The sequence below is a fragment of the Rhinolophus hipposideros genome, assembly GCF_964194185.1.
Source record: "Rhinolophus hipposideros genome assembly, chromosome: 9".
Lineage (NCBI taxonomy): Eukaryota > Metazoa > Chordata > Mammalia > Chiroptera > Rhinolophidae > Rhinolophus > Rhinolophus hipposideros.
Window position 1 is genome coordinate 7,545,973 of NC_138055.1, and position 56,142 is coordinate 7,602,114.

At 44.4% G+C, this 56,142-nt stretch overlaps 1 protein-coding gene across 2 annotated transcripts; it reads right to left on the reverse strand.

The window, feature by feature from the left end:
• Positions 1-2,736: 2,736 nt before the first annotated feature.
• Positions 2,737-49,234, reverse strand: GRAP2 (GRB2 related adaptor protein 2). Of its 2 annotated transcripts, XM_081058877.1 has the most exons (8): positions 49,110-49,234; positions 31,048-31,139; positions 23,838-23,929; positions 19,683-19,802; positions 10,835-11,003; positions 8,977-9,165; positions 7,639-7,761; positions 2,737-6,954 (listed from the first exon to the last, which is right to left on the reverse strand). In XM_081058877.1, exons 2-8 carry the CDS (start codon positions 31,123-31,125, stop codon positions 6,775-6,777), a joined length of 951 nt encoding a protein of 316 aa, XP_080915003.1. In that variant the 5' UTR covers positions 31,126-31,139; positions 49,110-49,234; the 3' UTR covers positions 2,737-6,774. The 2 variants fall into 2 exon arrangements, with proteins under 2 accessions (XP_080915003.1, XP_080915004.1); XM_081058878.1 differs by lacking the exon at positions 19,683-19,802 and having other exon boundaries at positions 5,067-6,954.
• Between the last annotated feature and the right edge of the window lie 6,908 nt (positions 49,235-56,142).

Consider the following 56,142-nt stretch of genomic DNA (forward strand, 5'->3'; position numbering starts at 1 on the left):
GTGCTGTCCGTGTTTTGGCTCTTGGATTTTCTAAGAGATGTGTGGTGGTATCTCATTGTTTTAATTTGCATTTCCCTAATGACATACGATGTTGAGCGTCTTTTCATGTGCTTAGTTGCAACCATGTTGTCACACAGCAGCATTCCCGTCTATCCCCTCGTGCCTACCCCTAAAAAGAAAGAAGAGTCTGTAAGACTGTTCCTTTTAGGGACTTTGCTTCACCTTTGTGCTTACACCTCATGTTTCTCTGTTTGGCTCCCAAAAGGTTGACTGGCTAGCCAATGACGGGTAAGATTCCTCAAAAAAGGAACAATCTAAGAGAGGCACAGTCGTGTGGGGACCATGAAGAGAATTCACGGGGTTGATAGAGGAGGGCATAGACCCCCACGTTCCCCCGTCTAAGGAGAGCTTCTGCCTCTGTGTGGCTGTATTCCTTCCCACAACCTGCTTGGGAAGTGATAACGTCAGTTCTCCATCTCAGTAAGTTTTCAACATAAAGGTTTTGTCCCCTGGGGAGGTACAAACAATAATTATTTATACATCATGGGACTTTTGACAGGCAAGGGTGATTGGTTTGAACCAGTTTTCTGGTATGGTGTATGGGACTCACAGACCTTAGGAAAACAATGCTACTTCCTTGTATGTGCGTCAGTAAAAGCCACACGGTGGCCCGATTCGGGGCTCTCAGTCCTTTGAGGCTGTGAGACCCTTGGCCCCTGTTTCAAAACTTTCTTGATTTCTGTTTCTTTCTTAACCCTTCGCCACCCCTCCTCGTTCTCTCACTGCCCGTGTTGCGCTGGACGCGACACAACCATATCTTCTTCAGTGAGGTATCTGTTCAGATCTTTGGCCCATTTTTTAATCAGGTTGTTCATTTTCTTATTGTTGAGTTTTAAGTGTTCTTTCTATATTCTGGATGACAGTCGTTTGTCAGATATGTGTTTCGCAAATATTTTCTCCCATTCTGTGTCTTGTCTTCTCATTGTCTTGACACGTGGTAGGAATATTTACACCACAGAATCATGACAAATCGGGGCTTTCCGTCAGAGAGCCAGTTGTTAAGTCATTACCAGTACACCAGTGCACACAGGCATCAGCCATTTATTGCGTGAACTGTTTGCCCTTGCCCTCAAAACTATTCAGTCCAGTGGGGGAGGCAGGTCAATGAGTCACTGTCTATAGTACAGCGTTCTAAGTCTGGGGATGGAAGCAGAGCAAGGATGCTATAGGAATATAAAGGAGGGGTGTCCACATTAGCCATGAAATTGGGATGGCCTCCCAGTGGAGAACTTGAACGCTGAGCTAAGTGTTTCAAAGTGAGCAGCAGTCCTCCGGATCCATACTGCCCAGCAAAGTAGCCATTTGCCACACATGGCTGTTTAACTCGCACTAGCCACACAGCAAGTAATCAACGGCACATGTTGTTAGCGGCTGCCACATCGGATTGAGCAAATACAAAACTTTTCCATCATCCCACAGAGTACTATTGGATAGCCCTGGTCTAGATAAACAAGTGGGAGAAAGGTGATCTAGGCAGAAACCACAGAATAGGAAGACTCGGAGGTCCGAGACAACATGACTCACTCTGGGGAGAGATGGGAGTTGCGGCTGAACAAACAGGCAGCAGTCAGATTACAAAATGTCTTTAGTGCAAAGCTGAGGAGTTTAAACTCTAGCCTGACAGCTATGGGGAGCCTCTGAAGGCTTTTGAACAGAAGCCTGATGTCATCTGCTTTGCATGTTAATAAGATCTCTCTGGCAGTTGGTGGAGGCTGATTAGAGGGGGCCAGCCAGGAGGCAGGGAGATCAGTTCTGAGACTGATCTGGGAGGGGAGTGAGAGAAGTTTGAAATGAGGTAGTGACCGTGCAGTGGCACAAATGCAGAGAGGGGGCACAGACAAGAGATGGGAAGGACCCACTAGCTGATGATGTCTGGCCCCTAGGAGGAGCTTTGTAGATATGTGTTGATTTAAGGAACTAATTCTAGTTGGGCCCAGATTGCACAACTGGGCGCATATCCCCTAGGACCCTAGGTGGTGTCTATTGCATGGATGAAAAGGTGCAGGGGCGATTCTTTTTTGGAAAGGGGGAGGGCAATAGGGAGAGAAACATGAGATAGATAGAGTGGAAGGTGGCATCTCCTGTCCTGTCTCGTGGCTCCGGTGAGAAGGGAACAAGCTGTGATCATGGAAGACTGTGAGGGACCCTGGTACCAAGCAGTGCCTCTCTGGGGCGCGGGGACAAAGGCTACTCAGAATTGGATGCAGGCCCTTCTCCAACCCCCTTGCCACATGGACTGCAGGGCAGAAGTAGTTTCCTGAAGGATCGGGCCATTTCACCAGCAGACAAGTGCAATGCACAGTGGATCCACAGCATCAGGAAAGACATTGCCAGGAGGGGATGTTTGGGGCCAGAGTAGGAGACACAGGAGACCAGGGTTTAAACACGTGAGCAATACCAGCCTCCGTGTCTAGGACTCTCAGAAGTAACTGGAGGAGATTTGGAGGGTAAGTGGCTACAAGCTACTGTAACTTGGGCATTGATGTTAATATCACTTTGTTTGCTCCTACAGGTCTATAAAGCTGGGGACATCTGGGTTATAGAATGAATGAGAGGTGACATGAGGCAGGTGTCACTTGTTTACTCATTAAACAAATATTTATTGAGCCTCTGTATGCCACGCACAGTGCCAGATGCTGGGCATACAACAGTTTACAAAACAGAGGTGGTCCCTGCCCCCAGGGAGCTTCCAGTCTAACAGTCACACAAATCAGTCCAGTGCCATCATCTGTGCATGTGCCATTCAGGAAAAGCACCGCAACCAGGAGATGGTCTAATGGGAAGGATTATTTTAGATTAAGGGTCAGGAAAGGACAATTTGAGAAAGTGATGGTTTGAGACCTGGAGATGCATAGGGCTTAGCTAGGTGAACAGCAGGGGATATGCACTCCAGATAGAGGGAACAGCCGGTGCGAAGGACTTGGGGACAGATCCTTGGCCAGCTAGAGGCTGACGGAAGGCCCGAGGGACAGGGACATGAAAGCAAGGAAGGGAGAGGCACAAGAGGAAGCTAGAGAGGGGGGACCAGACCTCACAGGGCCACATGAGGACTTAACATTCAACCCTAAGTGCAGCAGGCAGGGGAGTGATGCGATCAGATTCATGTTTTACAAAGATTGTACTGGCGTCTATGTGGAGAATGGGGTGGGCACAAGAGCGCCTGTAGGGAGACAAGTGGGGAGCCTAATTCAGTCACCTAGGGGAGAGATATTGCTGGCATGGCTGTGGTGATGGAGAGAAGTGGAGGAACCTGAGACGTATTTAAAAGATACATGGAGGCTAGGTTGATATAACTATAGATAGATAGATAGATAGATAGATAGATAGATAGATAGATAGATAGATGATAGATAGATTGAAGTGTTAAGTTTAGATAAGACAAACGGCAAATATTTTGACCATGCCAATATGTCCCCCATATGGCCTGTTTTGCTGAGGTCTAATGATGTCACATGGGCTATTGCCCTGTCTCCCAGCAGGACCAACCTTGATAGGAATCAATTTTATGTTTAAGGATTTCTTGAGAAAGCTTTCACAACTTCTTCAGTAATCTCTGCTCATGTTTAAAATAATTTCTATTAGGAAATCCCTGTTTGTATTTCATCTGAATGCCTCTCTCCCTAACGTTTCTCGATTCTTGATGGAAATAAAGATGCTAAACTAGTAAGTCACCTGGGCTGCCAAACATGAATGATGTCATAATGACAGTTCTGAATCATATCTGTCTCACAGCCCAAGTGATTTATTTGTTAGCAACAAAGAAAGATGCCTGAAAATCTCTTAAAAGGGATCCAGTTCAATTTTTGCACTTGTTTAGCTCACTGCCAAGTTCATTGCCCTTGCTACTCAAAGAGTGGTCTGTGGACCCAGCAACGTAAATTCAGGACTTGGTAGAAATGCAGGATTGCATCAGGACCTGCATTGTAATGCACTCTCCAGGCTATTCAGAGGCATGTTTATTTTGAGAAGCACCCTAGGGCCATCTAAAAGTGGGTGAGCAGTGGCAGGTGCCAGGTATTTGAAATGAAGCGAGCCTCAGCAAGTGGTTGGGGAAACTAACTGGTCCAACAGGAACTGGATTTTCTCTGGAAGTTCCCTGATCCCGTCACACAGGGCGTTGTAGCCCAATTCAGAGACGACATGCTGTTTCCTGGTTGTATGGCTGGTCAGAGGCCATACAACCTGGGTGGACACACTCCTGGGGCTGAAAGGCTGTCAGTCAGGTGGAAAGCACTCCCCAGGGACACCCCTAGGCAGCATCAGAGCCAAGGAGAGTCAGTGTCCCCTCCCCACAGCATGCTGTTTGGTCCTTGTCCTCTTAGCTTGGTCTCTAAGGGTCCTTTTCCCTGGGTGGTTAGAGAGACTCTTTCTTCCTTCTGAACGTAGCTGCATGATGAGCAGGCTGTTTTTGCACCTCAATTAAAAATACTGCCACAATGGCCTCCGGTGGAACAGAAGGTCCAGTTCCAGGGGCTCTGAAAACTCTGCCCGCACTGCGTGGTCAGGCTCTGTAGGCCAGTGACCCCTACGCCCACCTGAGGGGTGTGTGACAGACACCAGGCACAACCTGGCAAAACAAGGGCCCTTGTTTTATTACTGCTTTCTTGAGAAGGGTTTCAAGGCACGAAATCCAGGCCAGAACCTAATCATTTTGATCTATCTTCGCTGGGCTGGTCCTCCCACATAATCAGACAAATGGATGAAGTCTGTGGGTTGTTTAAAGCATATGGTTTGTAAATACTGTAAAATCAAACATTACTTTTGGCTTTTATTGACTGTAACATGTTCACATTACCTAGCACCAAAATAGCTTACTCAGTCCCCTTTGCCTTTGTTCTCTTACCTTCATTCCTGTGGTGACTGCCCCCTGCCTTCCATGGTGGTCATTTCTCTGCTTTAATTCCTCCTCCCCACCTGCCTCTCCTCCCTGCACCTTTTCTGCCCACTGATTCCAGCGTCTTTCTCACCTGTCCCACTTAACCTCTTGCTCTCTTTCCCTCCCTGTGTGCCTCTCATGCTGTTCCTTCAGTCTTTTGAAATGTCTTTGCCACCTTTTCCTTCCAGTGCTTTCATTGTCAGCAGCTGCGAGACCTCCTCACTCACGCTCGGCTCTCCCTGCTTCTCTCAGGCTATTTTCTCTTCTCTCTCAAGACCGACCGCAGAGACTCTTCTTCCGTGTTTTTTCTCTAAAGGCGATGTAGGGATCAGAGAATTGTAGAATTCAGAGTCAAAGAGACACAGCCTACATCACACCAACAGTTACTCCTGAGTCACAAACTGTTCTTCTTGTATCACATTTGACAATGGCCGCCTCGTCCCTCCTTAGAGCAGGAAGGGTTGGGGAATAAGTAAGAAACAGACGCCCATTCATCCTCCATGCTCCCTCACTAACACTTTCACCCCAACCCTTTCTTTTGTCTCAGAGTACAGCCCCACCCCCACGAACACACTTTCTAGTTGCCGTCAGTGCAGACATGTGTACCCCAGTTTTCCCTATAACACTGAGCTTTCTTCTCCAGTGTCCCTTCTCCCAGCCATGCTGGTCTGTGCTTCACGCCCCCAGCCGAGTACTAGGAAACATAATTCTATTTTGAGGGGTGAGGAGAGACAGTGGCAGTGGGGTTCCTCTCCCCAGGTGCAGCTCTTGGTGGTGGTGGGGAAGGTGCCAGCAGGGGTCCAACAGTCAGGGGAACAGGAAGCTCATCTGCAAGCCAGGGCCCACTCAGGGTCATGTTCAATCAGTCAACCAACCAGTCAGCCAATCACTAGTCAATGCTCTCGTGGGTTGGGCTTGTCTCTGTGCCACTGGGCAAGGCAGAAAACTGAGAGGGAAAACAAACAGTGCCCTGAAGAGACCCCCTGTAACCACAGAACAACATCCATCATTCTCAGCCAGGGCTTCTGCAAGCACTTTACAAGATCTAGGATGCTGCTTTCTTGGTAGCCAGGGGCACAGAGGTTACACCCAAGTACGCCAGACGGAGATTTGTGGAAAATGCCTCCGCTCCCCGGTGCGTCGCTCCTCCATGTCTCGGTTTGTCCACGTTGGCCACACAAAGAGTTAACTGAAGAGTATTCATTTGAGGGAGATGAAGGTCTTGGCTGAGCACCAACGGGAGGCTAGTCTTACCCAGGCCTCGGGACACATGTGCTCCAGTCCTGCCCTGACGCCCTAACCCTCCAGCTCAGACTTGTGCAGCTGCACCTTGAGTCTGGCCCAGCAGTACTCACCCTTGGAGAACAAGCAGGAAGCCGCCCTGCAAACCCTCCAGGTGAGTGGGGCTCGCAGGTAAGCAGGACATGCCCCACCAAGTCCGACTCCACCCTGCTGACTACCCACGCCACAGTGTGGGTCTCTGCCAGGCTCCTCAGTGAAAATTCCCAAGACGTGGAGGAAGTGGCGTCATCTTAAGGACGGGAAGAATTTCAGTTTCATTTCTTTGCCCCCACTCCCAACTCCCCACCACCTTCGGCACGCCCGCCATGGGGAGCACAAACACTGGTAGGAATATAGTCCTCTACCTGAGTTCCTTTCATATCAACCTATTTACCAACTAAATTGCCAATAAATTACTATTATAAAATGTGTGCATACATAGGCATATGCAGTGTACAGTATACACACACGTATGCAGATGTAGTTCCAGCTTTTCTTCCTTGCTCCCTTTCTGCAGGCAGCTTCAGACGAAAGCCTCTGACCCCTCCAGATGGGCTTCATCGGATCATGGGGGCCACATAGTTGGCAGGGAAGAGGCCCAGTTTGTTGTGTAGGCGGCCAGTCCACCAAGATGGGTTGGAGCTGTCCAAGACCTCGACCACCTCTCCACAGCGGAATCCTAGCTCGTCATCCTCGAGGGCCTCGAAGTCATACAGCGCCCGGGCCCACCGCACACGCTGTTGGGGGAAAACACAGAGGGGTCCTGCTGAGCTGGGCGTGAACCGGGCTGGCCTTTTGAGCCATGTCCACATAGAAGAGCCTCTGCTGGCTTTGGCATCAAGACAAAGTCCTCCGTAAGCAGCCTGCCCTGAAGGCTGACGTGTGGCTCTCCAGACACATTTCAAGCCCTTGTTGCAACTGAAAGCAGACTGGATGCGTAGCCCTGAGCATGAAGCTATCGGAACTCAGCCATCACCTTGGAGACACAGGACTTTGGCTGACAGAGATGTCGTCCCCCAAGGCCCCAAGAGAATCCTTGAGAATTACTCTCCCTACTTCAATAGGTGGTCTTTTTATTTTCCTCAAGTGACAGGCAGAATGGCAGTATGCCCAAACTAATAGCCCTTGGTGCTAGTCAAGATGAGCTCGGTGATAAAGGCAACAGATCGCCCTCTGCTGGAACCAAAGCCAAGAAATATGAGAAGCACAGGGCAAGGCCAATGGCCAAACTGAGAACGACTGACCGGATGGTGCTAAGCTGGGATCAGCTCCACCCCGGAACTCTCCCCCCACCGTCACTGGCTGGGTTCCCACAACCTCTATTTGAGCTCTGTGCAGTTTGACGTGTCTCCTGGAGGACCGTTCCTCTAACCGCCCATCTTGCCTCCTCCACTGAGCCCAGAGAGGGACAGTGCACGTACCCCGGCCACTTGGAGTTGTACTGGGTCTGTGTGTCTCCGGTGCATGAGGGTGGCATTCATTTCGCTGCCCATGCCCATGCCACAGTGCCCGTCATTTATGTCCAGGCTGCCTCCACGGCGTTCCTAGAAACAGATGCAACAGAAACCCCGTCATCATGTTGCCAGAAGCATTCCTCACAGGCTACCCCAGTGCCTTGCTTGGATACATAGACAGCCAATGTTGCAAGAATATTTGCTGATGATGACAATAAACCCTAGATGAGGGAAAGGTTGACAAAGGGACCTTAGATTCTGAAAGCAAAGATGATGCCAGATTTCATTTATTCAATCAAGAAATATTTATCAGGCACCTACCATGTGTCTAGTACCGTCCTAAGCACTGGGGAAATGTGGTTGGAAAGAGAAGGTCTCTGTCTTCAGGGAACATCAGTTTAGAGAAGAAACCATGCACATTTAAGTGGTAAGTGAGCAGAGAGCAGAGTGTCTAAGTCTGCCGGGGTAATCAGGGAAAGCTTCATAGAGGAGGTGATGCTAAATCTCCAGCTTAAACGGCGAGTAGGATCGGCCAAGAAAGGGTAGAGGGGACAGCATATAAAAAGCCTCAAAGACATGGGAGAAAACACAATATACCATTCCGGTTGCTGGATGTGTGGGGCGTAGAGGGAGGTAGCAGGAGATGAAGCTGGGGAAACAGATATGGGCAGCTCACAAAGACCTTTGTATGCCCTGCTAAGGAATTTAGGAACAATGTTATCTGGCTGTATTGTCCATCTCAGTAAGCCACCTAAAATCCCATCTAGAACAAGGCGAGGGGGAAGGAATAAATAAATAAATACATAAATAAGGCTCCATTGGAAGTGTTAATCCTTTTTTTCTTGTGGATCTGGACAGCTAGGTGGGTTAAGAAGCATGAATAGATTTGAAATCATGCCGAGAGGAAAATGAAGCATTTGTTCACTGAGTGCTCAGGGTAAGAGAGAGTGTGTGTGTGTTGTGTGTGTGTGTGTGTGTGTATTCAGGCAGGGACCCATTGGATTCACAGAGGCTTCTTTGCCAGAGCAGTTTCCATATCATATTTCTGCCACTTGGGGGGCCCAGGACCTCCTTTCCGGACTCAGTGAGACCTGATGAGGATGGGCCAGGCCTGGGCTGTTCCTCCCCCCGCCCAACAGTGGGGGGAATACAAAGATCCTCAGGGCTTATTTGCTATGGTTGTTTCCAGCACTGTGGGGAGTTTTCACACTCTAAGTGGCAGTGGGGACAAGATGGCCTGAGCCTTGGAAGAGAGAAGGACCTCCTCCCCACCTCACTGAGCCCCGCTTCATGTTTTCCAGAGACCTGATGAAAATGGTGATGCTGCAGGTACCGCTGCTGTGACGGTGGGGGAGCAGGGGGGTACTGCGAGGGAGCCTGCGGTGGGTGGTCTGACAGCTTGCGGTTCATCAAAGGCCGGATTTCTTCTCCTGCAGCCCCACTGAGGTGTGGGCCTCCTGGGGGTCTCCGGTCCAGGCTGTTGCCCCGGCGACCCTGGGAGAGAACAACAATGATGCAGACCCAGCATCCTCCTGCATCTTCTCTCCCTACCCCACCTTTCAGGCAGCTGTTCCCAGACTTTGCTCATGACAGCCAAGAAACAGGTGAAGAAGAGTGAGGGGCAGCTTAAGGAGAACCAATGCTCAGATGCTCATGTTTTCAGAAGCGGTCTCTGCATTCTCAGATTCTTCGAGTTTGGGGATGTCAGCTCTCTGGTTCACAGACTGACACTTTCCATGTGGCACCCATTTAGTCTATTCCTAGTGGGCTTGTTTTTCTCAGTGTAATCAAGTTTAAATGTTCTATTTTACTGACACAATGCCACCACTCCTTATCTCATATTGCCACACCGCTGGACATCCTACCCTCCAGATAAGCTCTGCTATTGACTTTGCATGATTCTGAACTGTCATTTATAGCCTGGTGGTAGAGACCTAAACACAACACTCTTGCAGCCATGGAAACCAGGCCTGCGCTGGGCACATTGGGAGGAGTAAGGCCTTCTTCCTAATGCTACAACCTCATGAATTAGAGATACTTCTAGTCACTTTTATTTAGCAATTACAGAGGGCCCTGGGCTTAGCATATGCCAGGCACTGTTTTAAGCATTTTACAGACATGAGCTCATTTAATCCAGTTCAATGCAGTTTTATGTTGCGTTTCTAATCTCTGCATACACATCTTGGTAGATTATTAATAATACCTCTGTCCATTTCCCGGTTAAAATAATTCACAAGATTTTGGTTAACCTTTGTTTTTCTTTCTGAATTTTTGTGAGCACTTGGCAGGAACCCCCTCTCTCCTTTGACTGTAACTTCTCAGGCTTAAAATCAGGTGATTACTTGAAAGGGATCGTTTTCTTTATTTCCCCAAAGCAAGTGTTGCTTTGAAAGTTCCAATGCCTTTTCAGATAACCTGTTCCTGGGATTTCAACTATTCTTGTCAATGCTTCCTCCTATAATACCTGTCTCTTATAACCATGTTATTTCCTTTGAAAAATATTTTATAAATTATGTATGTGTGTGTGTGTGTGTCTGTGTGTGTGTGTATTGGTTTACAGAGGCAAGTTAATATTTTCTTTGTGCCTACTATGGACTAGATGCTGTGGCATTCTTAACTGGGCTAAGTAAAAAGGACAGTTAGCAATAAAGTCAGGATTTAAAGCCAGGTCTGTTGGATGCATTGTCTGTGAAAACAATACTCTATATTCCAAATTGTTCTAAGAGCAAGAATTCCATGGCTAATTTTCTCCTCCAATACCTCTCCCGACCCTAAACCCTGTCACAAAGCTCTAGCTGGGCCAAAACTATGATGTAGTAATGTCTGTGAGTAACGAAATAACGGCGTCCACATAAGAGCGACTATGCACTGAGTGCCCGCAGTGTCATCAGGAATGATTAAGGGAAGAGGACACATTACCTTTCTAACCTTCACAACCACTCTATGAGGTAGCGCTCACTATCGTCCTGACTTAATGGTTGAGGAAACGGAGGCTTGGAGAACTTTCCAAAGTCACAAAGCCGGAGATCTGACCTCAGAGGTATTCTGCCTTTCGGAATCCTCAGAGGAAGGATCTGCCCATCAATGCCTCATCCTGGTGGCCCAGGTAGGACGCCAGCTGCCTTGGATCTCTAGATTGGGCTGAGCGGGATCTGAAGGGTACCTGATCCTCTTGGGTTCTATCCCTCAGGAAGATCTGCTTCTGTTTGGAGATGGAAGTCGTCCTGTAGTAGTCCACCAGCTTATTGAGCGATGGAAACTTCTCCGTCCACAGGAAGTAATTACCCTTGTTATCCCTCATGACCTTGAAGTGCTGAACGTCATCCTCGTGCCTAGAGATCAAGGCAAATCCAAACTGGGTGTTACGTGGTGACCATGTCCCCGCACCCAGGGCTGATTGCGCCCAAGGGCTGCCCGAGTTCTGTTAGGGCAGGACATGGAGATGTGGGTGGCTGGCTCCCCAAAACCTGGTTACCCAGGTGGGGGGCCCAGTCAAGCTCCAAGGGGAGATTCAGGAAGGACTGCTGGGGACACAGGCTGTACTAGAGGGAGCCGACCTTTTACAAGGAGAAAATGTTCCAAGTTCTTTAAAGACGAGACGTCAAGGACCTTTTACAATGTTTATTTGAAATGTGGCAACCCGAGTCCTATCCTATGCTAAGACCTCTGCTAAGACCCAGCGGAGAGGAGCTTTTCAAGCCCTCGTTATCTTTCTGTTATCAGGAATACTTTGCACCAGCTCCTTCAAGCCCCTAAACTAACTCTGGACAGTAAGACACTACTTTGAGAAACTTGTCATACTTTGTTCTCTACATAAGGGAGAGCTCTTGGTCTTGGTTTATGTTTTGCATAAATAAGGTTGCAAAGCATTTGGAGCTTTTGGGGTGGAGAAGTGTTGTATAGAATTGTAGAATTTTAATTGGAAAGGATCTCAGAAATTGTTTAGCTTTATGTCTCTGTTACAGCTGAGGACGCCAAAGTTCAGAAAGATAGAGTGCTTGGTCAAGGTCACCGTCAGTGAATGGCAGAGCTGAGGCAAGAGCTAGTCTGATTCCAGCCTAGTGAGCTGGGCCTGTCACACCATGTACACATGCTAACTTCTTTTAGGTCAGCACATTTTGACACTAGCTGGACTCACAAATGATGGGGTACATTTAGACCAGGATTAGAGAGACTGGATATTTTTTCATCAGGAAAGGGACGGGACCTTTACTAATAGCTTCAGTCTTTCTTCCTCACCAACTCACTGTTTTTCAGATTTCAAGTTTATTTGTCAAATGGACATACATTTATATTGAAAAATTAACTGACACTAATGGTACCAATTGTCCGATCCAGCAGAAAAGTCAGAAATTTAAAGTGTTGGAGAATAAAGATACCGCTGAAGGAGGTTTCTTAGGGATGGACTCCGTGGTCCATGTTCAGAGGGGACAGGAATTCTGGTCTTCAGTCTCATCTTATACGGTGGACTCTGCTCATGGTCAGGTGAACCCATGTGGTCACCTCTGCTGGGCGCTCTGGGGTAGTAACTGACACTTGGCAATCACTGCACAGCCTTCCCCTTGGTTTTGGCCATTAACAGATGTTTTCTTCACTCTAACACCACATGGCTCAACTCACAGTCATTCCCCTCACATCTGGGTGAGAAGGAGGAAATATCCTTGTGGTGTCATTATTCATCCACTGACTCTGGGTCAAAGAACTCAGAGTGAGAAACACTAACCCTTTCACTCTCGCGAGCTGAGAGGATGGATGCTAGGGTTGCAGTTGGTCATCTGGGCCAGTGGAGGGAGAGTGTTCTGAGAGGGGCAGAGAAAAGGATACAGCTCAGGTCTCCAGATGCGAAGGTCTAGTGTTTCAGACCCTTAACAAATGCTAAGTGATAGAACTACAATTAGCTCTTAATTATCTGTGCTCAGGACAGAAAGCAGATGCATAAATAAATAAAAGTGATTTTGCTCTGGAATACATTATACTATATTTCTGCAGAAGATGTAACAACAATTAATGGTAATAATCACCATAATGAGAAGCTGCATTGCCTCAATAGCAGGGGAAGACTTTGGCAGAAGTCAAGGCTGACTTTTATAGAATTCATTTCAATTGAGGAAATATAAACCATAGTTCCTAGCTGAAAAGGCCAGAGTCAATTTCATGCAAACAAAAGGCACCAACGGATGCCCCTCAATCTAACAATTCACTTGGTCCCATCTATGATCAGGGCCCTTAAGAAATAGGTTTGACTTGTAAGATTTATTAACAGAGCAAAATTGCATTGATTAAGACCTAACAAGCTTAGAATCTGTGACACATCAATAATGGCCTGAGCTGAAATTTATCAATGCCCAAGCTGTGAAGAAGAAAGTTTTAGTTAAGGAAAATCAAGAGTTTAAGCAAGACTGCGAGACCAAGCAATTTTTGGGCACATTAGAGGCTCACACACATCTAAATGGTTGACCCATTATTTTATGAGGTACAAGAAAAAAATACGATGAACACTACTGCCAAGTGCCATCCAAGGGAAAGGCAGGGATCTTCAATACAGGGAGCAGCACATCGAACCTTAGTAACTGTGTATAACAAGTTTCAACTTGTCCCGTGCAGTCAGTCGGGTGTGAGCTACGGTTGAAAGAAGGTGTGTTTTAAAGTGTGTCGTAAATCATGGATCACGAACAATGCATTAACATGAAATTTTGTTCCAAACTGCAAAAAGGTGCTAAAGAAACACACAAAATGTTAAAAATTAGTTTATGGTGATGCTGCAGTGACCATGAAGATGGTTTACACGTGGTTCGAATGATTTCATAATGGTTGTGAATCAACTGAAGACTAGGAGAGATTGGGACGTCCTTCAACATTAAAAACCCAAAATAATGTTGAAAGAGTAAGCAAAATGATTCGATCAAACAGACGATTGACTATTAGAGAAATTTCTGAGGATCTGAACATTTCTTACCGTTCCGTTCAAAACATTTTAACAGATTTGAACATGAGGTGAGTGTGAAATTTGCTCCACGTATTTTGACTGTCGAACAAGAGCAACAGTGTTTGTCAATTTCATTGGAGTTGCACGATCGTGCCGCTTCAGATTCCAGCTTTTTAATGTCATCCTGGGAGATGAAACTTGGGTCTATGGTTGTGATCCTGAGACCAAAGTTCAGAGTTCTCAGTGGAAATCACCCAGTTCTCCTTGTGCGAAAAAAGTGCGCCAATCAAGATCTAACATCAAGGTGATGTTAATTGTGTTTTTTTTGACATTGATTGAATTGTGTGAGCTGAGTTTGTACCCAGGAACATTACGGTGAACTCTGAGTAGCATAAGAGCTTATTAGAGCATTTAAGAAATGAATCGCTTCTCGGCCTTTTGGCTAAGATCAAGTGAAGAAATGATGTGCATAGAAATGGGCAAACAGTTTCATCCTCCATCATGACAATGCTCCATGTCACACATTGCTTCTAGTATGGCAATTTCTGCCAAATAAAAACTTGACGGTGTTTCCTCATTCACCTTATTTACTGGATCTGGCATCGTGCAACTGCTGGCTCTTCCCCAAAGTCAAAATAATTCAGGACATCGAGGCAGCCATACCAGTATAACTAAAGACATTCATGAAAGAGGACTTTCAGAACTGCTTCAGAAAGTAGCAAGAACGATGGGATAAGTGAGTTTGAAGCGAGGGGAACTATTTTGAGGGGGATAATGGCAATGTGTCTTTTACTGTAATAAATTTTTTAAAATTTAAACATTCTAAACTCAAGGGTAACCACTCAAAAAACATCCAAATCTGAAATATATACTGTAATAAAAGAAGAAACAGAGCGAAACATCATAGAATACTACCACACAGAAATAACAGACAACAACAAAAAGGCAAAGAAACAATGGAGACACAGCCTTACCAGAAAACTAAAGACAGAATGACAGGAAATCCTCACATATCAATAATCACCCTAAATGTAAATGGACTGAACTCACCAATAAAGAGACACAGAGTAGCAGATTGGATCAAAAAACTAAACCCAACCATATGCTGCCTACAAGAGACACATCTCAGCTACAAGGACAAGCATAGACTCAAAGTGAAAGGGTGGAAATTGACACTTCAAGCAAATGGTACCCAGAAAAAATCCGGTGTAGCCATAATGATTTCCGATGAAACAGACTTCAGGGTGAAAAAGATAACAAGAGACAAAGATGGACATTTCATAATGGTAAAGGGGACTATACAACAAGAAGACATAACAGTCATCAATATTTATGCCCCCAATCAGGGAGCACCGAAATATACCAAGCAACTACTAACAGAACTAAAGGGAGAAATTGACCAAAACACAATTATACTAGGGGACTTAAATACATCATTGACAGCTATGGATAGATCATCCAAACAGAAGATAAATAACGAAATCGCAGCCCTAAATGACACATTAGATGAATTGGACATAATTGACATATATAGAGCACTTCATCCTAAAACATCAGACTATACATTCTTTTCTAGTGTACATGGAACATTCTCAAGGATAGACCATATATTGGGACACAAAATCAGCCTCAGCAAATTTAAGAAGATTGAAATCATACCAAGCATATTCTCTGATCACAAAGCTTTGAAATTGGATATCAACTGCAAAAAGAAAGCAGGAAAAAACACAAATACATGGAGATTAAACAACATACTTTTAAAGAAGGACTGGGTCAAAGAAGAAATTAGAGGAGAGCTCAAAAGATACATAGAAACAAATGACAATGAAAATACATCCTACCAAAATTTTTGGGATGCCGCGAAAGCAGTTTTAAGAGGGAAATTTATATCATTACAGGCCTATCTCAAGAAACAAGAAAAATCCCAAATAAATAACCTCATGTTACACCTTAAAAAACTAGAAAAAGAAGAACAAGCGAAACCCAAGGTCAGCAGAAGAAAGGAAATAACAAAAATCAGAGCAGAACTAAATGAAATAGAGAACAAAAAGACAATAGAAAAAATTAATGTGACAAAAAGCTGGTTCTTTGAAAAGATTAACAAAATCGACAAACCCTTGGCTAGACTCACTAAGATAAAAAGAGACAAGACACTAATTAACAAAATCAGAAATGAAAAAGGGGAAGTTATCACGGACACCACAGAAATACAAAGGATTATCCAAGAATACTATGAAGGACTATATGCCACCAAATTTAATAACTTAGAAGAAATGGACAAGTTCTTAGAAACATATAGCCTTCCAAGGCTGAACCGAGAAGAAGTGGAAAATCTAAACTGGCCGATCACCAGTAACGAAATTGAATCAGTCATCAAAAACCTTCCCAAAAGCAAAACTCCTGGACCAGATGGCTTCACCAGTGAATTCTACCAAACCTTCAAAGAGGATCTAATACCAATCCTGCTCAAACTCTTCCAAAAAATTGAAGAAGAGTCAGTACTCCCTAACTCATTTTATGAGGCCAACATTACCCTGATACCAAAACCTGGTAAGGACAACACAAAAAAAGAAAACTACAGACCTATATCTCTGATGAATACAGATGCTAAAATCCTAAACAAAATTCTAGCAAATCGAATACAACAATGCATTAAAAAGATTATTCATCACGACCAAGTGGGGTTCATCCCCGGGGCACAAGGATGGTTCAACATTCGCAAATCCATCAATGTGATACATCACATAAACAAAATAAAGGACAAAAACCATATGATTCTATCAATTGATGCAGAAAAAGCATTTGATAAGATACAACATCCATTTATGATTAAAACACTTACTAAAATTGGTATAGAAGGAAAATACCTCAACATAATAAAGGCCATATACGACAAGCCCTCAGCTAACCTCATAATTAATGGTGAAAAGCTGAAGCCCTTTGCTCTACGTTCAGGAACACGACAAGGTTGTCCCCTATCACCTCTGCTTTTCAACATAGTGTTGGAAGTCCTCGCCAGAGCTATCAGGCAAGAGAAAGAAATAAAAGGCATCCAAATTGGGAATGAAGAAGTTAAATTGTCACTCTTTGCAGATGACATGATGCTATACATAGAAAACCCTAAAGACTCCACCAAAAAGCTATTAGAAACAATCAATGAATATAGTAAAGTTGCTGGCTACAAAATCAACGTACAAAAGTCCATTGCTTTCCTATATACCAACAATGAAATCTCAGAAAAAGAGATAGAAAAAACAATTCCTTTTGCAATTGCAGCAAAAAGAATAAAATACCTAGGAATAAACTTAACCAAGGATGTGAAGGATTTATATGCTGAAAACTATAAGACATTTTTGAAAGAAATTGAAGAAGACACAAAGAAATGGAAAGACATTCCGTGCTCATGGATTGGAAGAATCAACATCGTTAAAATGGCCATATTACCCAAAGCCATATACAGATTTAATGCAATCCCCATTAAAATCCCAATGGCATTTTTTAAAGAAATAGAACAAAAAATCATCAGATTTGTTTGGAACCACAAAAGACCCCGAATAGCCAAAGCAATATTAAAAAAAAAGAACAATACTGGAGGTATCACACTCCCTGATTTTTCCTTGTACTACAGGGCTACAATAATCAAAACAGCTTGGTATTGGCGGAAAAACAGACTCATAGACCAATGGAATAGAATTGAGAACCCAGAAATAAAACCACATAAATATGGACAGATAATTTTTGACAAAGAAGCTAAAAACATACAATGGAGAAAAGACAGCCTCTTCAATAAATGGTGCTGGCAGAATTGGATAGCCACGTGCAAAAGAATGAAACTGGACTGCTATCTGTCACCATGTACCAAAATTAATTCAAAATGGATCAAAGACTTAAGCATAAGACCTGACACAATAAACTGCATTGAAGAAAACATAGGTACTAAACTTATGGACCTTGGGTTCAAAGAGCATTTTATGAATTTGACTCCAAAGGCAATGGAAGTAAAAACTAAAATAAATAAATGGGATTATATGAAACTGAAAAGCTTCTGCACAGCAAAAGAAACTATTGACAAAATAATGAGGCAACCAACTGAATGGGAGAAGATTTTCGCAAACAGTTCCTCTGATAAGGGGCTAATATCCAAAATATACAAGGAACTCATGAAACTCAACAACAAAAAAACAAACAACCCAATTGAAAAATGGACAGAGGACCTGAAGAGACATTTCTCCAAAGAGGATATACAAATGGCAAATAGACATATGAAAAAATGCTCAACATCGCTAATCATCAGAGAAATGCAAATGAAAACCACAATGAGATATCACCTCACCCCAGTCAGAATGGCTTTCATCAACAAAACAAATAGTAACAAGTGTTGGAGAGGCTGTGGAGAAAAAGGAACTCTCATACACTGTTGGTGGGAATGCAGACTGGTGCAGCCGCTATGGAAGGCAGTGTGGAGGTTCCTCAAGAAATTACGAATAGAATTACCATATGACCCAGCAATCGCTCTCCTGGGTATCTACCCCAAAAATATAAAAGCATTTCTCTACAGAGACACGTGTACTCCAATGTTCATTGCAGCTTTGTTTACGGTGGCCAAGACATGGAAACAACCAAAGTGTCCTTCGATAGATGAATGGATAAAGAAGTTGTGGTACATATACACAATGGAATACTATTCGGCGTTAAGGAAAGATGATATAGGAGCATTTGTGACAACATGGATGGATCTCGAGAGAATAATGCTAAGTGAAATAAGTCAGACAGAAAAAGCAGAGAACCCTATGATTTCACTGATATGTGGTATATAAACCAAAAAGAACAAGACAAACAAATGAGAAACAAAAACTCATAGACACAGACAATAATTTAGTGGTTACCAGAGGGTAAGGGGGTGGGGGGTGGGTGATGAGGGTAAAGGGGATCAAATATATGGTGATGGAAGGAGAACTGACTCTGGGTGGTGAACACACAATGGGATTTATAGACGATGTAATACAGAATTGTACACCTGAAATCTATGTAAATTTACTAACAATTGTCACCCCAATAAAATTAATTAAAAAAAAAAAAAAAAAAAAAAAAAAAAAAAAAAAAAAAAAAAAATTTAAACATTCACTGTATTTTTTGATCACACCTCATAAGTCCCTCTTACCTATTCCTTCAAATATCCATTCTTTCTAAATAGTAAAGTGACCTCAGTTTATTACCCAAGATTGGATTTATGGACTTAAAGCACTCAAGCCTCATGCCTTTCAAAATATATTGAATAATCCAGGCCAGCATTTCCTGTCAACTAGACAGCAGATTTCACTGGACAGGTTGTCATCCTCTTCCTATACTGCGATTGGCATTAATTCTTGCACTTACGGTCACCATATTTGATACATGACTTGCAACCCTTGACACGCTGACCACACGCAGTGTGTTCAGACTTGGGGCTTCTGAGTGTGGGGCTGTGTCATGTTTCTGCCTGGATTGAGTCACTTCCTCCCGGGAGCCGCATGTTACTGAGATTGTGCTGTTACAGACCCCCCATTCCAGCCCTCCTCGGCTCTGCTATGTTGTTCTCAGTTTTGCTGCATTTGAGGTAGTCCTTCTTTTTGTGCAGCCACCTCCAACTCCATCTGTATCCTACATCAGTGACTTGGGGATTTTATTTTTCTCTGACTCTTCTTCAGACATCCATCAGTAGCAAAAGAAAAGGTTAAGATTTAGACCCCAAGATGGATGTGGACAATTGGGAGTTCTCCCTTCCTTCGTCCTCCCCACTTCCTTCCACAAATACTCACTGAGCACCTACTGGGTACAAGGCACCGTTAAAGGCACAAAGATGAAATAGATAAAAATCCTGTCCTTCCAGAAACACCTGGACTAGAGGAAGAGGCAGATGAATGTACTCCTTAGCACAAACCAAGGTGTTATGTGCATGTGTTATGGGAAGGAAATGGATGACATCACAGTGGATAAGATGCCTGGGCCCCTTGGCCACCATGCTCCTGAGCAATAGGTCATATACGACAGGTCACCTCATGGCGTTAGCAGTCTGGGTCAGGACTGTGTCGGGAATGGCCAGTACCTGACAGAGATGGAGAAGTCCCCTGGAGAGCTCTGGCTGGCCCGGATGATGAAGAAACCAACCTCCTTGCTCATGAGTGAGTTCTCTGCCTGGTGCCGTGAGAGGCCTTCGTGAAACCATCTATTAGGTGAGAGAAAACCAGAGGATCTTGGTGAGATGCCTGAGGACTAGAGGGGGAAAGTGGAAGATAGAAGACCCAAATGAGAGAGGCTGGGACTCTGCTCAGAAGGGAGCAGAAAGAGAAGAAAGGGGCCAGGAGCCTTGGAACCCAACAAATGCTCCAGGCAGTTTTCAAGTGAGTTCCCTGTGATGCTCCATCTCTGTTCTTTCCTCCAGGAGAAGTCACTCTCCAGCTCAGAAAACCTGAATCACGGAAATGTGCCACTGCACCAAAATGGGACCATGTGGGAGTGACTCACTGCAGGAAGTGGCCACCTGCTGGCAGCTACCTGAGCGATGTTGCTAGAAAAGAACTGCAGGGACACCCCACGTCCCAGGAGGACACGGGGTGGGGGGTAAACAGGTGGAGCTGGGAAGGGCCTTGGCCGCTGGCTCCCAGGCTGAGACCTCGCCTGGAAGGAGAGCGACAGCCCAGGGGCCTGTGCTCCCTGGGTGGGTGGTGCAAGAAGGGCTTTTCTGCTCAGTGTGCTGGGCAGAGGCTGCAAGACACCCAGGGATCCCTGCACACACACCTGGAAATGAGCGGGGCTGGCAGGCGCCAGAGAGCCTTGTCTACACAGCCAGCTCCTGGGCCTCCCCAAAAATCCTCACTGGAAATAATCTTTATCGTGGAAAAGAAGCAAATGACGAGAAACTGTTCTTTCAAGGGGGGCGGTGATGGTGACAGCTTCCAGAAGTGTTGCAGGTGGTGGCACGTAGTATGAAAAAGGCCGTCTGTATTTTCACCGTAAGTCTTTGCTGTAAACAACTTTGCAGCAACTATCTTTGAAACAAGTATTTTTTTGCCCTAAATATTTTCACCACGTAAGGCAATTTTGCCATAAAAAAGATAAAAATCACTACAAGTTAAAGAACATGATCAGAGATACTTTATTTTAATATATTTAAAATGTGTGTAGCTTCATGGCAATACCACACAGGTAACTGATTTTATTTTGTTGGTTCGTACCTAAGCACTTGTCTTTGTACTGTGGGAAATGTGGGTTCAACCCTGTGCCCTCAAAGAGGGCCCTGGCCTCTTTCTCCTCTCAATTAGTGTTTCAAAATAAGAAACCAACTCTTGGGGCAAATCATTGTCATCTGGAAGAAATTCTAGCTATTTTAAGACCACCACCACGTCTACTCGTCACTGTATAGATGGTTAGGAGGGCTAGATAAGATTAATAGATAATAAATAAACGGGAGTAACTGCGAGAACTTGTTGATGGAGAAATGAAACCAAACTGACAACTCGCTTAAATGCATTAAGTCTGCTGAAGGCAATTGATTGATTCGTCAATGGAGAAATGAAACCACACAAACAAAAAAATCAAAATCAAACTGTCAACCAGTTATTTTCTCTTTTTTATGGCAGTTGACTGATTCATCAACACAGGAATGAAACCAAACCAGAAAAAAAGAACTCAAATTGTCAAACAGTTATTTATCTTTTTTTTTTAATAGCAAAATTGCCTTCAGCCAGTTAGTTATGCGGGGGAAAATGTCTGTGGCAAAGATGCTGAGAAAATACCTAGAACAGAAAAGGGCCTTGCACTTCCATAGGAGCAAGGCAAACAGTGGCTAACAGCCTCAGGGCAGGAGGCCAGAAACCTTTCACAACCACAGAAGAGGGAAACGAATGTTTGCAACCACTCAGCGCCAAAGGTGGCTGCCCTAATTGCTGCCACTGGAAGGCTAGTATGTGCTCCCCCTACAAGGTGAATGTCCAATGGGCCACAGCTTGTGATTCCTTTGTGTGAACTCACTTGTGTCCTCTAGAATTTAGGAACCTGAATTGGCAGGTGTGGCAGGAGGGCTGTCCTTATTCCAGACCAGGGACTGCAGGGAAGGTTGGGCTCTGAGGGGCTGGGAGCAGAGGGCTTCTGGTGGTCACTTGCTTGGAGGTCTTCCCAGCGTATTTGCCATACAACCCAGTGGGGCTGACCAGTGACCACCACAGCAATGCCGTGTGCAGGAAACAGAATGGGGATGGCAAAATGAATGGGATGCGCTCCACAGCAGCCATACCTCAAAGGAACTATTCCGTATGAGGCTGCAAGCAGTGAGGGGATTATTTAGAAAATACACATTTGTCCTTCAACTGGAATTTGATAAGTGACTTCTTTCAAGACTACAAAAATGTCCACACACTACACATTACATAAGTGGTCAGGGTTTCAATATTACATATCATTCCAAAGCCATTCATTCATTCATTCATTCATTCAACAGCTTTTGTTAAATATTTCCTAAGTGCTGGGCCCTCTTCTGGGCACTGGGGATGTAGTGGTGAGCAGGACACATAAGAACTCCTGTCCTTATGGAACTGACATTCTGTTGGGGAGGGGTGGGGGGCACACAGTAAACAACAAAATAATTACAATATATAGTATGTCAGATGATGACAAATGCCATGGAGACAATGAAAACAAGCAGGACGGATGGGGAGTGGGGGAGGGATTTAAAATATGGTGACAGAGAGGCCCTTACCGGCAGGGAGATATTCTAAACCTAAAGGAGGTTGGGAAGAGGAGGAGAAAGCAGCAGAGGGGACGGAGGAGGAGCTGCCAGGGAGGTGGGAGAACCCGGAGGAAGGGTGTCCCGGAAGCCAGAGAGAGAAAGTGTGTCAGCAGGAGGGAGGGAAAGGCACCCCCATCAAATCGTGCTGAGATGACGATGGAGAATAAGCCACTGAGACCTTAATAAAAAGGGTTCGAGGGAGTCCTGGGGATTCCGGAGAGAATGGAAGGAGAGGAGTTAGAGATAGCGAATATAAACAATTCTTCTGAAGAAGTGGAGTGGTAGCTAGAAGGGGATTTGGGTACAAGACACTTTTTGTTGCATTTTGGTTTTGATTTTTGGTATTAGGTTGGTGCAAAGATTATTGCGGTTTTTGCAATTATTTTTAACCTTTTAAACCTCAATTACTTTTGCACCAATGCAATAATAATGGGAGAACTTGCAGCATCTTTGTTTGTGGATGGGAATGATGGAGCAGAAAGGGAAAGAAAGTTGATGTGGGAGACAGAGGTGGGAAAATTTCTGCTAGAAGCACAGATAGACAGTTCTTTCCTTAACAGCTGCAGGCAAGGCAGAGTCTGAGCGCAGTTGCAGGAGGTGGGTGGATGCCCTGAGTCAGGTGGGGATTGTGGGGAGGGGCTTTTCTGGTGGCTTCCACTGTCCCAGCAAATCTGGAAGCAAGACCACGCTTCGGCTGAGGGTGTGGGGGGGAAGGGGTTGGAGGTCTGAGGAGCAGGAAAGGTATGATGTGGTCATCCAGAGGATTACAGGGCAGCAGGGGCCCAGCTGAGGTCAGTGGTCATTCTGCTGGTGCAGTGGTCAGTCCTGGTTTACAATGAGATGTGCTGCTGCATCTCCCCCAAGAGTCATCAATACCACTCTGGTTTTCTAGCAAGCCTTTGCTCTTTGGGCTAGTTTCTGATGCTCAGACAAGATTAGATTTCTATCTAACCCTTGTGGTCAGTTCTTGAGACCCACGAGACTCAATCTCAATTGCTCACTTCCTCTTTATGAAGGGAATTTCCCCTTTTCTCTCACTGACATCTTTCTTTGCTGCCAGCATGGTTTTAAAAAGTCAGGGAGTGTCCATATGGTTGATTAGGGCCGAGAGCTGTTTGGGATCCCAGTTAGGATAGAAGGTAGGTTGGGAGACAATGGGAAAATGCCTTGAAGTAGTAGCTCTTGAAGCAGGGTGGCCCACAGCACCCCCACTGGAATTCTTAGAAATCCTGTGGCTACAATTATAGATGATTTTAGTTTATAAACTTAAAATAGGTGCAATGGTATAAAATTCAAAAGAGAATGCAGTGAAATGCAAATCTCCCTCCCATCTTTGCCTTCAGCGGCATGGTTCCCTCTCCAGAGGCAAGTTTTTTTGACAGTATCTTGGGTGTGCATGGATAATTTTAACGCCTACTGAAGAAGTAAGAGGAGGATGTGGGGGTATGTCCATCTCAGACGGCTGGAAATACTTACTCAGGAAACTGGATGTCTATAAAATTCTTGGGCACATATCCTTCTTGGCTTCCAAGCTCTGCCTTGAACCATTCCTCTTGGTTACTCAAGATCTACATGGAAGAGAATGAAGGACAAAGACACTATAGGGAGGACACCAAGAAACAAAAGAAAAGGGCTAGAGGGTGAGGAACGCCCTTTTAGATTAGAGGAAAATACACCAAAAAAACCCATACAGCGGCTGCAATAGGGGAGCAGAAGGGTTATCTTTAGGATTTAGCATCTCTAGACCTCAGGCTATTTCTGTTCACGAGAGTCACCCACGCATGTGACCCCACCATGGCGTGGCTTCCCAGACTCAGCACTGGGGAGCTTCTCTTTCTGTTTTGGAAATTCATGTGTTCCAGATCTCAGCACCATGAGCTCATTGTCTGGGCCATAGTGGGAAGACAAGAGTGGCTACTCCATGTTTCTTCTTCTCTGCCAGGTAACCAGGAATCTTTTAAAAATTTAATGTGTTCTATTTATTTTTAATAAGCAGATTAAAACTCAAACATCCAATGGAGCCAGTTTGAAAACAGTAACTCTTTGTGTTCACACCTCCGTGTATTTTCACAATTTGGACACAATTCAAGATATCTGGAGTGCTTTCTCTAAATTTCTTCTAGAGTCAGGTCACAGGCAAAACCAGTTCTGTCTTGTTACTGTACGAGCCTACCTTGACCATGATCCCAAATGTTATCACTTATCTTGATAACTCATGTGACTTGCCAGATTTGGCTCTATGTGGCTTCTGGTTATTTCAGAAAATGTTTCACCATTAAAAGACAAGAATTTCATCACCCCCCACCCCCGAGAATGTTTTTAAAGTTATGTGGCATAGACTCGAACAATAATTCAAAATGAAGATGGCAGAGCAAAAAGATGGAAAGAACCCTGACGACGTCATTGAGCCATGGAATTAGCCATCCAGGAGCCTGCCTACTTCTAGACTTCGGATGATAAATAATGAATCTTTGTTCTTGTTTAAAGCATTTTTAGTTTCTGTTTTTTTGTACCTGAAAATGTCTTAACTGACAGAAGTGCTATGAAGAAGGGGGAAGCAGAAGATGGATAGGAAACACTGCTGGAGGAGAGGCCATCTGGGTTGCCCAGGCAATGACAGGAATTATCCAGGAGAAGTGTGATGGTGAAAGAAGTACTTCTGGGCTATGAGGAAGTGCAATGCATTCTGGGAGCAAACTGCCTCAGTCTGGCGGGAGTTTAGGTCGTGGCCCCAGGAGTAGAGAGAGGGGAGAAACCAGAGGCACTGGGCCTTGTGGCCTGTGTTGAAAAGTTTGCATTTTTATCTTGAAATTTATGGGTGGCTATTAAAGCAGGGAAATAATACAATAAGAATTAGAGTTAGGAAACAGTGCTGCATCAGAGTGTGAAGGTGGACTGGAGGGGTAAATTTGGGGGAGACACTGTAGGAACATGAGTGTAGGTATCCAGGTGAGAGATGAAGCGGATCTGTGTTAAGAGGTGATGACATAGTGTAGAGACATCAGGAAGCAACATGGGCAGGATTTCATGACTATTCATGGAGCTAAGGGAGAAAGGGGATTCTGGGAGGGCTCTGGATTTCTGGCTTGGGAGACTGAGTGGGTGGTGATGCCTTTACCAAAATAGAAAATACAGGAGCAGGAGCAGGTCTGAGGAAAAACTCATGGGCCTCAGATTGCACGTGGGTGAGTCCAAGCTGCCCCTGGGACTGCCTGAGAAGAAAAGCTCAGTGAGCAGTTGGAAATGTGTGTCTGGACTCAGCAGAGAGGTTTGAGATTTCAGAGTCATCTGAAAGCAGGTGGAGTTGATGTCATGGGTCTCCTGGGGTTCTCTCTCCCAGTGATGGGAAGAGAATTAAAGAGAGCTAAGTAATTGAGAAGCAAGGATGACCTATTTCCCATATCCCTCTCGGGGTGGAAGGAATGGGACAGCATGTTGAGTTTGGAACGAGAAGACCTGGTTTCTAGCTTGGCCCTGTCCCTAGCTGTATGACCTTTGGCAAGTCAAAGAACCATCTGAAAAATGGGGACAAAAATAATGGGCTAGTGCCTCAAAGAGCTGATGGGAGGGTCAAAGAAGCCCTGGTAACTGGAAATCTTTCAGAAAGTGTACGCCGTTTTTCAAAAATATAATTCTGTAAAATGTGATGTTCTTATGAGGGAGGATTCCAGCTCTGAAGGACACGGAAGGGTTTTATAAGTTCTTTAAAGAGTTCTATGTGTATGTTTTGACTTTAATCATTTGTTCTGAAGAAATAAAAGTGTGCCCCATATTTGAGTTCTAGAATTGCTGAGAAAAGAAAACTTTACAGTTTCTAACATCAAATTTGACTGTTGGTTTCACTGAGAACGTGTGGGTATGTGTATGCTGAAGGGAGTGGAGAGAGGGGAGCAGAAAATCTGGGTCAGAAGAAATAGGAAACTCAGTACCAGTGCCTGTTATTTACATGAAGAACGTGAGGACATTTCACTCCATGCCATCTCCCCTGGAATTATGGCTTTGGAATTCCTTTCTCCCGTTACAATGGGAATTTGGAGTTTAGCCTGGGCGACGAATGTCAAATAGGAGGGTAAGAAGGGATGAGGTAAAAGAGGCAGTTGGGAAATTGGCTCATCACGATAAGAACCACACTTTGTACTTGGTTGCCTGACCTGAAACCAGCTGTAATTTTAGTAATTGTGGCTCACACCCATCTACCTCCTCAGACAACTGAAAGATTATTGCACAATGCCGGCCATTTCTTCTCACCACCTGGTGCTCGGGTCTGCCTGAGATCGTTTTCCCAGAAAGGGGAATTTTCGAGCTATATTTGATATAGAAGAAAAGATGTGTTTAAAAAATCCATCTCCTGCAAAGAAGAGTATTTGGAGGGAGGTGGTTTCCTCCTGCCGTTGTTGGTGCAGGGCCCCAGACTTCCTGTTCTCATCTCTCCATCTATTCGGTTCCCCTATCTCTTGTACCCATCACATAACCGTGAGCAAGGAGTTCAGCCTAAACCCATGAGGTTGGACACTTCACTTTACTGTATCTTAGTTCTTACAATGCTGCCTACGTGAATACATTTCTGGGTCACATGGCCTGAGACTAAGTTAGATGTGGGAAGAGGACAAAATATATGGTTGGAAGAATTTAAAAATTGGATGGAATTACAGCTCTTAGAGGCATAGCAGAAATCTGAAGTACTGAAGAAGATAATTACGTAGGATTAACTCTTAGTGTTTTCAGGTCACTGTTGTAGTAGGAAGAAACAGGGTCGAGTTAGATGCATTACAGAAGCAGATAGAAATGGACTGGATCAAGGGACAGTTTTTAAAATGACTGACAAATTCAACTGGTGCTGTGTGTAGCTGCAGGTGCAGGGGTTTGTGACACGAACACAAAATGCCTGACTCCTGACTTTTCAAATGTTTCTCTCACAGAAGAAGTGGGATCAAGTCATTTGGCATGTGTTCCCTGTCCACCATTTTGTCCACCATTCTGTGATCAGCACCTAGTGAGCACCTGCTGTTTGCACTCGGGTGCTGGGAATACAAAGATACATAAACTGGGGACTTCACACTGGGGAGCTCACTGTTGGAAGGGGATGGGTTGGTGCTGAGCTGGGCAGACAGCTTTTGTACCTTCTAATGAAAAAAATCTGTTTAGTCTTCTAGCACTCAAGGCCAAACACGAAAGAGCATCCCAGGAGTGGGTTGCTGGGTCAGTTGAGAGATGGCTTTGAAAACAATTGTGAGGCTCCTGGGGTGTGTTACTCAGCTCTGGGAGGAGGGACCGACGTTGAGTCACATGTAGAGACCCACTAACCACCATGACCCAGGCGTTCTGGGAGGCTTGGCCAGCAGGGCCCTCTCTACTTTTCTCTTTCTGCTACAGCTGCAATGGACGGAATTTGACAAGGAGGAGGGGTTTGGCCTTCTGTTGGAATTCTTAATGAGCATGTGTTAGGTTGGTGCAAAAATAACTGTGGTTTTTGCAATTATTATTGTTATTTTTTATGTGGGAATCGAACTGGCAGCCTTCGGTGTTAGGAGCACGGCGCTCCAACCACCTGAGCCACCGGGCTGCTCCTGCAATTATTTTTAACCTTTAAACTGCAATTACTTTTGCACCAACCCAACAGAAACTCAACAATTCAAGACAGAGGTACAGAGCACCTGTTTGGGGCCATGATTTGTGTTAGATGCTGGGAAGATGCAAAGACGACCCCCGCATGGCTCTGCCCTCAGGAGCTCACAGACCAGTGGAGGAATCAATCGTTCATTCACTCACCACATATCAGGGACGGTCAGCTTTCTGCTGTTCTGGACACCGAGGCAGACCAGTTCCCCGCCCACAGAGCTTTGGCAAATGGCCAACACATAAGTGGCAATCAGGATCCCAGGGATAAGGGCAGCAATGAGAGTTGGGCAATGAGCATGAGGGCATGGAGCCTCGGCCTGCCCATAAATGACTGTCATGTGAGGCGGATCACAAGTGTCTCAAATGAAGTGTGTGTGAAATGCTGCGGAATTGCTAAAGAGGGAGTGATTAATTTTCCCAGAGCAGTAAGGAGGGGGAGGATCGGTGAGGGTTCTAAGGCAGAGGCGAGTGTGCGGGAGAAAGGCATTCAGGGTATAGGAGAAAGCCTGAGAAAGGATGGTGCATTGCAGTGTGACCTGGGGCATTAGTACACAAAGGTGTGTGTGTGTGTGTGCACCCGCATGCGCGTGGGTGCTGCACATGATGGGGCTGGGCAGTGGGTTGGAGCCAGATGGCTTAGATTTCAATCAATTGGTAATAGGGAACCACTGAATGCTTCTGAGTAAGGAAGTGACATGATCTGATTTGTTTTCTAGAAAGATCCCTCTGAGACTAGTATGTAGAATGATTGAAAGAGGAAGAGACAGGAGGTGATGAGGTCAGTCAAGGGGCTGTGGCAATAGTCTGAAGAGTCAGAGGCAGCAGGAATGAGCAATACTGATATCCGGGTGGCCATTTATTAAGCATCTGCTTTGGGATGGCACCATTACCTCTAATCTGTTCCATGACCCTGCAAGGTAGATACAGCTTCCAATTACAGATGAAGACATGGAAGCTCAGAGGGGGCAAGTGACTGGCCCGAGGCCACACAGCTAGTAAGCTGCGATTCAAACTCAGATTTATCTGGCTCCAAAGTCCATGCTCCTTTATATTGCATTAGGCTTCTCTTTAGCAAAGAAGGGGATTTCTTGAGAGATATCATGAAAGAAAAATATTCAGGGCAGAGGACAGTGTTCAGGAGTCAGACAGACGGAGCTCCCTTCAGATGCAGGAGAGGGACAGTTAGCAGTGTCACATTCTTCAGGCATTTTAGTAGGGTCAGTCTAGTCCACACTAAGGAGATCACTGGTGGACTTTAAGGGAGCGTTGAGGGTAAACGTGGGATTCCAGGGGTGTGGGGACAAAGCCCCAAAAAGCAGTTTCCAGGCTCTCGGCCTCACATAGAAAGGTGCTGGCTCGGGTAGTAAATGGCCATCAACTGTGATCAGATGGCCATCAGCTGTGGCTAGTTGGCTGTCAGCTGTAACCTGTAAGCCATTGGCCACTAATATAACTGCTGTGGCTACGTTAGCAGGAATGGGGGCTAGCAAGAGCGGATTGCAGAGAGGCGGATGCCGCCGGTGAGAATATAGTGATGACTCCCCTACTTATGGCTCCGTGGGTGTTCCTTTTTGGCTTCACCGTGTCCTACGTTCTTATGTGGGGAGCGGGAGCTGAGACCCTGCCGACATCCTGCATGACAAATGGCGCAGCGAGCAAGACACCCTGCGTGACAAGGGGGTTACTGTGGAATGAACAGGAAGTCAGGGAATAGAAGCACCCAGCATAGAGAACTCTTCCCAACACTGGAAACAAAAGAGAGGAAAAAAATTGGGAGCTGGATTGAGAAGCTGAGTTGAGGAAAGCTTTTTTTTTTTTTTTAATCTTTTCTGGGGAATAGGGAAAACTTAAGGAAGATATTAGGTTCTGTTTGCAATGGGAGATGAGGGTTGGGAGTTGGCCCCCTGCTGGCCTCTTTTGAGTGAGGACACTGTCACAAGGTCATACAATACCTTGTAGAGAAGAAAGGGACTGCTCGCCATGTGGCAGATTTCTTTGTGACCTTGGTAAGATCCCAAAGAAATGAAGGTCACCTTTTCCTGGATCAGCTGCTCAAGGACATTTTGACCTTGAGAAGCTCCAACATTGAAGGCACACTTTTTGCAACCACATTACTAGATCTTGCAAGACGAGAACAGTTACAAGGATAAATACTGGCGTGTTCAAGTTCCAAACCAAGTCCTCCTACCTGGTTTGTGTTCCACGGACACTTTCTGAGTCGCCCTCTCATGTACTGACAAAGTTCTATCTATAGCAAGTGTAGTTCTTAGTGGTGAGACAGTGGTGGCCTCAGGGCCCCATGTGGGCTGCTGAGGGCCAGGCATCGGGATGCCTGCGGCTGCTCTGAGGCCAGGCGGGGGCGCGGGGGGGGGGGGGGGCACTAGCATCACAGACTCCCCAGCGGCCTCCTGAAGGCCTTGTGCTCTTCTGCACAAAACGGGCTAAGATGCAGTCTGTAAGTGTGGGGCATGACATTTGGGAACTGTCCAAGGTCGCCTTGGCTTTTAAGAAGCCCGAGTGGCTGGGTGTGCACGGCCTCTGTTGAGCCATGTCTCCGCCAGCACCTTTCCCAAGCTGTCTCCACCCTCCATCCTCTTCTACGTTCCAGCCATGCTGAATCTCACAACACTCACAGAAGTCCGCGTGGGCTTGCTTATTTCTGACCTCTAGCTAAAAGCCCAACTCACCTTCCTTGCATCCCTGACAACTGATGCCGTCACACGTTCCCACAAACCCATCTTTGGAGGTAGGATCACTTGTTCCCTCACCTGTGCTCCCCAAGCTCTTAGACAAGAACATCTAAGAGCCCTTTGGATGGATTTGTTTCCCCCTCCAGAGACCCCGAGCGTCTCAGGACAAGGATGGTGGCTATGTGAACTAAATTTCCATCGCCTGACCTGGTAGATGGCCTACAGGTGCTCAGAAGGAACCCTTTTGGTTGAGGTGAACTTCTCGTTTTGAAAGGAACTGTGTGTCCTGCTTAGGAAACAAAGGCATGGATTGTTAGATTAACACAGTGACCAGACCAGAGGAACCGAAACTCCCCGGGGCGTCCCCCATCACCTACCTTTAGAACATCGCCAGTGTGAAAGCTCAGTTCATCCTCACCTGTGGCGGTGAAATCAAACTTGGCGATGGCTTCCATGTTGTAACACGAAGCTGGAAGAGAAATAACGTGGTCATTGTGTCTTCCTGCCAGGAGAAGGGCGACAGAGCAGATGGTGTTGCACAGCCATCTTTGCAGGTGGTAGGCGAGGGGTCGAATGTCTCCAGGCTGGAGATGGAGGCGCAGGCGCACAGTGCTTATTTTTGTTTTTGAGAAGAGCTGCCGGAGCCTTTAGGATCTGCTTCCTGGCATCATTCTCTGAATCTCCAGATGCCAGAAGCAGGAAATGAAAAACAGCGATGTCTTACCCCTTTCCTTTCATCTCCCTTTGCCTGTCCTGGCCTGTCACCATTTCTGGGGCATCTCCATTTCTGGTTGATAAAAAAGGAAGAACACTTGCTATCCTGTCTAACTTGAGGCCTGAGGGTCTGGAAAGACTGTTCTGTAAACACGGTCCAGAGGCTGTCCCTTGGCAGCTACAGTTAAACCGGCAGCGTTAATTAGACAGATGCCGCTGTCTTTTTTACATCTGAATCATTTAAGAGAATTAGACAGCACTGGCCAATGGGGAACTTCCATCCTTCTGCATGGTCTGAGAGGAGAAAGCATCCTGGTTTTAGAGTTGGGGTATTCAACTAGTCAGATTCCTTATTGTATTGTTATAGTGTAAGCCAAGTACATTTCGAAAATTCTTCACTTTAATATTTCTGAATTGTGTTAAAATATTGACCTCTCCTAGTAATAGATGAAACCTGTGTAAAGATAAATAAGTCAGCCTACAAATGAAATATAGTCTTTTTGTTTGTTCGTTTTGAGGAGACAGTGGGGGGTGTAAAACAAAGAGAACTGAGTCCTGATTTTATTGGTGAATAGCTGTGTTATGTTGGCAAGTAACTAAACCTTGGAGTCTCAGTTTCCTTATCTATAAAATGGGGGGTCATAATATTAAATAAATAAGGATATGAGATTAAATTAAATAATAGATGCAAAATGTTATACAAGATAAAAACTAAGTCGTATTTATGTCTTAACATAATTTGATGGAATGAATTTATCCTCAGCAAAGGTAGCCAGGCCAAAATCAGCACAACTTTTCTTCTGATTTCTCCCATCTCCTATAAACTTTTCTCATTGACATTTGGTGTTTATTCTTCATGACCCTCAAATCTTTTGCTAAGACGGCTCACTGCCAGAGCACAGTCTTGAAAGCTGTTGTTTGGCATTTATGTTTCGCAAAATTTGCCCAAGAATGAAACCCTTTAGGTTAGTAAACCCCAAACCTAATTGTGTTTAAGTGACCAGTAAACAGGGACTACAGTTGTCCTCTCAGTGGGAATTTCTGCCAGGATTTTGGGTAAATAGGACGGTGGCTGCCTACTGGTAGGAGGGTGCAGCAGGCAGCGATCAGGGGATTTAAGCTGACTGCAATGGTGGTGATAGCAAGGAGCTCATTTTTTTGATTTTTCACATTTCCTCGGTCTTCCAAAGGCAATTTGTAGAGATGAATATTACCAATCCCAAAGATAGAGATTAAGCAAAAAATATTTCGGGAGCCAAAGTAAAATGTCATTGCTAACTGTGTGAGCTTTATCACCAGTCAAAACTTATTTCCAAACCAAAAAAAATGTACACTTTTGGTACACTTTCTTCAAGATCCGTCCAACTAAGGCAAATGAAAATTTTTGTGACCTAGAATGACCCACTCAACAGGAAGGTGTATTCTGCCCTCCTTAGTGAATGCTAAATGTCTTTGCTGATTTGATTCACCCCATTACTTTAACACTCAAAGCTTCCCCTAATTAAGGCCTTGCCTCCAGTTTGCATCACATTAAGATACGGGATTTGTGGGTCACCCTCAGGGCATCACCAGCAGACATTGGATGCCTCCAGAGATCAAGTGTTAGGTGAATGGTCTAGAAAACCAAAATCCCATTTCTATGCAAAGTTACCTTAATAAGCAGGATGGAGACAAGGGGAGGCAAATGCTAAATATATTAGAAAGTCACATAAATTAGGGATGAAAAAAATATGCAAGCCGTGCTCTACATATGACCTTGAGCTTGGGAAGATCTTTCCTACATTACATATAACTCAGACCAGGTCTGGATGCTTGGGCCAGGCTGGCTCTAAGTCACTTCAGTGAAAGGCTGAGGCAGAACTAAAATGGTTTCTGAATAGTGGCACTTTTCTCTCCCTTCCCCCCGGAGGCAGGTGGCGCAGCAAAACCAACGACCGAGGCACATCCCAGAGCTCCCCAGCTAATAATATTATTTCTTGGCTCAGAAACCCCCAATTAAATAGGCCCACTCTTCATGAAATCACTTTGAAAAAATTTGCTTGTATCCTATTTCCATTTGAGAAATGAAATCTGTTCAGATCCTGTTTGGAAGGAGGGAGATGCTCAGGGTGGAGTGGGGTGGGCTCTGTTTTTGTTCAAATCACGGGGCTTTGTAAATTCTTCCCTTGAATTTACCATTTTCTGCTTCCCTAATAGTAGCAGAGAACAGTAAATGTGCCACCCCTAGGGCTCGGTCTCTGTTTGATCATAGAACTGCATGGACATTTATATCCCATTTTTCTATATCCATTAGTTTTAATTTTGAAAAGTTTTAAATTACCAGGGAAAAAGAAAACTGAAGTAACATAGCTTATCCTTTTGTTTTATAATGTGTACCTACCACCACTGCACACCGCATCTGGGAAACAAAATATATATATCTGTGATGAAGATGTAAACATGATAACAACAATTTCGAGATAGAAAAGGACGAGAGAGAGAGAGAGAGAGAGAGAGAGAGAGAGAGAGAGAGAGAGAGAGAGAGAGAGAGAAACTGCCTTAAGAATTCCAGAATGCAACGGAGCCTTCTTGATCCTGCAATAACAGTGCTTCTGACCTCAGGGGGAGATGAAGACAGAGCCATCTCTTCAGAGACTCTCCCAGATGATTTTCCTGCCAGTGATCAGCTTTAGAAATGACCGAAATGCTACGTGCCATAGAGTGTGAATGAGAAGTGACAGTATCTGCTTCCCGCAGCCTCCGCCTACCCTCTCCAACCCCACTGACAATAGCATTTGTCCGGGAATTCCACCTTAGAACCGTGCCCCCACGGCTACCTCTGCTTCTCATCAGCCCTCTGCACCTGTCTCATTTCTCCTTTTAGGGATGGCATGAATATCCATCAGCAGCCTTGTAACAGGTCTGCTTCACCACAGGCTAACACCACACAGCATTTCCCCCGGCACAGTTTTCTCTGTCCTTGCATTTCCATTCATGCTTCTTGTACCACCCAAAAACCTGAAAAATATTCAGGCTATATACCAGGAATGCTTATCTACTTGTGTAATATAGTCACCACAGAGGATGAAAACAAAAGCCATGACACAGTTCTTTACAATATCCCTTATTTGAAAGCAAGATTACGTGGACGTATTCCGAAACACGGTGGTTACCATCAAAATGGAACCAGGCAAGAAACTGCTTGAAAGATTTCAGCTCCTCCTAAGCTGGCTATGAATAACCAAGGTTTCTGTTTTATGCATCTGTTAAAACGAGCAATTGCATAACATCACAAAGCTGTTTGAAGATTCAGGCTCAGGACCCATCAAAAGAGGGAGCCAGGTCCTAAATTGAATCAGTGACACCACTTCCTATTTTTCCGGGGAGAGCTCTAATGTGAAGATTATATGACTTGCCCCAGTTTATGTTGTAATTCAGCTAAGATAATACCTTGAAAAAAGAGAGAAGCACTGCTCTTTATAAGTAGATAGTTGACTCTTGAACAACGTGGGGGGGGCGTATGGGTGTTGACAGTCAAAAATCCACGTTTAACTTTTGACTCCCCAAAACGTAATTGTCCCTCAATATCCATGGTGATTGGGTCCAGGGCCCCCTGCAGATCCCCATATCTGAAAATGCTCACGTCCCCCATATAAAAGGGTGACCAAAGCACACAGTGGCCTCCACATGCAAGGTAGACTCCCAACCTCGATGGAAAACAGTACGGGTATTTATCGAGAAAACTCCTTGTATAAGTGGATGTGCAGGGTTCAAACCTCTGTAGTTCAAAGGTCAACTGTATTGCTTGCAGCATATTTACCAGAACATCAGCAACAAACGTAATTTGTGTGAATTTATCCTGCGCATGAAATGACGTGAGGGAATAGCGAGGAGTTTACATTTTAGGATTTTGGCTGCAGCTACCAAGAGGTGCTTGGCTAAAAATGTCAAATGATACCAACCATAGAACTTCACCTCTGTGGAGCCTTGGAATCCACAGCCTTTCTACTGGAGACAGTGAGAAGGCAGAGGCTTATTCCCCACTGGAACTGACAGGGTCAGTGCTGTGACTTTTCAGTAGAAAACTGTACAAAAAGATTATAGCCCAGCCTCACTGTACAAAATAGATATGTTCTTGAAAAGTTATCATGAATAGTTTGTAAATGGAATCATATTAGCATGCATTAGGGAAGCTCATTCCATAAAGGAACCCGATAGTGAATCCTTTTACAAAATGAAAAGGAAAATTTGTTATGCAAATCACTACCTTTTAATTTATCCCTTTTAACGTCTGGATTTCCTGTCACTGAGTCTTAAAACAAAGCACTCTTGTATAACCCTTGTAACACCTCACAGCCTGGGTTAAATAAATATTAGTTTCCCTTTTCTTAACTCTCAAAACCCTTTTGAAAAACCTCTCCTATTGATATATCCCATTCTACCTTGGTGTATAGACTAGGAACCGTCAAACCTCTTCTGTAAGGGCCTGAGAGTAAACACTTTTGGCTTCACGGCTGTCCAGTCTCTGCCACAGCCACTCAGCTGTGCTGTTGCAGTCAGGGAGGCCACTGGAGAGAAGAGTGAAGCCTTGGGTGTAGATGGTTCCAATACAACTATTTATGGACATTGAAATTCAAATTTCATATAATGTGGACATGCCACAAAGTACTCTTCTTCTTCTGATTTCCCTCCAACCATTTCAAAATGTAAAAACCATCTCCACTTGTGGTCAAAAATACACGATGGGTCAAATTTGGCCTACTGGCCGTCATTTGTCAGCCCCTGGCATAGACGTTTATATCTGTATCCTGTCTCCGCTAATAGTCGGTAAACTTCTTGAGGAGAAGGTACCTTAGTGAATAGAGCGTGGGCTTTTGGAATAGATGGATCTGGACTTAACTCTAAGACGTGCCATTTACTCCCCACATGCCCAGTTTCTTCATCCATAAGATGGGAATGAGCACACTTACTTCATGGGGCTGTTGCCTGTTAATGTGTACAAAGAACCTGGTGCACAGCAGGCATCCAATCAACAGTTACAGTAGTTGGTGTTGTTAGTTACTCTTAGATTCCCTACAATACCTAGTCAGTGCTTAGGAGACTCTTAGTAATTGTACGCTGAGAGAATAAAAAACATGACAAATGACCTGCCATCAGAGTTACAACAGTCATTGATTTCCTCAGAGAAGGGGCGGCAGATAGAAGGACCCCTTTACAAGCATCAATTAATTTCCCATGTAAAGGTGCCCTGGCTTCTCATCAAACTCAGCCAGAGATCAGGAAACAAGCACTCCCACTAAAGGCCTGATTTATTGAATCCAATAGAGGGCAATGGTGCACCCCACACCGTGGATTCCATATTGTAACTCTTCTTTACATCTTGAGTCCCCACAAACTTTATCTAGACAGGTTTGGCGATTGTCCTCATTGGCTCTTGTGTTTTAAGGCATTTAGATTTTAACAATTCAAGAGTCTAAAACCCATAAAATACAGAATTGCTTAGATGGAAAAGAATTGGAAGTCATCTGCTCCTACACATTTCCTGATGCTTAAATTCCCTCTGAGTTTCCTGAAAAGGTGGCCCCCGTTCATCTCCAAGTGACTAGTCCCTCACTCCTGCTTTTGATTCTAGGTTAATGATCTGTGTTGAAACCTCTGCTGTTTTTCTTTTGTCTGAACCTTCCAGCTGTGGCTGGAGCCTTCCTGCCTTAGTTATCTCAGCATCCTGTTCCTATGTCCAATGCCCAGTAAGAGGTGACAAACTAAGGCACAAAGGCTCTAGCCACACCTGGAGGGTTCAGATAAAAGGACACATACAGTAGGAGTTTCGACACAAATCATTAACCTTGAAAATTCGTAAGCGTAGGATGGATAACTACCTAGAACTCACCTGCCAGCAGCTGTTTAGCCTTTTAGAGACCAGAATCAATCTATTCTGGGAAAGAAATTGAAAAAAGAAAAAGAAAAAAAGCTGAGCATGACCAAGAGATTAAGGGCCGGTGCTTCCTCATTTGAGTTTCTCAAATGACAACATTTTTGCTCTATTTTAAACCAGCAGAATCCCTGCTAACAGGAGACCATTAATCAGCTGGCCATGTTGGAAATGTTAACCGTCTCCCTGAATATCTCACAAGGCTTACATATTGCTCTACTGTGCCTGCTCTTGAATTACTTCTAACTCACCCTCTGGAGCCTTTAAAATAGAGACCCTCAAACCCTATTCTACTAGAATTCTGCTGCTTTCTCTGGAGACTCAGCTCTGTGGGCAGGTGCAGAAGGTGAAGTGCGAGTTGGATTGTGGCAGCTATGACCCAGCTTGCAGGTAGCCACACACACTTGGGAGAGGTCATCAGTTGACTCTTGAATATAACAAGAGTTATATTCTTAGAATAGAATATAACTCTGTATTCTATATAACAAGAATATAACCCTTTTAAAGGGTTAAAAGGTTTCCAACCAACACTTCGTATGCTCACCTGGACCTTCCAAGTCAGCTGCAGGACCTCTTTAGTCCTGCATTTAGGACCTCTCTCTAGTTTCAGGATCCCAGGGTAATAAACAGCCTTTTCAGGAGGACCTGGCCTGTTTCCACAGGAGCTCTCTCCATGGGATATAAACATGTCTGATTTTATTGCAACCAAAGTAAACCAAGAGAAGCAAAATATACGCCACCAAACCATTTCTGGCTGGTTGGTTGAGATTTTAGTACCTTGTGCAAGTGTCCATTTAGAATGATTTTCCACACATTCTTAGTTTCCTCTTGTTCCCAGGAGACTTGTTATGTCCCCCTCCGAAGCCCCAGGAAAGCACAGATCCCCTGCATGACTGGCAGGGGTGACCACGTGGAACTGGAGGGGCTCGCCGAAGCTTGTGCGAGAACAATAATTCCTCATGGCGCATCTGCTGATGCTAGATGTGGAGACCACAAGGAGGCGGCTTACGAAAGAAGCTTCAGGGTATTCCCATCTATCTGTGCATGTATGTTCCCCACATAACATTCATCTCCTGGTTGCTTCACTTCTGAGGAAAGCAGCAACAGAGCTCTCTCTGATGACAGGTAACTAATGGGCAGTGGGTTCCTGAGTGAGACACGAAGAGTGAGCAGGCGAGCTGAGCTCTTCTCTGCCCCCAGTCTGGGACGGGCCTCCAGCTCAGTCCATCGCCCCTCACTGAGGCCGCCCATATTCATCCCGATCTGAAGACCTAACCACCTCACTTTCTCTCTGCAGTGCTCCTCCTGCAGACCCTCTGCCAGCCTCTGAGGATTTCAGTCCCCGCTTTGGCCTTGCCTGGACATTTCTTCCTATTTCCCAAGTGGGAACCATCTCCCCAGCTAGAAGGCACTTGGTTTCTAGGTTTGGAAGGCAAATAAATATATTTCAAGGACTTACAAACTTTACACAACCAAAGAGTCCCTCTAAATCCCTTATATCCTTATTTAATCAAATTGCTGTTCAGCAGGCTCCTGTCTGTCACTGTGGATTAGGGCAATTTCATTGGTCTCAAGGATGCTTTCCTGTTTTTCAATTAGCTCCTCTTTTCCTGCGTAAGGTTTTTTGTTTTTTGGGTGAGAGGGATGTTGAGGGCAGGGAAGTAGAAGAGGAGGAGACAAATCAGGAGGCTGCCCCTCCCCTCTCTCCCCCCTCTCGCAGGTCCCCTTTCCTCTCTTGCCCTATAAAGGGTTGCCCAGACAAAGGGTTGTTTGTTCTTCCTTTTTCTGATTTTTTTTAAAATTATTTTTTGTTATATTCAATTATATTCCTTCTTCTGATTATTTATTACCCCATTCTTTAATCAACACCAATCTGACTTATAAAACATAACTTCTTTTAGTTCAAAGTACGTCACATAAAATCTCATTTGCCCTCAAACTTTTTGTAAGAAAAATATCTTTTTGTTTAAGTGTAATATATGTATTCTATCAAACTCAAGCAAATTCAATCCTTTTCTTCCCAATTTGCCACTCTTTGCAAGGTGAGGTTACCAGCAGCTGTGGGTGTCAGACAGGTCTGGTTTCAAATCTGTTGCTTACTTGGTAGCTGGGGAACCTTAACCTCGCCATGCCTCAGTTTCCACTTCAAGAATCCAGATCATAACCCGGACTCCAGAGTTGTAGGGAAGAGGATGTTGAATGCTCGGCTCATAATCGGTGTTTGACAGTTTAACATTTTTCTCCAAAGCATTTTTTCGCATCTCAGCTATCTACCATCCTTCCTTGTAGAGAAAAACTTTCAAAACAGTTTTTAAAGTGGATATCCACCAAGCATGTACTCCTTTTCAGCAAGTCCCCATTTTTCCTCACTCACCCTGGCCTAGTGCTAGCTACTCTCTACTCTCCATGGAGCCCTGGCTGCAATTCATCAGAAGGTACAATGCCTGGTAATCAAGACAACCCAGTAAGGAAAGAGAAAAGAGCACTAACCAAAAGGAAGTGGGGAATGGGAGACTGCGAAACAGAAAACTCATCTGGCTTCTAAACCTGGCGGTCAGCCCAGAGCTCAGTCACTGCCCTGCTCTCTTTAAACAGGAAGCCCTGGGGCCGCCACATTGGGAGAGCACCCAGACCAAGCCTCACCAAAGTCTAGAAACAACCAGCTAAGACTAAGTTCCATTTATTGAGATGGTCTGTCACGTGCCAAGGGCTTCACAAATGGTCACCCTCTGCAAGATGTATTATTATTACCATTCACCTTGTATAGCTGGGAAACTGAGGCTAGGATGAGAGTACACGTCTGCTGACTCCTTACCCCACGAGGCCTCTGCCTGTCCTAGTGAAATAATGAAAGGCTTGCACTCATTCAGGATAATTGCTAACCAGCTTAGGGCCCCCTGAACCTTCCTGGGTGGCTGTCCTGCAGCCAAGAAATTGATGGCAACAATTCTCTCATTCCCGTGAAATTCAAGCCCATCACTCCTTGGTCAAAGAGGCAAAGACTGCAATAAACCTGGCTGACCTGGACCAAGCAATCATGTGCTTTGAGGCAATTGCAGAAATGGAAACAATCTTAGTTAATAAACTTACAAGCTACTGTTCTGTTCTTTTCCTTCCCTCTCCGTCCAGTGTTCTCTGTCTCTGTGATGGTTTTCTCACCTTTCCCACCATCAACTATCCCTACAATATATTCTATATATTCTGCTTTTTTCAAGTTCTTTTCCTTTCTCCTTGAAACATTACTCACTTATCATGAACCCTAGTTAGAAAAAGTAAGTCTAAAATGCTTTTGTTTTGAAATCCCCTATACTTTTCTTATTTAAATGACACAAGAAAACGTCAATCCCAAACCACAAAAAAAATGAAACAGAGAGAGCCCACTAACCCTCTGGAGATGTTTCTTCTAGTCCCACTCTGCTGCGAGACTGATGGATCCAACGCCATTTCCTCGTTTTATCCTTATGGTTTCCTAAAACAGTAACAACTGTCTACAGGGACAGCATGAATCGTGCTGTCAAAACCCCAACATGAATGAAGCATTAAAAATACCCACTCAGAATCAGAAATTATTGAATGAGCCCTATAAGAAGGGCTGGAGGGGTAGTGGCGGATGTGAGTGTAAATGGGAGAAAGAGACAGACATTTTACAAATCTGTAGGCTTCATTTTTTAAATCACTGTCTATTTTCTACTCAAATCATGATTACCTCTCAAAGGTATCCCCAGGGTTTACGGTCTCTTTTCCTTCTCTTCCCTTCTGTTCATTCATGTTTGTTTCTATTGGTTTGGGCTTAGAATGCGTGGCTCATTTATCATATATTTGAAAGGTTCCATGGTCTTGCCCTGGTGTCACCAGGGCTGAGATACCAACACCATTCACAAATGTTACAATACACTCAGCATCCTCTTTCCTTTCCCTCACCATCTGGCCTACCTTAATTCTCATTTGGACAAAGCACAGAAGGTAGAGTAGATGACTGCATAACCACAACTACTTTACTCTTCTTGTCACTTTTACTTATGTTCCCAAGCCCCTATTTATTATTGGAATGAACGTCATTTTTCAGTTCGCTGGTCACAAAGCTTGCAAAAGTAGACATAACCTGTATAACATTGCTTCATTCGATATGTCTTTCCTGAAAAGTTGGAGGTAATTACATTTTTATATATCAAGTCTCCCCATAAAGGTACTAAAAAGCTGCCAATAAAAGGAATGATATTGCAAATTACTTCCATCAAATGAATAATTAGAATAGTCTCATTTTTTTTGGAAATTTAGGTCTTAATTTGAGTTTGCTTAAACTGAGGAACGCCTGTATTTGCCTTGTTTAAAGTAGTACTCTTTTTTTTTTTAATTGCCAGTTTTGATCAAGTAGGGCCCTAACTCTTAGGTTCTCAAAGTTCGAAGTGACCCCAAAAGTTGGCCCAATTTTTCCCTACTTTATTGGGATGACAGAGCGTGGGCATGGGGCGGGGTGCAAATGGGAGGAGTGGACTAACATCTTGGTGAATTGTGATATCAAACCAAAATGTCTCACTATAATTTTCAGTCTGAATTTTGCCCCCAGAAATAAAAACACTGACTATATGAAGATGGTGCTCACAAGTCCCCAAATAAGAATATCCCCTGGGTCCCCCACCACCCTCTATGTAACAGGGTTCAGACTCCTTGCTCCCTTGGTCATTTTCCTCAGGTCACATTGCAGTTTTTCAGTGTTCAATATTGTTACCTAGAATTGAACCCCGTGTTCAAGATATGGTCTGAGCCGGGCTGAGTAGAATAGGACAATTTAATTACTTCATCTGTACAGTAGATTTTTAATCATGTGTCACGCTGTTGGTTGTTGGGGAGTTTAAACAACAACTATGACAAAACCCCAAGTGTTTCCCAGCATGCAGAGGGGTCAAGCCAGGCCTCTTCACTTCTGCAGGGGATTTTTTGGAACCAAAATGTGAGGCTCACCTTTAATCTTTTTGACTTTTATCTTGTTTTTGTCCTCCCCCATTGGCAGTTTCTTCCATCTGCCACATAGATTTGTATTCCTACCCTCTGGTTATCTCTTTCGATGCTTTTTTTTTCACAAGCAAACTTAAGGCCATTTCGGTCTTTATTCCATAATAAATGGAACATGGGCTTTGGAGTCAGGCAGAGCTAGGTTCGAATCCTGACTCCTCCCTCACCAGCTGTGTGGTCGTAAAGAAACTGGTTACCTCAGAAGTCAGTTTCTTACTTAAGACTCCCTCTGGGGGTCTTAACCTATTAATCAACATTCTTTGAGTATCAATCCAAACCCACCAGACTAAGCACTTATCATTTGGCCTGTCTTTCTGCATTTTGTTCCCTAGGGTATCATGAAGAACACAACAAAATGCCTTGCTGAAATCACTGTGCCGGGCCTGTGGCCATTTCCTCATATGCCAGTCTAAGAACCCTCTAGGAAAAGAAAATAAATGAGGAAAGTGTCAACTCTCCTTTGAGGGTCATACTTGGGGAAATGCAAAGTGGAAGAAATTCATCTTCTTTCGTGTTTTCTGTACCCTGCTCATTGTCCTCTTTTCCAGGCTGCTGAGTTTCCTTTTCTTGTGTCTTTTAAACAGGTTGCTGTTACCTTACCTTCCATGCTCCATTCTCCCTGTACCCTGTTACACCTGCTTGAGGGAGCAAAGACCCCTGTGTGTCAAAGCTTTCTGACAAACACTTAATGAGAGCCATTTGCACATTCAGATCCACTGCCTTCCAGATCGACTGGAGATTCTCCTGTTGTCATTTCAGGCCTTGAGCAATCTCTCCGCATTCTGTCTCTCTAAATTGATTCCAGAAGACCGCATACCCCAGGCAATGTGCTTTAGGCTACTATGTACAGTTGTGCAGGTTGTTCACTGCACAAGGCTCTTGGCTGAGACTGCAGTGGAGGTTCAAGCCGATCAGGTGCTCTTCTAATCAGGCTGTGAGTCCTAGTGTGGGGCTGGATCTGTCTAAAGTTAGGGGCATATTTTTCTAACTTAAACAAACAAAGGCACCTGGCCTGACTTCGACTGCTCCCTTAAGGCCTTACTCAGGGCTGGCTCCTGTCATACCCTGTGCTCTCAGTTGCTTTTATTCTTCTGGGGGACTCAATATACCTACCCCTTGCTTGGTACTGCTGCCATATCAAATGCAGTGGGCAAGTGCATGGGCTTCTAGAGTCAGGCGGCCAGAATTCAAAGCCTGACTCTACCACTAGCTATCTGGGTGACTCTTAGCAAATTATTTAATCTTCCGAGCCTCAGCTTCCTCATCGTTAAAACAGGAATAATAATTTGTGTGCCTGCCACACAATGGGATTCAATAGTCGTCAGCTATGGCCACTTTCTGCACCAGTAGTCAACATTGACTGAGAGTGGCGGCTCTCGGGAAGCGTGAATGAGAAAGCGCGTACCACACCGAGGAGGGTTGCTAGATGACATACAGATTGCCAAGTTCAGTTGGAATTCAGACACCCAACAGTTTTCTAGTACATCTCAAATGTTTACTTTCTCTTTGGAAATTTCAAAGTGTTAAGAAGAAAGGCAAGGAATCATTTGATCTTTTCACCCTATCCTCTCCAGTCTGCCCACTGATCTTTCCCCTCACACAACGCCCATCCCATAATATTTCGTATGTGAAAATCGGGAAGCGGGTTAACCTGTGGGATGAGACCTGAGGTCTTGGAATGAAGCCGTTAGGTGTTCTTGTGAAGGTTGTGGTTTGTACACGGAAGCACATATTTTCTCATTCATGTATCCTGTGAGCCACAAAATGTCCTACTTCCTACTTCCTCTACCTTCCTTGTGTTATTTGTAACTTTTAATATCGTGTGGATCAAAAGGCATCCTTTCATCATTTGGCATTCTGGGATAGTATGTGTTTTGATAAGTGGGCTTTATATATCGAAATTTCTGTTTTTATAAGTGAATTTTCTTGTAATCTATACTTGCAGTAAAGCAGAAATCCTTTAAGCCCTCTTACATATTCAGATATTCCTCTTGTGATTATTCTGGCATTTCACATTGTTATTTTCAAATCTATTGTCTGCTTTCTCATATCTATAACCTGTCACATTTTTCCATGCTTGGCATTTGCACCACAGTAAAAAATTCCTAGGTACCAGCCCTAGTAAATTATTAGTCCCATCACGCAACGGCCAGGTTGACATTTACTTGTATCACCATGTATCTAGTACTGATGACAAATAATCCTCAAATTAGTTGTTCCTCCCTCATCCTTTCTTTATATAATTTGTGCCTTCCTAGAGCCTTGTCTCTTCCTGGAACCATTGTAGAGGAAGTTACTAAACCACCAGCAGTACCAAATGTGGTTCTGTTCTTTTCATAATCTCTTTTTTTCATTGTCTTTCACATCAAATCCTCCATTATTGACTCCTTGCCCAGATTCTTTTCTCTCTCTGAACTCTGCATGGTCAGGTAGCGGCGATTTCTCCTGGGGCTAATCCTCAGATTTTCTGCTGCTTGACCTCACCGGGCTTTCACGCTCCTTATCTTTTTCAGTATCTCCTATGCTTTATGTATTTGCTCAACCAACACTTAGCGGGCCCTACTTTGTGCCAGGCACTGCTCAGCAAGGAGAGCCGTCCTAGACTGCAGCTGGCTCATAGTCTTGGAGGACAGACCGATAAGTCAACCAAACAAGTGAGACTGGGGTGACAAGGGAGCCAAACCTGAAGTGGTAGAGGAACCTGGAGGAGTGGTTCTTAATCCAGCCTGGGATGGGATCAGGGGCAGCTTCCCAAATGAGGTGACAAATAAAATGAGCCCTGTGGACAAGTAGAGGGCATGGACAGCACAAATAGAGAGAACGGTGCATGCAAATTGGAGTTGGGGAGCCTGGTTAGTTTCATGGCCGTGTGGACGGACGGGAGATGGGATTGGTGATGGGAGCAGGGGCAGACCGTGGAGGGCCTTGTGTAGCTTGCCAAGGACTTGGACTTTTTCCCAAAGGTGATGGGGAATCGCTAAAAATTTTGATAATATTCGCATTAAGAAATATTTAATCTGCTGGCAGTATGAAGACTGGAGAGCAGGGTGAACTGGATATGGAGAAACTGTTGTAGTAGTCTTGGCTAGACATGATGAGGGCCTGAATAATGATCAAGAGAGGCCATGCTCTTTCCCTTGACATTGAACCTTTGCACAAGCTTTTATCTCCATAGGAAGTGCTTTCTACATATCATCTAACGCTTACAAGAACCTGAGAAGTAGAATTATTTGTATATCCATCTGACAGATGAGAAACAGACTCAGAGAGGTTACGTACAGACCCAGGTTCACATACATCAACAAATAGTGGAGCCAGGCTTCAGATTCAACCTGTGCGCTTAACTAATGTCTCTTGTCTTGACTCGAGAGAATCATTGTGACATTTTGGCCAACTGGGAGTGACTAAAAGTTGGATAAGTCTAAGCAGCACTGTCCAATAGAAATGTAAAATGCAAACCACACGCTTAATTTTAAATATTCTAGTAAGAAGTAAACTATGTTTAATAATTTGTTTTATTTAACCCAATATATCCAAAATATCATTTCAACATGAAATCAGTGTAAAATATTATTGAAATAGTTTGCATTCTTTTTTCTGAACTAAGTCTGGTGTGCGTTTTATACTTATAGTGCATCTCAGTTTGGCCCCACCACTTCTGAGGTACTTAAGAGCACATGTGGCTAGCAGCTACCATACTGAGCCGCATGGATCTAGAATGGCTCTTTCATTTCTGCTGCAGGCAATTCAGTAGATGGTGGTAACATTTTCGAGATAAGGGAATATAGGAAGAAAGGATAAATTGGAAGGAATCTGAAATGTGAAACATCTAGGTAGAGATTCCCAGCAAGAGGGTGAATATGGAGGTGTGGATCTCAGCAAAAAGGTCTGGGTAGACATATACATTTGGGAGCTATTCTGATTACAGATGGTTGTTAAAACCCCAGGTGAGAAGGAACCCACACGGGAAGATTACGGAGAAGCACTGAGCCTTTGGAGCAGCAGGAAGAAATGGATGCCTTGTGCAGGTGAAGGAGTTCATTTGCAGCAGCAGGCGAGGCATCTCCCCTTGAATGGGAAGGGAGGGATGTATGAAGAAGGTAAGTTTGTGTCAGTAAAGCAGGTGGGGAAAGGCAGGAAGTAAACCTCTAATGGTCGTTGGCAGGGTTCTCTTAGCTCTGCCTACTTCTTTCTTCTCGTCTGTAGAAAAATGAGCCCTGGTTTTTATACCTGACTGCTTACAAAGTCTATATGCGAAAAAGAGAGGAAGAGATCAACAAAATGTAAATATTTGTCCAGCCAGGAACTAAAACCAAGATGAGTACTCATTTCTCCTGACTCCCGCCTCATTCATATTCTCAATCTCTCTCTCTCTCTGTCTCTGTCTTTGTCTCTCTCTCTCTCTTCTCTCTCTCTCTCTCATTAAACTTTTTATTTTGAAATAATTATAAACCCACAGGCAACTGCAAAAATAGTACAGAGAATTCCCCTGTACTCTTTATCCTGCTGTCACCCTACTGGTGACATCTTACAGCACCACAGTACAGTATCAAAACCACGAAACTGACATTGATACAATATTATTACCAAGACTGCTATCCTCTCTTACCATTTCCTAGCAAGACGTACCTTGAGTAAAAAGAATCAAAATGATGTAAAATGTAATGTCCAACCAGGTCAAGAGCCTTGTGTGTGTCCAAGAGGTTTTATCCCCTTAACTAAATGACTTGCATCAAATACAACACATAAGTGTCACCTAAATGCTCGGGCCCCAAATACCTTCTTACAGCCACGTGTAATTTGTACCATCATGATGTAGTTAGACAGGGCTCTTTAGTCTCTGTGTAGCTTTATCTCGTTATGGAGAACAGCAAAGAACAGACTGTTCTGTTGTTCCCATCAGCATTTATAACAAAGACTGTGTGACTCGGAAGAGAGAAGCAAGGTGTTCAGGACTGCACTGCTCTACCAGCCAGGTCCTGCTGGTCATTATATCCGTGGCTATGTAATGCCCCCATTTACACAGCAGAAGAACAATGGGTTAGGAGGGAGTTAGCATTCAGATTAGTGACTTTGTCCAATTTTCAAGTAGGGAGGATTTCAAAGAAACGCGCAGAGCATCCAACACAACAGGCTACTCGGTAAATGGTAGGGGTTTAATCTAACCAGCTCACAAAAGAAACAGACCCAGAGGAGACAGGTCCATTCCTCTAAAGGAGACTCAAACAAAGAACGGAGAATTCTCTTTGCTACAAGGAAACAAAACGCAACGGGGAAAAATTAAGCCAGGTTGGGGAATAGTGGCTGTCCATCAGCCAGGTTCAGCCCAGACGAATAACCCATTTATTAACAGAGGGAGAGAGTTCTTCTGTATTTTCACTGTAAGTGATAATTTGTTAACAGGTCAATATGGAATGACTTTCTTTTCTCTCTTGGAGATAAATGAGCGCTAGTTCTCAAAAAACAATGTATTCGGCAAGAGGTAGAAGACAGAAGAAAGAAGTGTTTTGTCCATTATGATCTGAAAAGCAAAGGAAATACATGTTTCTGGTAGCTGGCTGAAAAGTTTGACCTTGACAATTTCTGAGCTGCTGAAGAAGGAAACATTTAGCAGGAATAGGCTGAATAAGAGTAGTCAGATATCCTTAGGCTGAGTGATCTCTATGAATGACCTTTCTCCTACACCGGCCCCTTATTTATTTTGTGTATCTATACTTTCCCTTACATTGTCGCATATTTTATCTGTGTTACCAGTAATAAAATAGTGTTTGTCAAAGTCAAGAAGACAGGCTGAGAGCCATTTGACATTGTGAAGACAAAGTGAAGGGAAGAGAACCCAGGGAAGGGGGTTTCTTACTCTGTTGTAGCCCGTGGAAAGCCTCTTCAGCCCTCAAGCACCAAATAAAGCAGCACACCCATGAGGAGGGCAGAGGAAATAGCTGAAATCAACTCAGCTTTAAAATGCCTGTTATAAAATAGTCAAGGGCAAGAAAAAGAAGTCACATGTTCAATGGACTGGCTCTACATTGACTGGAGTTGAAATTCAGTCATGAGACCAGATTTGTCATCCACCTCTCCTATAACAATACAATATGGCCAGTTGTTTGGGGACGAAGAGATGCAGCCTGCATTTTGAAGTCTGTACAGATGCCTAAACAGACCCCACTCCCGAGTCAGACAAGAATGCCCCCAGATGAGACTTAAACGCCCTCTTTTTTTTAGCCTTTTTTAGCTGTTGAAATGTGAGAAATTCCTCCCATATCTAGTCCGCTGCAGGGGACTGTTTTTATCAGGGTATTTCTACCCCAGCTCTGAGACACATCACAGACATTCCCACGAAAGTTCCACAAGTCCCCAATGAGATAAACCCCATGCCACGCGGCCTTGCACAGCCAGGCAGGCAGAGTCTGTGGTGAGTCTTGTCACAGCACTATTCCCTGAACTGCGGGTAGGCAAAGTGGGGGGTGGCATGGGCGACAGGGCAGAATTAAAATGTGATCAACGTGGCATCTGGTTCCTGCACTCTGTTCATCTTTTGGAGAAGTGAACATGGAAAAACGGAAGAAGCGAGGAGGAAAAATAAGGAAGAGCGGGCCCCTTCTGGGAAAAAACAATTCTAGCCCTGAATTCGCAACTGTGCATTCCACCTCAGAAAGCCAGTGACTTTTACTAAGCACCTGGTGACAGACGCACTGAGTTTGATCCAGGCTGGAGCCCGGCAAGGGGTGGCAGCTTCTGCTTTAATCTTTCTCTATCTTCCTTCCCCATTCTAATCACAATAAATATATTTATTATACTCACTTGATTATGTCAGCCAGACAATGCTCCCCTAATTGGCAGTGATCAGGGCTCCAGAATTGCTTGGGCGAACCTGCTGTCTCTTTATCAGGCAAAGCGATAAGGGGCTGCTAACGCAGTCCTCATTAACAGTTTCCAGTGGAATAAAAAACAGTCCCCTGACTCCTGCATGGCAGTGAATTTTCCTAACAGCTCCTCAAGCCAACCCTTGAGGAACTCAGACTTAGATGAACCTCCCCAGCATAGAATGCTTTTATAAATCTTCCCACCCCCGGCTCGGGTGCACAGGAAAAAACCATAGCCACTTCCTTCTGCTAGAGGTTCTTTTGTTCTTTTGCATTTTTTCTTTTTTCTTTTAGAGGGCTTATGGAGCTAACTGTCATTTTTGCTTCTTGGTTCTTTGTACATTTCAGGGACATCTGGCACACAGTTGACTGCCTTTGCTAGCTCCGGTATGTGCAGTTATGTACACAGTTTCTGCTGCGTGTGCAGTTAACACTCTACATGCATAATTCATGCATGTATAATTTGGAGCTTGAGTACATTGGTATATTTTAAGTGTGACTACTGCCGTGCTGATTATAAGTAATTGCTCAGTAAATATTTATTAAGTGAACAAATGCACCAAGAAGGCAAATGTCATTCATTCATTCATCAGACCTTTAAATGCCTAATATGTGCCAGGCATTGGGCTAGATAGATGTGCAGCGTTCAGTGACGTATCCCCACAGTTCCTGCCCTCAGGGAGCTCACCGTTGGAGGGCGGAGGCAGGCCCATAAAGAGGCAATTAGAAGACATCATGGAGACACAGTGCTGGAACTCTGTGCAGGGCAGCATGGGCGCTTCCAGGAGGGAGACTTAGTCAGCCTAAGGAAGAGGTGAGGCCAGGGGCATTTCCTGAAGGTGGTAAGGCCTAAGCAGGGGCCTTCCAGGGTTTCAGACCAAGAGGACAGTGCAGTCAATGGCAGGACACGAGAAATAACAGGGTGTGAACAGAGAACTAGACGCCAGAGGGGCTGTTGTGGGAAAACATGGAGGCAGGGATTTGGCAGAAATGAAGTGGGGGCCCAGGTAGGGACTGGATGTTGGGGATGGGGCTCTGGGTGGAGTAAAGGAAAGGAGCTTCGATTCTCTCAGGGCCAAAAAACTCTTCTGGATTCTGCCAGAATTTGTACACACACGTACACCTCAAAGCAGAATTCGGACTGGCTTTGGACGCATTGCTGGAGTGCAGCCAGGAGATGTGGTCACTCCCTGGATTTGTCACTGATGAGCTGTGTGAACGGGGCAGGGCTGGCTTCTGTGCAGGTAAGCCGAGGAGGTGGGCTTTGCAGGAGGTGGGCTTGAGATTGCTCCCAGCTTTATACTGTAAGGTGCCCGGATTCTCTGAGGTCTGCGTATAGGCCACACCTGGGCTTGTTCCACGTGCAAACCGTGGGGCTCTAAGAGAACGAGGCTACTTCAAAGCACCACACATCACAGTGCCACTGCCTTGCAGTGCGGGGACAGCTAGGTACATGGAGCGCAACTTTACAGAAATCCCTCAGAAGGATTCCCAGATATGTACCACATGAGGGAGATGTCCCACTGTCCCCAGCTTGGATCAGGGTCTCATTATCTCAGTTCTGAAAACCCCCAATTAAATTCATAGCACAGATCTCTGTATGATTTAGTTTCTATAAAGCACTTTTTAGCTCACATCCTTTCTGCTCAACAACTCTCCCTGATTCCACTTGAGTTATAGAATCAGTCCCAAAGTCCTTAGAGAGGCATTCAAGGTCATCCCCAATCTATCCCCTACCTTATCTGCCACAACCACCACCTCCGCCAGGTGCGAGCCCAGCAGTGGCGTCCATGAATGCTCCCACCACTCTGCCTTTTCTCACTCCAGACTGCCACTAAAGGTCCCACTCAAATTCAAGTCCATCTCCTCTAGGAATGCTATCCGGTTACCCCTGTCCTCTTCTGAACTCTGTGTGGCATTTACTGACCATCTTGTTCATTAGTGACTATTAGTTTCACTTTGTGGTTTGTGTCCTACCTCCCCAGCTAATTAATTTGTACGCCCCAGAGGATAAGAACCAAGCCTTTCCTCCCTTGGTAGCACAGTCCCGCTCAGGGTAAACATTTGCTGATGATGCGTTTCCTACATGATAGCCTCTTTGAGACTATTGAATAAAATCCACGGAAAGTATGATTATTATCACTGTCATCAGAGTGCTGTGGTCTGTAGTTCTTTTCCCTTCATCTTGGGAAAAAGGAACCTCGGAGAGAGTCGTTTGGTGTAACCATTTTGGAGTAACGAGATTGTGAAACATTCCTCCCACAATTCATAAACAGATATATTTTATATGCGTTACTTTGGAGCTTAAAGTTCATCCAGGAAAGAGCTATTTCACAGATGAAAAGGAGCATATGTGCAACCCACCAGGAGGAATAATCACTCTGCTACATTTAAAGGGGGAAAACAACTGAACACTCCAGCCTGAAAGTGGAAATGGTTTAACACTGATGTAGGAGACTTTTTCCTGTGAGTGAGTGGCAGGATCGTGTCTCGTGAAACCGAAGAATGGAAGCACGGGCCACAGGGAGGCAAGGAGTTGTAAAAGAGGACAGTTTATGAAACCGCAAAGAAATGCGGCTCCCGAGTGGGAGAGGGCCCCGTGACTGAGGCAAAAGTTCTTACTTGTATACCTTCCCTTGCCTGTCTGGGGAAGGGGAGCTGGCGCCTTTTAATGGAATTCGTCTATCAGGTTTGTTCTGTTTGTCCATCCTGAAGGGATCAGCAAAATAACCCATTCAAATCTGTCAGATCTGCGCCATTTGTCCAGAAAAAGGAATTTTACTAGATAAGTTATTAACCGCAAGGCGCTGTTACATTTTATCCTGGAGAGAATGAGTTACTTGAGAACCTGGAGTTTTAGAATAGGGCTGTCTTTTGTATATTTTACCAGGGACTTTCCTGTCTGCCTAACAACATGCTAACTAACCTGCCTCAACATCACCTGACTGGAGAGGAACATGAGAGACTTAACTAATTTCTGCCCCTTCCCCCAATGTTCAGTTTTTATTGTCTATGTTCCACTGAGCAGCTCATGGGCTTTTTCACAGAAGAGGAACTGGCATTAAATCAATAAGGAAAAATCACCATTTCCTTACTGATCCAACAGCATTTAAGGAAGCTGAACTCTGCCAATGTGTACAACTGTGCAGAATTTGTAACTGGGCAGTTAAAACCACCATCTAAGTTGGCAGCTGTGATTTTCCCAGAAGCAGAGCTTCAGGAAGAAAAATAGCTTTGAAACTTCAGTTCCATTTTTGCAAATTGGGTCTGTTCATGAAAAACTGTTTCAAGTCCAAATTTTTTTTCCCTTTTCTTTTCTTTCCTCATTAGTAAAGGATAGGAGTACTTCTTTTCACTTACATGGAAATTAATTCATTTTCTCAACAAATATTTATTGCGCCTCCATCAGGGATCAAACACCATTTGAGGTGCTGGGAATGCAGATATGAACAAAAGAGGCAAAGTCTCTGACCTCAAGGAGCTTGTCTTCAGGCGGTGGAAGCAGATGATAAATAAAGAAACAAACAAGTAAATATGTACTACGTCAGGCATAGATAACTGAAATGATGCTAACATCTTACTGTATTTGGAAAATTAATTTCCAGAAAATTAAAAATTAAGACTCCTACATAAATATTATCTTAGCTCATATATATCACATATATTAAGGGGTATTTTTAAAAGAATAACTAGTAAAGAATGTATAAATATATATAATGTATAAATATATGTATAATGTATAATGTATAAAGAATGTATAAATATATATAAATATATATATATATATAGTATATATATATACATATATACTGCTCTTTGCATGTGACATTGACATTCCCTTTTGACTTTCAACAGGACATATGTCTTTGAGGAGCATGTCTAGGAGAAGGTTTTGTGCCAACTTGTATTTGTTCCATTATGGCACTACATGTTGCCATGGCCCTCAGTGCGGTCTGCACAGGAAACCTGGAATTCCTTCAGGACTTCTCCTTCTCTTTTCCTCCTCTGTCCCAAATATGGCACCCCTCTCGACTGGGTCTTTAAGCCCTATCTTTTAAATACTCTTCAAATCGACTCCCTCCTCTCCATCACCCTCTCCTTCGCACGCAGGCTTTGTTATCTCTCTCCACAAGCTCAGCATCCTACTTCCCCTCCGTCTCCTCTCTTCATTGCTTCCAGAGTCGTTTGTAAAACATCCCCTGCCCTGCCTGGTTCCCCACGCCTGCAGGATGGAGCCCAGGCTTCTTGATCTGGTCGCTACAGGCCTGGACCCAGCTGACCTGGGCAGCTTTGTGTCTCTGCATGCTTGCTAGTTCCTGGGCCCCAGTCACACCCGCACCAGACAGAGCTGAATTCTCCCTCCCTCTCCCTCAGGGTGATCCTGGCACCTTCTCACTTGAAGTAGGGATCTAATGAAAGACTTTAATGGTTTGTTTACTTCTGTGTCTTCTCTCCTGAACTGTGAGCTCCTCTAAGTAGGGATTTGTAATCTGAAGGATAGCACCGAGCCTGGCACAGAGTAGGCCCTTAATAAATACTTGATGAACGAATGAATGACCTATGCACTTTTCTGGTTTGGCTTGTGCTCAACGACGCATTTGAGAATTAGGTGACTATGGCAACATAACAGAGTAAAACCGACCAACCAGTATGGTAAAGAACTTAACTTTGCAATTATGAACAATGGATTTTAAACATTTGAGCTCATGGACCACAGATAATAAGGAATTTCAAAACCAAAATTTCCTAGACAATGTTTCTGCATGTACTAAATCTGTAGATGGTTGAGAAGTTCAAATAAATGATTAAAGCATGTAAAACAGAATGATTAAGTAATCTGGATCATTTATTGCAGAAAAGAAACTTGAAGAGACTTAATAATGGTTTTTCGTGAAATACTGTACTCTAAGGGTGGCTAAACATCCTCCTTTAACCCGTCCACGAAAGAAGAAATGAGATTAAAGTGCTACAAAGATTAAAGTTCAAAACAAAAAAAGAACTCAGTGGGATAAGTGATCCTATTTCAAGTTATTACGACAAAAAACTCATGTGTCGAGGGCTTACCCTGAACCAGGCATTGTTCTAAATGCTTTACCATTCATTTCACTGAATCATCACAACAAACCCATGTGGGTTAGTTTTAGTTATATTATTCCCATTTTACAAGTGAGGAAATGGAGGCACAGGGTGGTTAAGTAACTTGCCTGGGTTGCACGGCTGGAAGATGGTAGAGCTGGCATTGCAGCTTGGGCAGTCTGGCTCTTGAGCCTTTGCTCTTACTTACTCTGCGTACTGCCTTACTAGAGGCTAAAAGAGATGGCAGACCATCTGAGGATGGAGGCCTAAAGCTAAGCTCATGCAAACTCAAAAAGTTCATGTGACTAGTTTAACTTGAAACAAGAAAATCCTTGAAAACATTAAATGTCCTCCAATGTCTTCTGGGCTTTACTACACCTGTGTGTGTGTGTGTGTGTGTGTATGTGTGGAGAGAAGTTAGAGTACCCATTTTTCTTTATTCTGGTGAGTTGGCCTACCAGCTCTTGCCTTTCTAATGAGACAGTATGTTGTTTTGTTTTGTTTTCGGCAGTCAGCATACATGGTTTAAGCATCCACATGGGTGCTATGTATTTATAAGACCTGACATAAATCGAGTAAAATTTAGATGTTGTGATGTTACCCTCAGAGTGATGGAATCTACTCTTGGGGCTGAGAAGCCAGCATCTTTTTTCCTGCTATCTTTTCCTAGGCGACCTTGTTTAGCTGCCTCGGGGACATAAGCAGTGGGGCCACTGCCAGCACAGAACAGAGGCAGCTTGCTCAGCAACTCCAATGCCTGTGCAAAAGCAAGTCCACACTCCTCTGAGCCCCGGAGCAGAGCAAGCACCAAGCTGCACCCGGGCTGCACTGCAGGAGGCCGGGAGCTGGCAAAGGAGAACCAGGGTGGCCCAGCAGGAGCCCTGTGAAAAGGCTGTGAATGAGTCACTAGACTTTTCAGGTTGACTGAGATGACTTCTGTTGATTTTCTTCGAATTTAGATGTGTTATCAGTGTTCACACATTGGGCATGACGGGAAGAAGATGAGTGAACATTTTCTTGATAGTGCCTGGCCTTCGGCAGGGCTGTGATAAGATGTGGGGTAAGATGTGACTCGGCAAGAATGTGCTGGTCAGCGTGTGTCCCAATGTGTGTTCGGGGCCTCACAGGGGCACATATCTCAGTGTCCTGAGCTGGGAGGAAACCCGGGGAGACAGGTGAAAGTGTTTTCTGACATTATACCTAAGTCGGCCTGGATTGATACTTCTATTTTCGGGCATTAGGAGGCACTGCTAATTTGTCACACTTTGAGTTCATGGTCTTGGAAAAGCACCTGCTTTCTAACCTTGGGTCCCCCACAATAACCAGATAAATTGTTGGTGCCGTGGTTAAGTGTTTGGGTTCTAGAAGCTCCCTTCACCTCTCTAGCCTTAGTTTTCCTCACCTTTAAAATGAATACAACAATGGAATCTACCCCCTTGGGGAGGGTTAAAGTGATTAATCCGCGTCAAGTGCCTAGAGCAGCTCCTGGTCTATAGTTAGCATTAATTTGCATTTATATTAATGCACACATTTTTGTTTATATAACTTCATATTTGGCAGAGGACTGACTCCACTGCTTGCAGAAAATAGGTGTTTGGTAAATATTTGTCAAGTGTTGAAGGAACTACAAGATGGATTTAGTGGAATATATATATATTTTCCATATATATATATATACATATATATATATATATATGTATATATATATGGAAACCTGTTCTGATTGCTCAGTAACCTGACTGGCAAAACCGGATGACAGATTTAATCTCCTATAGAGAAATATTTCCAAGTGGAGTTTTCTGCAATCAGATATCTCTGTAGAAAAGAGGGAAACAGATGCCAGTTTTGCATGATGGTCACAAAGAAAATGGTATGAAGAACTGAACTGAGGAATA

What these genes read in the sequence shown, in the direction of transcription:
- GRAP2 (XM_081058877.1), bottom strand. Translation starts at nt 31,125, where the DNA reads ATGGAAGCCATCGCCAAGTTTGATTTCACCGCCACAGGTGAGGATGAA. An exon ending in ACACTGGCGATGTTCTAAAG is followed by an intron (nt 23,930 to 31,047) that starts GTAGGTGATGGG and finishes TCTTCCATGTAG; the next exon opens with ATCTTGAGTAACCAAGAGGA. An exon ending in ATAGAACCCAAGAGGATCAG is followed by an intron (nt 9,166 to 10,834) that starts GTACCCTTCAGA and finishes GTTCTCTCCCAG; the next exon opens with GGTCGCCGGGGCAACAGCCT.